Source organism: Lygodium microphyllum, chromosome 15 (assembly GCF_053477565.2).
Source record: "Lygodium microphyllum isolate KBCC chromosome 15, Lygodium_microphyllum_v1.1.10, whole genome shotgun sequence".
Taxonomy (NCBI): Eukaryota; Viridiplantae; Streptophyta; class Polypodiopsida; order Schizaeales; family Lygodiaceae; genus Lygodium; species Lygodium microphyllum.
The window spans coordinates 53,156,026-53,228,114 of record NC_141149.1 but is presented as its reverse complement, the minus strand read 5'-3'; the positions used below and the strand labels follow the sequence as shown (position 1 = coordinate 53,228,114).

Sequence of the window (72,089 nt, the reverse complement as noted above, 5' to 3'; positions counted from 1 at the left end):
CATTTAATATGCAGTTGTACACACTCATGTGGTGGTGAGTTTTTCTATTATCAATGAAGTATAATCTAGTTAATGCATTTTCAAAAAATGATTGAACCATCAATTTTATAAATCGAAATCTAGTGAAACTTCACCCACATGCCGAGCACCATAAAAACTCATGGATATTAAAAATTCGGCCCCATCAGAAGTCTCTGGGACACCTATCTAGAGACTCGCATCTGGGGCCCTGAATCCCATGAATCTAGGGATTTAGGGCCCCAAACGCGAACCTCTGGTCTCTGGGACACCTGTCAGGAGGCTCGCGTCTAGGGGATTCAGGGCCCCAGACGCGAGCCTCCTGACAAGTGTCCCAGAGACTTCTGATGAGGCCTTTTTTTTTTTTTTTGGTAGTTGATGTACCCTAGAGGAGTTCACAAGTAAAATTTCACGTCAATCGGATCATTAGTCATATTTTTTCAAAGCTTGGATACATTAATTCAGGTTTAAGGGTTTTTTGAAAGTTTTGCTATAAGTTTAAAGTTTCATCTCATTTTACACATTTCACTTTTGAGTTTTGGGTTTTCTCTCCTAAAAGACATTGCATGCACCAAGCAAGCGGCCCGGAGACATCCCCCTAGAAATCCTATGCAGAGGCCACCTCCCCCAGCTCCACCACCACCACGCCAACATCGCAAGCGTCGATGGAAGCCATGCACCGTGGCTCTTCGTGAGAGCCACCATTACCAAAAGACCACGCACCTCCTGATACCAAAGGCTCCATTCCAAAAGCTAATGCGTGAGATTATGGATGGCATACTCATTAAGAATAGCAGGAGGCACTTCCCAGATGGAAGATGCATGCAACAACCTAATCATTGGACTGCCCAAGCCCTCCTTGCACTACAAGAAGGTGTTGAAGCTTACATCATCAACTTGTTCAAAGACTCGGTCTATGCAACAATACGTGCAAGGAGAGTCACTGTCACTGATAGGGATTTGCAGATAGTGAGGTTCTTCCAGTGATGGAAGGATAGTCCTTGCGGAGATCAACAATGATAGGGGTGTACTACAAAAATTTATACGAAATGTAGCTTCCAAAGAGATTTTGTAAAACCCTGGTTGTAATGGATCCCATGTAAAATGTTATGAATATGAATATAAATTTTTTGGCGCTTCTTATTTTTGTTTATTCAATTGTTATTTGTTTTATTTATGTCTTTGAGTTATCATAACATGTGTTCGAACAAATACATGTTGCGCATGAACTCGATAAAGCACTACGTATTAAATTTAGGGTACGAATCGTATTGCATATAAATCTAATAAATAAACTTAATATTCAAGTAAAAAACAATAATAAACTATGCATATGACAAACTACATTGCACGCAAATCCATCGATTTTCATTACTTTAAGAGAAGATTACAAATTACATTACATTGGTGATGAGATATCATTTGGCACTAAGTATATCTACTCTCTCCTAGGCTTCTTTGAGCTAGACTCCCCATGGTCAGAACTATTCTTGATCATAGGCAACAACACATTTTTCCCTAGTAGTTCCTGCCTAATGACATTGGGGTTTTCAACACCAACAACCATACCACAAGCCACCATGGAAAAAAGTGGCCCAAACTTAGTACTAGAGAATAAGTAGAGGAGCTTCGAATGTCGAAGCAACACTACTTTCTCCAAGCTAGAGTTCGTTGGGATGGTCTTGAAGAGCCCAGCCTTAGTTAGTGTCCTCAACTTCAAGAAGTTCTCATGGAGAGCATGTCTTATGGAATACAAAAATGTCACTCACAAGCTGGCCGATATACTCCTTTAATGTTGAGTCTTGCATCCTTCCTTGGCTACCAGATCGGCCACCTTGTCTAGATGAAAATTCATCTATATAGACAATGTCCTACATCACACAAGTTCAATGTCAGACTCACTGTGTCAAACTCACTATGCATGGAGTCTGATAAATATATATACATCGGATTTGCATCAAAATTTACCAGTAGGGCCTCTAGAGGGCATCGGGAGTATACACATCAAATTTTACCAGGATTGGGCCCCCAGAGCTGCCTTGGCCCCCCAAAAGCAAGCCTTCAGCCAAGGCAGCTCTGCGGGCCTGATCTCAACAAAATTTGATGTGCATACTCCCGATGCCCTAGAGGCCTTACTGGTAAATTTTGATAACATTAATCTGATAACATTACCTTCTCTACATCATCTATATGTTGCTGTAATGGAGCATCCATGTCTACTCCTACAACTAGGCCACCCTCGTCTCTCTCTTGGGAAGGTACTACGTAGTTAGGTCGAGGTCCAAAAATGCTTTCTTGCAACTGCTCAAACTCCTCATTTGACATCTCATATTGTGGCACCACATTCTCAATCTGCTCTTGGATGCTCACAATGGTAGAGATGTCATCAACACTTGTGCCATCATATCGAGCCACCTCATCAAGATGTGATGGCGCATCTTGTATATAAAATCTATAAAATCATCAGGTGCATCATGCACCATGATACAATATAGCTCTTCTTCCCTTAGCTCTAAAATTTCTAGTACATCATACATAAGTAAATATTTCAACCCCTCGATAATGATAGCATGGAGAGAAGCGAGGGGTGGCTCATCGCTTGTCGGCATCTCAATAGGGCAAGGAGGTGGGTGCACAATGGCTAGGCTTTGTGCTACCTCTACTCTCAGATCGAGTGTGATCTCTTCAGGCTCACTCTCGAAATACTCTAGCTGTGACCGAGAGATTGTGTCGACATCTTCCTCACTGTCCTCTTGCACTTCAGTGCACAAAACATATATGGCAAATGCTTCATCGCGCTCAATAAAATCCATCGTGGCATGGTCTTAGGATGAGGTGGGCATTACTCTGACATGGAGATGTTGCCCCACATGCACGAGGGCTCGATTTATTACCTTTGCATGGCTTGATCCAGCATGTAAACTATATAGGAAATCTATGGGGACCCATCTAAGAGCAGAGTCCTGAATAGAGCAGATGAGAGGGTTTGCCGCATCACAAAACGATGCGAGTATACTAGAGCTAGGGCCTACGATGGAAAGCGAGCTCTCTAGACTCAAGGTCGTGCAAAACCTAGGGTATATCTGGTCTCCTATATGTGCATAGTGTGTGGAGCTAATCCATGCGGTAAAGGCGGGAGTGGTAGCCATGGCACACAAAGAGAGAAGGGAGGAGAGCACAAGTGTAGGGAAGTAGAGAATGAAAGTGAAAATGAGTTTGGAGTTATAGCTTTTATGTATCTAGGGTTTTAAATAAAGGTTCTTACTTAAGCCTAAAGTTTCAAATTAAAACTCTTACCTTAGTTTCTTTATTTCAATACTTTAAGGTAACCATTAAAATTACTCATACAGACAAATGCTTCATTCTACATTATTATATCCTCGAATATACTTGGATCGTTGAGTATATTCAAGTCCAACTACATAAAAATATAGAAAATTTTTAAGAAAAGAAATTTGAAAGACCTTCAAAATCCCTTGGATCCAATTTAATATTTAATTCTAAGAAATGAGTAGAAGAGATGAGCTACAATATATCATTATGCAAAGACAATATTGCATAGATTATAGAACTCCAACTTACAATTTAATTATGATTTTAACCAGCACGATTGACTAATTACAGTATGTATTATCGTACACTTGGATCATAGTAAACTGAGATCATCTAAATTGAAAGTACTTAGAAGTTTTTAAAAAAATTATATTCGTTCTTTATTTTTAAAAAATTACAAGGATTCCACTATCTCAAGGATATGTGGAGAAGCACATTGTTTACATGTCATGGATTGCTCACTACGAATCCTTACTTTTCTATTATCTAACTTGAAATAGAAGTTGCAGAGGGGCTCATTGGACATTAATTGGATTTCTTGTCTCAGAAAAGAAATGGGCCAATGGCTCTCTGCGCTAAACACAAAAGGATTACGACCATTCCACAAGATAACCACATCTATGAGAGTTGTATGTGTCTCATCTCGGGTACCTTAATCCAAGGTGATCCACTCCCCTCGCAAGAATCGCTATCTTCTATATCAAAAGAGAATGCACAGAGTTTGTCTAGTAATGAAATACCTGTAATAAAAACAAAAGTAATGGTAAGTAAATGCGAATAATACAACAATTCATCTAAGCAAGACCTATGTCAATTAAATTAAGGCATTCAATGTAGTAAAAAAGATTTACTTGAATGTGAGATCAGATTGGTTGACACGGCATTTAATCGTCTCATCAAAATGTATTCTTTTGACTTGCCAAGACTCACCCAATAGCTGACTCATCCATTCTTCGGATGGACACTTGCATTGATAAGTAATCTTTGTTTTCTTCAAAACATCACATGAACCAAACAAATGTGCAAACAATGAGAATGGAATAAACCAACTAAGATACACATCTTTGGAGCGTGTGGTGGGTTTCATAGCACTATTGATGTCAGATTTTATATTGGACTTACATGCTCTTGACAACTCCAAGCTACCAATCAACCATTCACCACTAGATAGTGGCGGCAATGGGACATATTGCAATCTCTGGCTTTCTACTGCATACAATGAATTATAAAAAAAGATATTTTGAGTTGCAAGTTGATTTGTAGAGTTATTATCATGGATCAATGAACCTGTGTCTTCATGCCAAACATGTATCTTGCCACTCAAACATTCCACATTTTGCCATTCATGCTTGCAAAGTTGATGGATATAGAGCTGTCAGTAAAACAAGATTGAATTAGAACACTAAAAAGATTTTTAAAAACAACTCTGATGCAAAAGAATAAACAATGATAAAATTTAAAAATTTACTATTTTTTTAATAATTTGCAATGTAGTTCTTGTCGTGTACAGATATTTGTTTGTGCGTATAAACATGTTGGATCAACACTTCTGTTAATGTACTTGTTCCATTGAATACTTTTCTGAACTCTAAAATTCTACCTTTCCAATGTTTGCTAGGGTTTGCAACATCCTTACGCGCTTGACCTTAAAACTCCCTCAAGTACTTGGGTGCATCAAAATCCAATCCAACTTATAGTACTTATCACAAATCCAATTACCGCCACTATCTTCCCTATTAAAGACCTCCACTGCAAGTATGTTACTTATGTTTTTACTCCGTGAAGACATCTATGATAACCAAATAGAAACCTATCAGCATGTGTATAATTTGCAAATATTCTCTCCAAGTGAAATAAAATTTAAATGGAGCAATTTAAAAAAAACATTGTACCTGCAATTCTTTTCATAAAGAAGCCCAGAGATGTTGAACAAGAAGTTGACTTATAACAAGACCATTGTTCCTTCACTGACAAATTCCTAGAGTATAGAAACAAAAGAAATATCAAGTCAAAGCATACATAGAACTTACATAGGCTTTGTCCAAATGAGTTGAAACTTAACCATGGAGCAATAGAAACAAGTTGCAATATGCTTGTGGCTCTCTTTGCAAAGAAGGCCAAAGATGTTGAAGAAGTTGAGTTTTTAAAAAATCATTGTTCTCCACCCTCAAAGACTTTAGCAGTAAAAAAATAAAGGAAAACTCAATATGCATATAGCTTGAATAGATTTTGTCCAAACGAGATAAAATTTAACCATGGAGCAACAAAAAAACAAGATAGCATACGTGTATCTTTGTTTACAAAGAAACCGTAAGATGTTGAAGAAGAAGTTGAGTGTTCAAAATATCATTGTTCTTGACTTTAAGAGACTCCTAGAGTACCAAAACAAAAGAAATTACATTTCAGAGAATGCACAACTTGCACGGGTTTTGTCCAAATGAGATAAAATTTTACCATAGAACATCCATGGAAGAGAACAATATACCTGTAAAGTTTTGTGAAAAAAATCTTAGGGCTTTGGTAGAACAAGCTCTGCTCTCATAAAACGTGTGAAACTCACTCTGTGTTTGTGTAGAGGAAATGAAATTTCACAGGGTTATAGATAGGGCAAGCAACAATGAGGCTGTAAGATTTCATCAAGAAAGAAGAAGCGAGGAAAGAGATATGATAAATTTGAGTTCCGCCTAAGAAAGAGGGGGAAAGTGAAAAGGGGAGAAATGAAAATTCAAATATTAAAAAAAATAAAAATTCGAGTCACAAACTTTCAGGAAGTGTCAGCATTATATTCCCCATATTTCCCTTATTTTATTGCTAAGGGAAGATTTGGGCCAAGATATGGCTAGAAGATTCATGTTACATGAACCTGGAATCCTAGCTCTCTCATTGGTTAGGCCTATATTTCTTTATTTTCTCCTTAAGGGGCAAAAAAGAGAGTCCATATTTCTCCTAATATTTTGGACTACTTTGTTTGCTAATTTGGGTACCCCACATTGAGCTAATAGCAATTGAGGATGATTGCTATCCCACCCCGGGGGTATGATAGCAGGAGGCATTTTCCACGATGGATTCCGTGATTTTATTTATTTTTCGGGGCTCATACACAAGGTGGATTCCTTGTGCAAGAAGCAGACGGGAACACCTATCCTTTTCGAGCGTTAGTTTAATTTAATGTGCATGTGGGTGATTCCATATCGGGTGATTTCGTAAAATACATATTAAATTAATGGACGTTTATGAATTTAGAGTGTGCATTCGAATTAAATTAAGGTTAGGACATAGTTCCAACCTATTTAATTATTTTGTAGCTGAATATTGCTAGGTATTCACTTTTGTTGGATTTTATTTAATTATTTTTTAACAATTGTGAATACTTCAGTTGATTTGTAGAGCAGGTGGCGATGGCATTGGGTAGCACCAAGCAATAGCGTGAATCCAAATGCCTAGAATAATTACTATTTTTGATGGGTGTGTGCCTTATCACTAAAGGCGTGGCGCCAATAATTATTTAAGTGTGCTTATTTATTAAAGTGCTTGACAAAACATTTATTATCTTGTATGCACATAGGCACTTGGTTAAATATTTCATTATTTGATATTTGTATTTGGACTTTTGGATGTCCAAACGCATTACTCTATATTTGGGCAAACACAAAAGCAAAAGCAAAAGCAAAAGCATGCTATTTGTAAAGTGGGCTATTTTTTAGCTTGGAGATAAATAAATCTATAAATACATGCATTGGAAGCGCTCACGTAAGGCATGGGGGGAGATTGCACCCAATTGGTCTTTTTGTCTCATGTCATGCAAATTCCCTTTTGCTTTTTACTTGCAATTATGAAGGTTTGTAGAGTTCTTTGTTCTTGGGAACTTTCCGGTATTTGCTACGCATGCATACAGCATCCGATCTGCGCACCACATCCCTACACGTGGAGTTCTTTCTCTTAGAGATTGAACAAAGGATAAGACACTCTTCTCTTTCATTTGATCTTAGAGGGGCAATAAAATCGTGTACTAGGTCAAAGACTGTTATGATTATTTCTTTCATTTTTCACATATGTTGAGTTGCATCTATTGCTTTGTTTAGTTCTTTATCTTTGGGTTGGATAGTGCATCACAATGCATCACTCTCTTGATGCATTTCCAAGTTTGAGGATCTACTATCACTCCATTATCCTTGTACCATTGTTTCGACCAAATCTTTGCATCACCCATGAGGTGAAATCATGCAAGTATGGATTGGTTGGCAAGAAGAGTGCATGTGGAAGAAAAATAGTTGTACATGGCCTCTATCCAACCTTGATCATCCCTCTCCATCTTAGATCCTCCTCCATTAGGGTAGCTACCTCTTCTTGAGAAGAAACTTATCTCTTAAACTTCTATCCAAAGCATAACAATTTAGGGAAAATTTTGTAGGAACACATAAGAAAAACTTCAATCAACCAAAGGAGTATTACTTTGGATTATTAGGAGATAACAAATACACATGTTGTAAGGAATGATACAATACATATTAATCCAAATCAATTGTATTTATGATAAGCTTCAATTATCAACAACACAAGATAAGAACCATGACCTTGATGTATTAATACAAATCTATCAATGTTATAATCATGTATCTCTTTGAATTGCATGAACAAAAAAAGTATCATGTAGCAATGTAAAATTAGACCATCAATAAAAGAAGGGTTTCCTTCATCCTTAGCCATTCTAATTCTCTTCACTTACTTCAAGTACTTTAAAATTGTAAAAATCATACATTATTCACCAAGCACAATAAAAATATTGAGTGCTTCCCAAGGCTAAATTCTAATTCATTTATGTTCAATTAGCCTTGTATGCTTGACTAGAAAAACACTTGATCTTATCTCAAGTGGGTCATGAGAACTCATTTTCCAACTTAGTTCTTTTACTCACCTTCCTTCACTAGAAGTGTGCCTTTTTCCTTGTTTTATCAAAAGCAATCTCTTCCTAGCTCTAATGAAGGACTCGTGATGGCCTCTATCCTCAAATCCTAAAACATTGGGAACGGTTTGCATTTGCTACAAGATCACGTGAATCACTAACTCAAGCTTACCATGTTGTTTATAACAAGTAGAATGTCCTCTCAAGATTTTCAATCATCCACTCCACTTAGTCTAAGTGATATTAATGTCCTTCTATTGATCTTAACTTCCTCTCCTTTAGTGACTTTATCCAAAAAATGTGTTTAACTCACTACCATGGGAGAAAAGACCAAGACCATCAACAATGCTATTAGTATTTTGGTGCTTTAATCTCTTGCTTTGATACGACATGTAAGGTATCTAGCCGATGTAAACATAGATCGATATCACAAAGGAAACATGATCATAACCTAAATTAATGTCATCACACTCATGTTGTACCCTTGAGGTCACATAGCACTCATCCTTAGAAACTAATCCCACACTTGGCTCATAAAGACTGTGAAGCAAGGGGGAAAAGGCTCAACCCTTTGTTGTAGCATAATCACACTCTATTTCCCAAAAATAGGATTAACTTGGGTTTTAAAGCCTATTGAACATTCTATGACTTTAATTGGAATAGCCACCTAACTATTTGAGTCCACCCATCAATAGGAAGGGGTTCTTTGGGACCTCCATCCACTCATTTTTCACCCACTCACCCAAAAGCTTTTGTTATCTTAGAATTGTATGCTACCATGTTGTTTTGATATGTACAAAGCATTGCACAATTTTTGTTGCATGATTTCTTTAAGCATGACACAATAATAAAAAATACACACATAATATTTTAATTAAAAAAAGAGACCTTGCATTAAGATAATTATCCTTAGAAGAATTCTAATTCCATATGGCCAAAATAAGCTATCTCTTTGACATGGGATCTAGCCTTGTAGTCCTCAATGGGTATGTCGTAAGGGATCTCACACCTCATCCTAAGAATTCAACAAGTTAAATGGATTTTTGATAACCCTCCCCAAACCTAGCACTCAACCCTTCTACCCCGTTTGAGAGCATAATACACTATAGTTAGGCTATAATGACCACCTATCTCATGGCCATCAATACTATGCAACTTTTAATCAACAAGGCTCACTCACAATGAGACCATGATCATCCCCAATGGCCCTCCTAATCCAAGACTAGAGAGACACCTTGATTACATCACAAACCAATCATTAATATTGTTCCTTCTTTGCTTTACCGACATAGCAAAGGAGTCAGTAGCAAGCAAGAACAAAACAATTTCCATCTCAAGTAAATGTGCTACCAAAGAGTTTAGTAATACACTTCTTGATCACATGAAGCTATGCTTTCAAAGGAATGATTATTTACTTTAAATCAATAACATCAATCACTCATCTTGAAGACCAAGTCAATTTCTTCTTATCATAGACTTCTTTTAACCACTTAACCTCTTTCTCACTCAAATTAATCTCTTGCCCACAGGATGTGCTTCCTTTAGCTTTGCATTTGGGGATTCCAAATCTATCTCCACCTTTGTAGACCTTTTTTAATTAAGAAGCAAGACAATCCCAGCTTAACTTTGCTAGGATTGAACCCTTCCTCATAGGTCTCTATTTTCTATCAAATGGCATGCATCAAAGTTGCCCTTGGGATGGCCAACCCACTTGGCAATGCTCAAGATTTCCTTCTAGTTTGCCATGACCATGTTGGTTATGTTTGATACTTTAATTTGCAACCTCAATTGACTTTAAAAGAGTTTGTTTTCCCAATCAAATTAGACAAACACACCTATGTAAAATGGTATGAGTTATGAAAGCTTTAGCTATCTCCATCCATGATTCTCCAATATGAATTTGTTATAATAGCCCAAAAGTCAAGTTTTTTGTCTTGTCTAGAAATTTTTCAACACCTAATCCCACACAAGACTTAGTTTCGATCAAGAAAAAACTTAGTCTAGCAAATTTTCCACTCCTAATCCCACACAAGACTTAGTTTCAACCAAGAGGAGATTTAAACAAGACATTCATGTAATAGTTTGTCATTAGGAGTATACAAAGAAGTCTTCATCTTTAACATGTTGCTTCTGTGAAGATGCCAATGGATGCATGCATTTGTAGATATTGTGGTTGCACCAAAAGGGAGTTAATGCACATAAAGTCTCATTAAAAGATTCAATGGCCACACATTTCCACTCTCTTTAGTTAGTGTGTGCGCTTCGCCCTCTCCCTCCTTTTGCAGTTCACTAATATCCCTTGATCATAATTATTTCCACCCTTTTGCTATTAAATCATATCGTGACCATTCATTGCTTCATTGAACTTTAATGTACCACAAACTTGTAGGTCAATGCCATTCATTCCGTTATTATGATTCTTCCTTATTACACCTTTAATAGCCTAAAAATATGTGTGTTTGGCTTAATGGAGCTCAAGAAGGAAGATCTATCAAGTAAAAGACATCGCAAGAGATACATTTTGAGAGGACAAATCACTTGAGACGAATAAGATCTAGCATTTTTCACTTTGATCAATGTCATAATACCTTAGCGATATTGTTAAGAACACTTCCATGAATGCAACCTGAAAATAAAAAATCAAAGTGAAAAAAGTTTTGTCGAGGAGATTGTTGTTCATGTCTTAGAAAAACAATTGATGCATCTATTCTATATATTATTTAGATGTTTGCTTTGGGGATCCTAAACCAACTAAAAGGCTCCTAAGCCTATGTGGCACAAGGAGAAAGAGTTTGGTATTCAAGAAACAAATAGAGTTTTTTCACGACGCGTGAGTGGAGGTTATATTTATGGTTTCTCTCTCTCTCTCTCTCTCTCTCTCTCTCTCTCTCTCTCTCTCTCTCTCTCTCTCTCTCTCTCTCTCTCTCTCTCTCTCTCTCTCTCTCTCTCTCTCTCTCTCTCTCTCTCTCTCTCTCTCTCTCTCTCTCTCTCTCTCTCTCTCTCTGTGACATATGCAATGATATGATATTTTCATGGTCAAACATGTGTAATGTGTATATACTCCAAATACATCCATAATATACACCATAAATTTCCTTTTTTATTGAGCATATGGGTTGAGATAATAATTTAATGGTTAAACATGTTCATGCAATATATAAATACTTTAAAACCACACACAAATGGACATAGACTATTAAAACAAATGAATAATACATGTACACATGTATGCATATAAATGCATACATGTTCATACACACAAAAACATATATAAGTGAGAGAAAAAATGGAGAGAGAAAGAGAGAGAAGAGAAGAGAGAATGGATATAAACTTATAAAATACAGATTTACAAACTTGCACATATGTAGATACATACATCCACACAAACATATACATGCACATATATATGCAATGCATACATATATATAGATGTATACACATGCATATGTATGAGGTGAAGAAAGATGAGAGATAGCAAGAAGAAAAATAAAGAAGAGAAAACGAGAGAGAGAGAGAGAGAGAGAGAGAAAGAGAGAACATTCAATAGACCACATAAATAGATACACATGTATTAAATACACAGATATATGCGTATACATATACACACGTGTATACACATATATAGGGGTGCATAGGCATACACACACAAAGCATAGGAAAAACAAAAAAGAGGTAAACTAAAAAAAATGCTTAATCTATAATCAATATGTATATGTATAGTAATACTTATATGATGTGTTTATACTTGATTATTATGTATAATTATAATTAATTCATTATTTAATTTATTTATAATAATATATATATATTATTATTAACATATATTTAATTAATACATATTATTATATTGGCATAATAATACATATGTAACTATTTAATATATAGAAGTAAATATATGATTATATTTAATATGTATAAAAATAATAATGATACATATGATATAATTGTATGTTAATTCACTCTTATATACATTAATTATACTTCTTAATACATTAACATAATTGATTATATATTAATTATAAAATTTACTATATTGATTAATTATTAATAAAAGATGTATAATGTACATGTATATAAAAATAAATAAATAGCTTAATGTATATATGTATTATGTATGATGTATACACATAAATATATAACTATAATCTATACTATTAATTAATATATTGTTATTTTAACAAATAATTATTATGTATAAGTATCCTTTACATATTATTTATATTAATGATAAGCATAATATATAAATTATAATTAATGATACTTTAATATAATTGATTAGATATTGATAATTAATTATTGATAAAAGATATATAATTATATTTTAATAAGTGTATTATACATATATAATTATGTATGTATGTTATTAATTATTGAGAGAGAGAGAGAGAGAGAGAGAGAGAGAGAGAGAGAGAGAGAGAGAGAGAGAGAGAGAGAGAGAGAGAGAGAGGAGGAGAGGAGAAGGAGGAGGAGGAGGAGAAGGATGCCAAGAGGCATATTCCACGGTGGATTTCGTAAGACCACAGTGGATTCCGTGAGTTTTTATTCCACGGTGGATTCCGTGAGGTTTTGTGGTGGATTCTGTAAAACTATATTTATTTGCCAGGGCTCGTACACCAGGTGGATTCCTTGTGCAAGAAGTTGACGAGGACACTTGTCCTTTTCGAGCGTCATGTTAATTTAATGTGCACGTGGGTGTCTCCACATCAGGTGATTCCACAAAATACATATTTAAATTAATGGACATTTATGAGTTTAGAGTGCACTCGTATTAAATTAAGGTTAGGACAGAGTTCCAACCTATTTATTTATTTTGTAGCTGAATATTATTAAGTATTCACTTTTGTCGGTTTAATTTTATTATTTGCTAACAATTGGTTCGACCATACAGGAAGGGGGCCTTGCCGATGATAAAACGTTTTATTGTCGACTGTTGGTTTGGTGGTGACAAAATCTCAGGCGGCGGTGGCATTGGGAAGCACTGGGCATTAGCATATATTCAAATTATCTAGAATGAATTATCATTTTTTATGGGCGCGTGTCTTATCATTAAAGGCATGGCACTAATATTTATTTAGGCGTGCTTGACAAATATTTATTATTTTGTATGTGCATGGGTGCACGGTTTAAATTTTTTATTATCGGACATTGTATTTGGGCACAACCTGACTCTTGAGCCGCCCAACTACTTTATTCTTTATTTGGACATGGTGCATAGATCGGATGTTGTATGTGTACGTAGTGAGTGCCGGAAGGTCCCAAAGAACAAAAGAACTCTACTTTTGCACAAAAAACAAGAGAGAAGGCTTGCACGACATGAAGCAAAAGACTAATTGGGTACAATCTCCCCCCATGCCTTATGTGAGCACTCCACAAAGCATGTATTTGATATATTATTCATCTCCAAGCTTAAAAAATAGCCCAATTTACAATTAGCACGCTTTAGCTTTTGTGTTTGCTTTTGTCCCACTAAAGAATTAAAGCAATTGGGCACCCAAAGAGTCGAGTTGTGTCCAAATACAATGTCCAATAACAAATATTTAAATTGTACACCCATGTGCATACAAAATAATAAATAAATTCTAGACACTTCAATAAGTAAGTACGCCAAAATAAATATTGGCGCCATGCCTAAGATACGCACCCATCAAAAATGATAATTTCTTCTAAATAACTTGAATACACATTATCGCCCAGTGCTTCCCAATGCCACCGTTGCCTGCTGTACACATCAACACCCATCATAAGGAAGGGGGGCAACATTATTTTGTTCTCTCTCTCTCTCCCCCCCCTCAAATATTACCCCCAACACCTTATAAAACCCCGAAACATTCCTTGGGAGTGCTGGAGCGATGCTTAGATTCGTTTCTCGATTGACCGATAAAACGTGCTTGGACAACCGATAGGCAGGCATGTTACACACTTAAGTATTTAGAGCAATTACCAATCCATCAAACTTTGGTAGAAAAATCCAAAGACACCTTTGAGCTAGCTCCTCACTAGTCTTTTGTATCCTAATGCCAACCATCATGCAGATTCTTGATTCGAGTGATGAATTCTTCAATTTTCTATCCTTCAACAAACTTCTCTATTGCTAGTTGATTTTCCAAGTTCTAAATCCTTATTTGATTTCACATTTTGTACTGACCCCTCAATACATTCCAAGTCTCTAATGCCTTGATTGTATACTAAATCAAGGTCAAAACACTCTTAGAACAACCTATAACTAAAGCACACAATGCATTTGTGTTCCTTCATTTCCAAGCTTGTAGAATATCTGCATTTGGAAGAATCATAATACTCAAATTTTATGGGTCGGGGGTGGGTTGTGGTTCTATGTCAATCCCTAGTACATCAAGGATAGTTGCGATTTTAAACTTTTACAAAGTGTAGTTTGTACCATTGAGCTTGCCTTCACTGAAGGTTGGTGGATGAATCATGAGTGTTTGAATGGCTGGTGTACAACAGTAGCACAACCTAATACGCCACCATCGCTACTTTATATAGCAAGTAATATTTCTTCTCTTCATTATTGGAGCCCTTGCCTCTTGTATACTCTTCACTCCTCAAAGCCCCCTGGGCTCTAATACCATGTAGAATTTACATGGCATAGCGGATAGAATTTGAGCAAGGAGTAGAGAACACACATAAAAAATGAGAAGAATAGAGATTGATTTAATTTCAAACAAACTCATATAAAGATGGCTCTGTCCACCTGTGTGTTTCCATTGTGAAGCTTAAATGGCAATCGAGAAAAATGATAGGCAAATAGCTTAGGGTAGTTGGAAGAACTCGGACTGGATGAAAGATGGCTTTAGAGGGGTTTTCCTTTTATAGCCCAAGAGAAGGTAGTCTATTTGGCATGTCCAATCATATTATGAACCTTTTCTAGTCGGTCAAGGAATATTTCCTTTACCAAATCGGGCTGGGAGTTCTACCCTTGAACCCCCGTCAGGGGGGCCATTGGTCCCCCATGAGACCTCCCAGTGCTAGAGGATGCGCTCATTCTAAATTTGACAATTAAACATGAGCTTTTGGAACCCGTATCCTCCTCTACTAACCCATTAAAGATGGATAGGGGAAAGCCTAAAGCTGGCAAATCCAACATTCCTGCATGGATCACAATAGGTTACACCATAATAATAAACGGATTAGTTTAACAACATTAGATCTCATACTGATCTCTTAGTGGGAATCCTAGAATATATATCACATATACTTGCATCTAAATCTTGAAATACTAATTTTAGTAATTACATTCACTAAATAAGTGTGATATATAAACAGTATCCAGCATGACCATATCATGACCTTAAAACTCTCACCTCTCTACCTCCAATGGCACAGACATATAAGAGAGCCACAAGCTGAAGCATAAAGGACTCCTTTCATAGCATTTGCTTCCACGTCATCTTTTGGGCTATTGGCTTTGCTAAGCTTAAGGTAAGGAGGTAAGGATAACCCAAAAGGCTTAACTTCAGCCATGTTAGATTTGTCTAGTACTTTTTCAATGTACTTTTCTTGAGATAAAAACAACAATTTCTGCATTCTATCTCTACAAATTCTCATGCCCAAAATATGCTCTGCATTCCCCAAATCTTTCATGGAGAAGGTTGATTTTGATTGATTTTTGAGAGCATCGAAGCTAGTTTTCCTTTTCCCAGCTAGCAACATATCCACATACAAAACAAGTATGATAGGGCTGCCATCTATATCCTTTTTCATGTACAAGCAATGATCTGCATGGCTCCGTGTAGACTCGTGAGATAGCATAAAAGTGTCAAACTTTTTGTACCATTGCCGTGGTGCTTGCTTCAGCCCATACAGGCTGCGTTTTAGCTTACACACCAAGTGCTCTTTTCCAGGAACTACAAATCCCTCGAGTTGTTTCATGTAGATTTCCTCATCAATGTCACCATGCAAGAAAGCTGTTTTTACATCCATTTGATATAGCTCTAAATCTAAAATAGCAGTGAGAGCAAAAAGCACACGTAGAGTGGTCATATTCACAACAAGAGAAAAGACCTCTTGGAAGTCAATGCCTTCCTTTTGTGCATACCCTTTAGCAACCAACCTTGCTTTGTACTTGGGTTTCCCATCAACTGTCTTTCCTTTGTACACCCATTTATTTGGAAGTGGCTTCCTTCCCTTTGGAAGAGACACAAGATCCCAAGTATCATTTGCATATAGAGTTTAATCTCTTCCTGCACAACCTTAGCTCTACCATGGAGTGTGTAGTGGTAAGGAAAAGTAACATCCATGTGTGAACACAATCAGCCAGATACATGGCATTGACTGACTCTGCCTCAATATGGGAGTTCCATTATGGAAATCCATCCCCCAATGCATGCAGGGTACTATCTTCAGGGAGACAAACCACCATGATATCACATGCTGTGTTTGTGGTTTCTTCATCAACCGCCACCATCTTGTGTTGGTTGATCTCCTCCAATGCCTCTACCAATCAAGAGAATGCCTCACTTGGCTGATCATTTTGCAATGCACTTTCTATCTCAAATGGATCTCACAGAGCAGTACACCACTCCACCTTCACCATCATAATGGCATGGGAGACAATGACTTGCAAGAGGTCTTCCATGGGGCTTTTAGTGTGGACCTCTGCACATTGACTCCTCGATTAGTAACATATTCTTCTCACTAAATGTTATAATAGTTAATATTCTTGATACATGTTTGTTTATCTCTGTGTGTGGTTGGCACATCTTGTACCATTATAGCTTCATGGGAGAAGATGTCTTGCAAGGGGGCTTCCACATAACTTTCAGTATGGCCCTCTGCTGCACGATGAATTCACAAATAGCAACATATTCTTTCTTTAAAATGTTATTGTAGATAGTGTTCTTGAGGCATGTTAGTTCACTAGTGTCTGTGGGGTGGCTAGCACATCCTCCAGAATTATAGGTGGATAATCAAAAATTGTATCCCCCTCTACAAAAATACAAAACATTCTTATTGACATTGTATTGTGGAAAAAAAAAACCATGAGTCACTCTTGTTTACCGGTAGCTACCACGTCTCCTCACACTACTAGTTTGTGTTCTTACATTCTTTCCTTCCCTACACAAGGCCACACATCACTATTAACATCATATAATGATAGAATTTTTTAATGCTCTAACATCATCCAATCACAGCATGTATGGAATTCACGAGCATCGTTTCTTTACCTCTCTACATACGAGTCACATCCGATGTGACATCAAATCCAAGACGCTCAATTCTTTCACCGTCTGTGCATGGTAAAAAATATTCTTGTTATTACTTTAGTGATGAACAAGAATTACGTTCCTCCACATCATGAGTTTTTTGCAAAAGCAAGTTTACCATCTTGGTGCTCTATAATATGTTTGTCAATTTGATGTGATGGCTCACTACTTCTCATTGTTGTCATGCATCTCTTTGTAGCAGTGTGTAAGGTAACTGAGAGCTGAAAAGATGAGTGGGTTGCCTCTTACCCACCCAGCCTCCAATCCTCACTAAGAGAGCTAAAGAAGGGCACCACCTAGCTAAAGGGAGGATGGGCTAGGACATCCCTTTCCTAAGTGAATGGAAAGAACCAAAACACAACTTCACAAGAGAGAATTTGTAGCCCATCTTAATGGAAATAAAGATGATGGAAGGTTAAAAGAGGTGATGGCTCCTAATTTCTCCCATGAACATATATATATTGTGAGCAAATAAGGATTCCCCATCAATAGAGTATATGGCAAGTCTTACTTAATAAGTTTAAGTATGAATGTAGAGGGAGAAATAGAAGAGAGTACATATGATCTGGACACCATATGATCTAGACGTCATATTAGAATATGAGAAAGATGGAGAGAGATGAGAAGAGAGGAAAACAAGAGTAGAAGAGGTAGAGGAAGCTTGCCATTATGTATTCATGGAATATTATATATATAAAAAAGAGACTCACTCATAGCTTACCTCAAAGAGATGGACTAGTATGAGGGTGTTGCATAATGTGCTTTAGTGGCCCCCCTTTGGGCTTGGTGATCTAGAGTGCTCTCATATACTTGTGATTTTATCTTTCTTTACATATCCATGGACACCTTATATAGCCTCCATGAGAGATTAGATTAAGCTAATCTTCTTGATTAACATAATCCTAGATTATGTATGGCATCTTTGATAATATGGAGAATAGTGGATGGGACAAGTCCCCACCTTAGTCATCATGCAAGAAGGCAAGGGTGGTGGTAGAAAAGCTAGAGAAAGGGAGCTAGATTACAAGAGGTGGATGCCCAAAGCACATTATTATAATATATTTACAAAAAAGATAAAATGGGAAGTTGATGTGATAAGGGTGAAAGAGAAGAAAATTTCATGCAGTCAATAATCTGCGCCTTCGTAAGTTCAAATCGGTGAAAAATCTGAAAAAAAATTCTTCTGCAACTTTATAAACCAGGTAAAAACTAGTCGGGCAGCGATGGAATTTTCTTGAATTTTGATTTTTCCTAGGATGTATTAAAACTATTAAAAAATACTTCCAAAAGCTGCTTTAACTTTAATTCATTATATACATAAGTATGTGACAGAGGAGGAAATCTATGCTTGTAAGCTTTTGTGTAAGATCCAAATGACACCATGATATAGACATTGACTTGTGTACAAGGGTGAGGTGTCCTCTAATGATGGTGATAGATCCCAAATCTTGGTGATGTAGGTGGAACCTAAGTGTAGTTGGAGGCTAGTCCTTTGAAAAAATCTATGCACTCACTCAACCCCTAGGTGTAATCCATTTCCATCTTTACTAAGATAACCCATCCCTTTTACCCTTTACATTGACATCCCTCCTAAAAACTTGGTTTCCCACTTGCTAGAGTTATCATAACCGAGAAGCAATGTAGCATACTAGTGCTTAAAGAGTAAACCCAAAGTAATAAGATATAGGGTTTAAGCTATGGATAAGGCTCTTGATAGGGGTTTTGGATAAATTTTGTGGTAGAAATTCAAATTGTAAAAAACCCGGATCATTAACCCTCCCCTTAGGCTAGAGGCATTTATGTCTCTAGCTTGCTAATGATGGTCCAATAGAGCAAAGAGGACTGCACCCCCTCATTGGTGGCTCTTGTTGAATGATTGCTCTAAAGTGTCACTAATTCTTTGAAAATAAGGCTTGAGTCACCATCCATTTACCCTTGTCTTGTGAACCCTCCCATCCATGTCACCTAGCTTATAGCTGCCATTTGGATATCTCCTTATGACCATTAATGGCCCTTCCCACTTGAACACAAGTTTAGTATCCTTTCTGTTATCAAAGCAATTATCATAGTAGTGTAGCACAAGTGATCCTTCCCTTATGTGCTTGCTAGCCAGCTTCTTATTAAATGTCTTCCTCCTCTCTTCAGCCCGCATGGAATAGTGTTGGACTGTTGCTTCTCTGTCTAACTCTAGCCTCTCTAGATCCAAGATCCTTTCCTCTAACTTCTTATCTTGATTCTTCTATCGACTGGGTACTAAAACACGTAGGTTGGCCGGTTCTACCTCTATAGGAAGCAAAGCCTCTTGGTCATAAACGAGGTGAAATTAAGTATATCCAAGTGAGGTTCTGAATGAAGTCATGTAGGCCCAAAGAGCTGCACTCAACTTTTTATCCCTGTGCTTGGGATGCATGTGTACTTTCTTGGTAATTATCTTACAAATCAGCCCATTCACCTTTTCAACCAAACCATTACACTGTGGGTAGTAGGGAGTAGAATGCCTACGCTTGATTTTTAGCCTTTCCATTAGCTCCCCCACTAGATTAGCCCTAAAACCAAGACCCCGATCAGAGATAATTTCTAAAGGTATGCCAAACCTGCAACAAATGTTTTCAAACACAAATTTTTCCACTTTTTGGGCTGTGATCCTACTAGTTGTTGAAGCCTAAGCCCACCTCGTCATGTAGTCCTCCATGCCCATTATGATGTATTCCTTGCCAGATTGAGTTCGTAGGAGTGGCCCTATTGCATCAATCCCCCATTTCTCAAATGGGCCATATGTAGTTATGGGATTTTTTTCCTCATGCACTAGCTTCCTTGGTCTGGCCTTTTGGTAGGCATCACAAGTGAGGCACCAATGTTGCACATCTCGATGCAAACTACGCAACACAAAACCGGCTTGGAGAATCTTTTTGCTACAAAATGTCCGCCACAAACACCCTCATGAAATCTCTTAATCATATCCATAATCTCCTTTGCTCTTGGCACCCTTCTAAGTACTTCATTCTTTCCTTTGCAATACAACATATCATTTATCAAGCGGTATTTAGTGGCCTTAGTAGCTAACCACCTTTTCTCACTCTTATGCATATGTGTAGGTGCCTCACCATGCTTAAGAAAATAAAGCATACCTTGTAGTTGAAACTTACCCTAAAACAAGGGGAGCTTTACTGCAATGATGCCCACCATTACCTCTTTCAAATTTTTAGCTGTGCTGCTAAAGCATTTGCGTTGCCATTTGTGTACCTTGGCACAAAATAGATTTGGGCTTTCTGTAGCTTCCTCATGAGAGTTTTAGCTTCTCTCATTTTCACGACTAAGTTATCATTTTTACAAGCCCTGATTCCTTTCATTTGCTTAACAATTAGCATAGAATGCCCAAAAACATTAAGTCGAGTGACACCATGTGAGAGACACCACCTCAAATCTAAAAGCAAGGCTTGATATTCTACCTCATTGTTAGAATGGACATCCTCCAAGCTGATACCTTCTCCATAAATTTTGTCACCTTCAGGACTGAACACCTCTATTCCTGCTGCCGCTCTGTCTTTAATATGCTTGTAGGCCCCATCAAAGTAGAGGGTATGGGCATTCTCCACTCGTGGCAAGTCCTCAAAAGGAGGGGTCTCCTCTTTTACCTTTCCCTTCTCTTTTTTCTTCTTTTGATGGCATCTATGGGTCAACAAATCAGCTAGTCCAGGCCAAAGTAGAGTCCTCCACCTTTGAAGGTGTAGTCAAACTCTTCGAGTTGTATCACCCACTTAGCGATTCTGGCTGAAACATCCTTGTGTTGTAAGGCATAGGGAAAAATGCTCTTCTATCGTGATCACTGTGAACGGCCTAGAGAGAAGATAAGGACGAAACTTTCTTACAGCAAACATTAGAGACCAAACCATCACCTCCACCATCTTGTACCCTCATTCTGATGCTCTCATCAGGCTAGTTTTAACATCCTTTTGTATTAGTGCTGCCCCTAGAGCACCTTCCCCAAAACTCGGGTTGACAAAAAACTCTTGATCCCAGCAAGGCTATAAAATTATGGGAAGGGTGCTGAGAGTTTTCTTCACCTCGTGAAAGCACCTTTCGCTTTCGTCACTCCACAAGAGCTCCTCATAGTGGGTCAACTGTTGTAGTGGAAACACTAATTGGGAGAGGAGATGAATGAACTGCCCCATATATCGCACCTTCTGAATGAAAGAGGTTAGTTTTTTCACAAAAGATGTTGACGGCACCGCCAATAGGGCCTTAATTTTGTTCGGATCCACTTTAATGCCCCTCTCACTTATGACATGCCCTAACAAAGTTGCACTGCTTTTGCCAATACGAAACTTCTCATGGTTTAGCTACCCTCCCATTTGTGCGAGGCAGTTGAAACCTTCATCCACCTTTCCTAGATGTAGAGCCTTAGAACTATAAATACAAAAATCATCAATAAAGACTCTAATGGACTTACCAAAATATGGCTGGAAGACATAATTCATGAATCGCTAGAAGATAGCTGGGGCATTTGTTAATTCAAATGGCATTACTTTGTAAGCAAAACACCCACAAGGCGTGATGAAGGTCGTCTTTTGTTGATCCTCCTCAGCTATTCGAATCTCGAAATAACTTGAATACCCATCACAAACAGTGTATCTCTCATGCTCGGCCACTCGTTGAGTATTTCATCCTGAAAGGGAAAAGGAAAGTGATCTCTCTTTGTTGTAGCATTTAACGGCTTGTAGTCCACACAAAACTACCATTTTCTGTTCTTCTTGGTGGGTGTCACCACTACAGGTGAAACCCACTCTAAGTCCACTACTAGATAAATGAAGCCTACCTTCAAAAGTCATTGCACCTCAGTGTGAGTAGAGCATTTTGTTGAACTAACCCAACCGTCGTAACCACTGCACCACTAGCCTTGCTCCATCTTTTAGATTAATGTGATGTTGTACTGCCGTCACACATATGATGTGTTCATAATCAAAAATAAAAATTGCAGAGTGTTTTATCACCACTTCCATGTAGGTTTTCTTCTCCTCAGCTGATAGATCCTTAGCCAATATTTTTTCTAACCCCTCCTTCTCGACCTTTGGAAGCTGCTGTGGAATTTCACTACTAGAAGGTCCTTTCAATGTAATCCCTATCACTTCTAGAGAGCTTTCTTTCTTCTCATTAGAAGACTCGCCCGCAGTCGTAAATGTCCAATCCTCACTAAAACTCCATTCATCAGCGGTGGTCTCTAATGCAATATCCTCTTGTCGGCCCTCCTTTATGTTGTAGATAGTGCTTTTTTATTTTGTGTGCAGCCCCTTCTGTAGCCTTAGCTCTAAAGCCCCTGTCTCCCAATCTTGTCTAGCTTTCATTCCCATTATCCATGGTCACCCAAGAATGAGTGGATAGCCATCCTCCTTCACTGGCATCACATGCATGTCAAGCTCCAATTGCACTCCACACACCTTTACCTTGACTTTCTTTATAACTCCCAAACAATTTACTACTACATTGTTAGCCATTTTGGCCCCAAATTCAATAGTTTCACTTATCTCTAATCCTTAACGATGCATCAAATTTTCTATCATGACACAAATTTCTGCACCTCCATCCACATATGTCTTTGATACTCTCTACCCATTGATTTCGGCTTCCACTAGATGCACAATATCTTTCATCTTTCTAGCCTTGATTACATTCATGTGTCTATTCTTCATGGATCTAATGCTTACCATATTTGACCATTGTTGCCGCATTGTTGGAGATAGATGCAGTAATTGTAGCCATGAAATTTTTTGCCCTTGATCCCTCACATCAACAAGAAAATCATAAGCTCTAGTACCCTTACCTAGGGAAAAATCATCTAGCTCAATGCATCAGCGTGAGCGAGCCCTCCTCTTTTTACTGACGCATGTCTTTGAAGCCTTAAAAGACTGCCTCTTCTTCCATATTTTCAACCTCTGGTGGTGTAGGCTCCATCCTCTCAATTCTACAGGCTTTCTTCATTGGAATTGCTTCAACCTCTGCTCTTTGGCCTTCCCTTTGATATCACTCTCATCCAAACTGATCATCTTGATATCATGATTCTCTGGCGGCTAAATAGACAAGGGCGGCACCTCTGCAAGTGATCGAGGATGCTGAAGAAATTGAACCAGTGGTGGGGGCCCTAAATTCGGTGGAACAAGCCTCTCCCTAGGTGATGTCACTTGTTGTCCCCTCCTTAGTTGGAATCCATTTCCTAGCAGATGCCTGGGATGAGGAAAAAAGTACATACAATGGCCAATCTTTCCACAATTATAGCGAACATACTCTCTTTCTTGTCTCCTTGGGCCCTGATTGCCTTTATTTGCGAGGGAAGAGGACTGTACTCCTTGCACTAAATTAAACGAAAGGCTTTCAAGTTGATTAGTAATGCGTTGTAGGAGCTCTTGCCGTGGAAATTTTGGTTCAGGTGGGACCTCTGCTATTTCTCTAGGCCTTAGCATGGTTGGTAAAACCTGCATGGGCTCAACTCTCCCCTTCAACTGGGCTTGATACTTCAATTTTCTATCTTTCTCCCTAGTATAAGTGACTGATTCTTCATAGGATGTGGGAAACTTACATTTGACCTTCTCCCTTAGTAGAAAGTAGAGTCTGGCCAGAAAACAATCTTTCTTAAGGCAATCATGTACTCTCTCTCCCTCGGCTAAGGAGACTGTCCATTTATCCCACAATTTTATAAACATGACTTCATATACTTGGTACTCCCCTAGTAAGGTTTTCGCAAAGATCTAGGAGTTGTCTCTAAAGATCTTTAGGAGGCTCAGTATCTTGGTACTCGTACAAGAATGCGGTCTTGAGATCTTTCCAATTACCCCTTGTAGCTCCGGGAGAGCTTGACATTACACTCCAGCATCACCCTTTAGAACTAAAGAGAAGGCCCATAATTTGATTGCTTCATCATCCCGATCTGTGACTAGGAAGGCCATTTCTAAGTCATCTATAAAGTCTACAGCTTTCTCCCCTTTGTGCCCAAAAAATCTTGAAAAAACCATGATAGGAAGATGTTAATCTAGCTTAATACAAAACAAAGATGAACACGTCTAAGCCCAAGTCATATCTTATTAAGGGTAGAATAAATGAATTCACAGATGCATTAATCTCAACAAGACAACAAGGGCCCAATAATTTCCTTATGATATGTTGGAACCTGAGCTTCGTGCTAGCTATTATGTGCACGGTTTGCCTAGCAAAAGGACAGATAGGTCCGTACAAAACCCTATGGTTCATGGGATGCACTTAGAGTAGAATGAATATGTGCACATTAAAGGAGATATTAAAATCCAAAATAGGGAATATTATGGGTTCAGGGGACAACAAGATCTCTCTCAACCTCTCAACTCCAAAATTTTAACAGCATTAAATGTTGAATTGGCCATCAAAGAATCAAAATTGTATGTAATAAATGCATAGTCCTTCACAAAGTTGGTTGTAGCATCACCATTGGCTAATGTTTCTTGGATAGCCAAAATAGAGTCATTTTCTTTTGCCAACCACTTTCTGCATTCATCAATATAATGATCTGCCTTTTTGCAATAATGACATTTTTACTTTTTCTTGGATTTTTTTGTGTCTTGGAAGCTGGGTAGTCTTATTTGATGGCTATCCACATTAGCCTTTTGCTAATTTTTCACATTCTGCTTGACTTTCCCCTTGCCTTTGTATTTTGAGAGCATGGCTACATCACCTGAACCCAATGCAACATCCTTTCGAGTTTGTTCCTATTGTAGTAAGAGGCTTTCCAACTCCACAAATATAAGCAGTTGCTACCCCCCAGAAGACAACATCAACGAGATGTGGAATCTAAGATATGACTTAAGAAGTGAGTTCGATGTGATATTTATCATTTTTGCATCCTAACTAACCTCATCAACATTAAGCAGTTGCTCATGCAAATCATGTATGTGTGTGAGGTGATCTATCATACTGTCACCCTCATCCATGTTTACATTAGCCAATGCTCTGCGTAGATAAGATTTTCTAGCTTCATTACATGTTGTAAAGATACATTCTAGTACATCCCAAGTTGCTTTTGAGGTCTTAACAAGACCGAATATGCAGAATAATAGTTAATTTTACTAACAAAGCAATCAAAGATAGTACCTGTGTATCTGTCAAGTCTCGCCTCCACATATCCTTTGTAGGAGGGGGAGGGTGTGTAGTAGCACCAGCACCAGTAGCTTGTCCTCTAGCATTCCGCTAAGGTGTTTGAGGTGCAAGACATCTTGGTCACTATAGATCACTAGTGATATAGTACCACAAATCCTTCACCACAAGAAAATTACGCACCATAAAACTCCATGAATGGTAGTTGTTGCCATTAAGCTTGTCCTCTTGAGTGAGAACACCAAGGATGTTGCTCTGGTCATTATGCCCCTGACATGCCATGCTGCCAATGATGCACACAAAACAACAGTCAAATACTTCACGTTTAAGTATAGAATGTACTCTGCTAAGTACCAAAACTCTACACATGGCATTAAAATGCAAGTACCAAGCTGTTACAATTCTTGATAAATGTGTACAAGGTTGCATTGACCGGCACTCAGCCTGCAATTTACACCGATACATTATTGTATTGCAATTTCCTCAAAATGTGTGCTAAAAAAAGACAATTTACAGCAATGTAATGTTGAATCTTTCCAAATGTCACAGAATTCCCAAAAATTCATTGCCAAATCTAATTAATGGAGCAAGATATTGTTGTTGTAACAACTGTTGTCAGCCTTGGAATGCTTGTTAGGCAAAAGCCCCAAATTTCTTCCAAAATATTTAAGAAATTGAATATGTTTATACCTCAATGCATGTTGGAGTCTCTAGACCAAAAAGCCCCAAATTTATTGTAAAAATTTGGAAGAAATTGTGCAATGTCAGCATTCCTCACATTCCTGGTGTCAATTCACGTGTAGGATGTCGATTCGGTCAAAAGCCCCCCACATGTCAAGGGCCTCAAGATGTGTGCACAAAGTTCGAGACCTTTAGACAATCGAGGGAGTTGCTCGGAGAGCTGACGTGGCAAGTCGGACTTAGTGGCGAGCAACTAGGTGGTGGTGCAAGCGGCTGGAGCTTGGCGTAGGAGGCAGAACAAGCGGGCCGGCAGCGTAGGTGGTGCTGCAAACGGGCAGTATAGGCGGCAAAGGAGGTGCCGAAGACTATAGATGCCACAGAGCAAGAGGCGCAAGAGGCGTTAGAGGTGGCGAAGTCAGCAGATTAGGCGGCCGACAAAGGAGGGAGGAGGTGTAGTTACAAGCTCAAAGAGCAGTGTTGCTACAAGCAACAACAGCGACCTTGGTGGCAGTGCCTATAGAGTGGCGGGGAAGGACAGACATAGGCAGCGCTTTTAGTGGCCTAGGCAGGGCTGCGGGTGGTGTTGGGCAGCAGCAGCATTGCTGGTGGAGGAGCCTCAAGGTGTCACTCTACAGGATGGTGCAGAAGGTGGTGGAGGCAATGGTAGCAGTAGAAACTCAAATGAGCTACATTGCTCACAGCTCCTCTTCCTCACATGAACAGATGCTGGTGGTAGTAGGGCCTTGGCCGTGGCGGCACTAGCTGGCGGTGGCTGAACAGAACCCGCATGCTAAAGCTGCTCTAATACCAAATGTGAGAAATTGCACCAGCTATGGAGGAGAGAGAAATGAGAGATTGACTGAGCTGAAGCAAGAGTAGAGTGTACTTGTTGAACTGAAAGAGGGTGTGAAAGTACAGCTCCAATTTAGGTCATAGGTTGACCTGACCAGTCTTACACCAACTAACTAGAGTTAGGTCTATTTACTCTAGAGCCTAGTGTCACTACGATAAGTTTCTAAGACACTAGGTATACACACCCTACATTGACACTTATTATAATAGAAAACAAGATTATTCTGTTCATCAACTAATCTGGATGCAGGGTGTTGTTTTGAAGATGGTTCAAAAAGCGGATTCAAAGGTGCCAAAATCTCTCAGACTGCACTGATTTGGAATGGAAACTGAGCAGCTACAAAGCAAGTTCCATTTGATAGAGAAACAATTTTAGTTGCTTCAAGGTGTACTTGCAAAGAGGACAAAAGGCTTACAGAATTTCTGTTAGGCACCCACTTAAATTTTGGGGTTCAGGGGATAATTCTCAAAAGCTGGATATGAATTTTCTTCAGAAAAACTAAATGCAGTTGGGATAAGCTCTGCCCTTATGATTCTTTGTGTGTGCTCTTTGGAAGCACAAGTGTGTGAAGTGTAGAAGTGAACTTTCAATGGGATCAAAATGTTCTCATAGAGGGTTCTTCAGAGAAAGTTACCTGCTAATAACAAAATTGGAAAATTCTGTAGTATCTCACCATACTGTGTCTTTGTAGAAAAAGAGTGAAAAAGTGTTCATCTCTCTCGGTGTGCTGAGGTTAGAAGAAATTTTTATGTTCACTGCAAGGTTTTATTGCTCGCTAATATGTAAACAGCCTCTTCTTAGAGAGAGGAGATATGAATAAGGCATCTTGGAAGTCATGGTTAGTGATAAGAGGTGTTTGTGGTGAAAAGTCTTTGGCTTATTAGAAACAAGAGTACATGGTGGGCCTTGGTAAAGCTAGTATTGAAGGTGCTTATGGGAGGCGTCTGAGTGAAGTCCAGAGGTAAGAAAATAAGAGTACATGGTGGGTCCATATTTGGATAGAAGAAAGATGGGCAGCTATAGAGGGCTGCTTTGCATGTTTTGATTGGGATTCCTAGGGACTTGGAAGTCAACATTTGTAGCATTCTCTTTTGGAAGTTGTACATGTTTATGTTGCTGATAGAACAATCACCATTGTGTTCACATTAAATATAATAAAATTGGCATTCTCAGTTAATGTACCAATATATTCCTTTGTGACTTTTAACCCAACATAAGTGGCATTTTCCATTCACTCTAAAGCATCAAGAACTATGTCATACCGGTTGGAGTTGACATAGTTGGAATTGAGGCAATAAATGGTGCTGCCAATATTTACACAGTAAGAAAGCTCCCCTCCTAGAGCGTCTCAGCTATCTTCATTCCATCTTCCTCAAATCCAATTGTTACCATTAATGAGATTTTAACAGTCTTCCAAATTTTGCTTCAAATTTACAGGATGCTAATATCTTAAGAGGTGTTGAAGCAATGCCCATAAAGAATACCCATATTAAAGGATTTGGGGCCCACATCCTTATGTCTGATCTCCAAACCAACACAGTTGCACATGTCTACAAGCATCACCGCACTTCCCAGTCTAAATGACAGAACAAGTCATCTTTCCTAAACACTAGAGGTATGCATGTCCAAGGGGCAGGTTGGTTGAAGCAACAGAAGCAGCCTGGATAAAATTGTATTTAGTAACATAAAATTCTGTACAATCAGATTCCTCAAAAGAATGGTAGAGCTCACTCTTTCCACCATATTAATATACAGCTGAAGTTAGGCCTTGCTCAAGAAAACTGTGCCATGCCATAGTAGGCTGGCCCCAAGTCAGTCAGTCTGTACTTTAGAGAACAGTCCTAGGTTAGCTTCTTCAATGCCTTACCGATCTCTTCTGGGCTATACAAATGTTCCGTACAAACAATCCGAGGACTTTCTGAAGGTACTACATCTTCCATCTGGTAGCTCCCACTACTTCGAAGGAGCTCCAGGGATCCACTCTTCACGCTTCCTTTCAAGATCACAGTCCTTTGAGCTCCGGAAAGCAAGTCTTCATAGTCTGTATCCCCAGTTTCTCCGACAAAAACTGTCATGTTTGCAACATCAACCCCCCAACGTGCAGACAAATACCTGCAAAGATGGCGCCAGTACAACATGTCTATAAAAATACAAATAAATGATGCATCTGAATATGTAAAACTGAGCAGTCTTGCTGTGAGAGGTTTTTTGGCGTTGAAAATACCTCAAAAGAAAATCAGTGATGTTACCTGAGAGCTTGAGCTCGAGAAGCCAATAGAGGAATAACAAGGAGCTTAGATGAATTTTGACAATATACAAAATGGCATCTCAGTCCTTGCATCCTGAATCGCTGGAGAAACTCATCCACCTTCAAACACTGATAACCAAAAGATGTTAGAACTAAAAACATTTTATGGAATCTGAATTGTTTATCAGCTGCTATTTTGGTAAAGGCAGCAGCCAACCAAACATCTACTTACTGTATTTGCATCTTTCACTTTGAATTCCAGAAAACGCTTGTTATGAGTCTGCTCATCTTCACCAAGAGATCCAGTGTGTTTTTGGAGCCACCGTGCCATTGTCCTCCTTACACCTTCTGTGTCCCAGCGGTAGGATATATGACTTTCATAATCGATGTCTGGACACAATTGCACATCACCTGACTTACCTCCACCTTCTGTACTGGATACACCTGGATAGAATATTTCACTCCCACTGCTACAAATGAAGGCATCAAACTCATGTGCATGAATTCCACCAGAGTCCAATATTGAAAGTAACTCCTGAAGCCTCAGTGCTGTAGATAACATGAAGCCTAATGGAGCCATGAATGCAGAGCGCATGGCTTCCAATATACTTTTCATAACTGGAGCAAATCCATGTACATGGCCTTCTGTGGTATTATAACAATCAACAGCAATCACAATCAGACGTTTCCTCTTCCTCAAACCAGGAGTTCGGAGTGAATTGCTGTTCTGGTAAATTTTGTGCAAGGTTCCTATTTTATTGGACTCCACAGAATCTGCCTGTTGCTTCTCTTGTGCCCCATTGCCCTCACCAATGCGAAGGTCTTCATCAATTTCAATGGAATCATCAAGAGAACCCCTGAAGGATATTTTAAGGTTGCCACTATCTCGTAATGAGTCTTCATAAGAATCTGAGTCAGCATCCGATACATCATCATTCTGCCATTTTGGATGCCGTGTCCTACACAAAGCAATCCTTGACAAATAAGTCTTGCAGTGTTCAGGCCATGAAAATTGGTGGATATTTCTTAAACCATTGCGTCGGCATTCTGTCCAGAGTTGTTTATCAGCCACAAGCCTGAGCAAGGCATTTGCAATAGCATTTTGATCATGTGGATCTACCAAGGCTCCATTGTTAAGGACCTGCATTATCCACATCAGACAAAACTATCATGCACATATGACAGTAAAAACGGTGTAATTTCTATCTTCCCCTGACTGAAACAAACCTAGAGAAGAACACTCTGAAACAAGACGACCTTAGTCACACAGCATGATGGCATGAACTAGATAGTATGACATTTTCACATTGCATATCCAGCACTATCCATCTTTTACGAATACCTTGTAGATGTCCACAGGCCCACCATTCTTAGTTGCAACCATAGGTAAGCCATTTGCCGCTGCCTGTACCACAAGACTAAGTCACTCATAACACATTAAAAAAGAAGTCCCACTAGTTCAAATTTAAATTGTAGTACCTCAATCAAGGTTAGACCAAAAGGTTCCACCAAAGCCGGGTTAACAAATACGCCCTGGAAATGCAGAACAAGGGACTTTCAGTTTTGAGCTAAGAATTCAGAATTTAGCTTGCTATAACATATGGTAAAGATAAATGCAATAACTGGCCTTGTTTGGATGGCCCAGATGAAGCAAGCTCTGTTGCAGCTACCTTCATGGCTTACAAATGCATTCTAAAATTTAACCATATGTGCTTCATGGTGTCTGTGAACATTGATGCATTTATATGTAGACGGGGTGTATTCTCCTGTTTTCTGGAAGGCTTAAAGAATGGAAATATGAGCAGAACCTTTGTTTTTGCTGCCAGTCGATAAATATCAGCAACTTCTGATTGCCTGTGATGCTTTGGGTATGCAACTTGGCCATAAAGATCATATTTGTCAATTAACTTCAAGATTGTGGTCAAGACAACTGCATTAGGGCCAGGCATTTCATCTATGTCGTCTCGATTGCCCATTATCAAAGTCTGCAAGTCAAGATAGACACTTTTTCATTTACAGAACAATTGAAAATTTTGGCACACATAAAGGCAACTGATGCCATGAATCTTCATAAACTGCATAAAAACTGTAACTTCTGTTATATACCAGATTTGCTAATTCACGAAGAGGTCGACACTCCCCAAAAGCTTTAACTAATGTTGTGATGTTCTTTTTCGGATCTGGACGAGCCAATGCAAGAATCATGGGCTTCCTTGGGTTGGAGAAGAATCGCATTACCTGAAAAGCATAAACTCAAAAGAAGACAGAAGGTTAGTGAATTCAGGACCCAAGTAGAATGTCCACTTGGAAAAGACTTGATAGAAAAAAATCAGAAATCTCCACCTCATGTTCACAGTACCTCATTCCAAATTGGAGGATCCTCTTGTTTTGCATCTCCAACTGCATCTATGTCAGTCTCTGTAATGTCTCCTGATTCGGGGTCAGTGTGCTGACTAAATTCCATTCCTGGGGGAATGACCTGTGAATATAGCATGTTATTTCAGACAAACTCCAGTAAACAAGCTTAGTCTAGGCTTTCTTAATCATGACAAAAATGTGCTTTCACTTGTGTGGGCATGCATAAAACCATGCAAGCATACATGCACACTTCTCTTTGTAAAAGTGAAATCACTGTTCTCATATTACATTGATGTGCGAGGAGGACGGTTCTCATGAAGAGGATTAAGCAAAGGGAAAACACATCCAGGTACTATCTATCCAGAGTTTTTAATCCAAAAAATGAATAATTTAAGATTGTCCAGACATCCCAAAATCTAATGCAAGTGAAGGACTACCTATAATCAGTTCACAAAATCGTCCAAAAAGCCACAACGTTTTTCCTCTTTTCAGGGAATCCAGCCTTAAATAACAAGGACAATCTATCTGGGAAAACACAGGTGGAATTGCAATACAAAGAAGATAAGGTTTAGCCTGTCGCAGATGTGAACATTTAAAGGATCGCTGATCTGCAACCAATCTACAAGACCCTTCCTAATGTTAACCAATCTTGGGTTTGATAAGATCTCCTCAGCCTTGGGCTCGACCCTTGGCTTCGATTCACTTTTAACTTCTAGAATTTCATAAATGGATCAGAGAGACTGCTCCCCCACCCCTCTTTTTTGTGTGAAGTGAAGATTCATGGCATGAATTGCATGCATGCAAAATTAGAAACACAAAGCGAGAAGAGGCATACCACCATGCGAGGAAAGTAGTGCCCACGGCAATTACCACCACGCTTGACAAATGACCTCAGACGCCGCTCCAGATCCACATCAAACCCATCATAAAGTCCCCATTGTTCTTCAATTTCTTGCCTAGTACTAGTTATCACAAGCTCCGAAGAGTCAAGGGACAGTTCCTCAGCCTCAATGCGACGCATTATCTTGTATGCAGAATTAATGTCCTCTTTTGATTGGCGCCCTTGTTTAAGCAGCTGTTCCAGCTTATTCCTTCCCAAAGAGTGTCCAGTTAAAACCATGGGAACATTTAAGGCACCAGAAAGAAGAGATGCAGCAAATCCAGCATCAGCATAATGTCCGTGGATTACATGAGGCCAGACAAGGTCACCACCACCAACTTGTTCGCCTAGAACTTTTGCCATGTTCAGGATATGAGAGAGTGCACCATCGACAAACTCTTGAATATGTGGCCAAAGAAGTTCTTTGCGAAGATAGCGATCCCTTGGCCCAAATGGAATCCTGACAATGTATGCCCCACTGCTCTCTCCAAGATCTTGATGGTCGTTGTCTTGCTTTCTGTAGGTCAGCATCTCTGTAGGTTCCCCATATGTCCAATCAACCTCTTGTGAACATATCTGCCTAGTCAAAAGATCCACTCTATACACTTGGGGCATCTGTGCTAAAGCCCTGGCTAGCTCCACCACATATTTTACCTGTTTGTCTCGAAATAAGCATGGATTTTAGCATAACTTATTGACAATCAATCAGTCTTTAGAGCCCCATTTTCAGGGCACTTTGTAGAATGCACACCTGACCACCAGTATCTGAGTCACGACCCAGCTCCATGTTGTCTCCACGTACAAGCCCATGTAAGCTGCAAATAGAAGGGATGTTTATAAAAATGTGAGCAACCAGGAAATTCCCTCCAGCCTCAATGACCAGAGAAACTACCAAAACTGGCAGAAGCCACAAATTACGATTACCTTATCAATACCAAATACAATCGCTTTTCCCTATGCTGCTCCACCCAAGCTGCTACAGAGTCTATGGAACTCACTCTAGGCATTCTGTGGCCAGAAATCTGTGCATCCTGTTTGTCCCCCTCAAAATCTGACATAACTTCAGCTGCAGCTTTCTGACCTTGTTCACGTTCAATTCGCCGCTTTGCAAGTTGTTTTGCATGTTCCCACTCAAACTGTCAATAGGAAAGAGGATCATACACCAGTCCAGAAAATTTTCTTGGCATACAGGCAGCAACCTAGCATGCTTTACTTCTGAGCTATCCCCAATGTAACATATTGCTATTGTTGTAAATATGCAGTGATCCCATCTTCCAAATACAAGATGAGAATAGTTCTTAATTGAATTCAGCAGCACTGCTTTAAAAAACAAGATTTTGAGAGATTATGCAACCGATAGTTAGGGAGTTACTGCATGAGGCAAAACATTATTGCAACTTGCTCTTACGTGTTTTTTCTTCCTTGCAAGCTGCCATATCCTCCAGCACATATTCTCCATCCGGATGTTCCGTTCGTGAACATTCTTTGTTGCAGTTGCCTGCACTGAGTGTGAAGTAATTCAGATATACATGCCCGGGAGCAACATCAAAATAAGAAAATGGATTAGCTCAGATTCTTGCAGATAAGACCTAGTGATGCACAACCATAAAAGCTCCTTCTAGGCACATAACATTTGCAGCAAGTTCAGACCATCAAGAAAACCTCTTTGAGATTGTGTCATGAATTGTAGAGAAATAGTAAACAGCTCATATCAGGAATACAACATAACAGCCAAGATTGAGCAGCAAGCCCCGAATTCCTCTTAAATTTGTGTCGTGGATTGTAGAGAAATGGTAATCAGACAAAACTACTAATGCAAAATTATAACAGCACAGAATATAACAGCCACGATTGAGCAGCAAGTCCAGAATTCCTCTTGAAGTTGTGAAATGTAGAGACAATTGATAATCAGATCAAAAGAAATTCCTTTACTCTCGAAGTTGCGTCGTGAATGAAGAGAAGTATCAATCGATCAGCCAGACACACAGAAAGAACACACACACCAAAACAAGAAGAACAAAAGAACTCACCTTCAACCAGGTACGATGGATGTCACTCTCATCAAAGCTGCCAACAACTTCCTCTACGAAGTACCTGGTAGGGTTAAAAATCCCACTCTCTGCGATCGGGGCCGGGATGGGGGAGCGAATGTGAGGCTCCGACGCGGATCTGGCATCGAGGATGGCCTCAAGGTAGCTGTTGATCCATTCGTTTCCTGCCATAGCTATGGCTGGCAATGCAAGAGGAGCAACCTGCTGCCTATAAAATGTTATTTAATCCCTGGTTTAATGATTTTGCAGAATGCGATTGGATGTGCGCCGATCCTGCAGGTGCCTCACGCTTCAAGATAAGTGCTATGAATGCGAGAGAGAGAGAGAGAGAGAGAGAGAGAGAGAGAGAGTATTTAGCAGAAGATGGAAGGAAGGGGAAGATGGAGAGGAAAGATGGAGAGAAAAGACAGAAATCAAGGATTGCAGGAGAAACAGTGCATCGCCATCATCATCATCATCATCACCACCCATCCACAAGAAGTTGAAGCGCTAGAATTGAACCATTTTTAGCCCATAAAAGGCGAACGCTTTAACTAAAATTGCGATCTTTTGAAACACCAACGACATGTTCTTTCTCAAACACACATGTTCCTCCACTTTCCAAAATTTATAAGAAAACCCATCCTTAATCTATTAGAGGTCCCTAATCATGGAAAAATCATCTATTTTTAATTGACCTTAATTATTAAAAAATCATATTCTCCAAAGATGCATTATTAATTTTCATTAATTAGAAGCAAAACCATCCTTAATCGTTTCTTATTAGAGATCCTTAATCATGAAAAAAAAAACATCTTAATCATTTCTCATTAGATTAGCAATCAAGGACAAAAGAGCTTCATGAGCTAACTTTTAAATGTCAATCAACTCATAATAAATCCATGAGTAGCATCATGTAGGCCGATTGGTAACACAAAGGTTTTGAGTTTCATGAGGTCTTGAGTTCAAGCCCTAATGGCATCTCAAAGGGCAGCATACCATACATGTATTGGGTGTTGTATGGTACGTTATTCAAGTGAGAACGTATTTAAAAAATGATACTAACCTAAGGCCTACAATATGGACTTGTCATCTAATACAATACCCTTGATAAAAAGATTTAAGTTGCTCACTACACATCCAACTTGCTACTACTAGAGGAAGTTTTGACACATCCATTTCCAAGGAATTCATACCACTTCCCGAGAGAATAGTACCCATGACCTTTCATTCTCCTTATTGCTTTAACTAGCAGGTCTTAACAAGCTAATGTCTATCTTGTTAGTACCTACAAATCAATTGAATATACTTATCAATCTACACATAAACATTTTTTGGGGGGGCTCACACCATTAGCTTCGAAAGGGTCATGTTCATACATCAAATCTTAGATGCATCTTAGGCAAGAGGATGGGAATCACAAGTGATGAATGACTACCTCGATTCACCACTTTTCTGACCTTAAATATAGTTTCATGCCACTAGAAATCAAATCGGGTGATGTCACACATACTCTAATCAACTCCTTAACATTACTAGAATTAAGATACAAGCCTTAGAAGTCAAGTTAAGTTGAAGGTATACCTTGCAAGTGGCAATCATTTTCATGTGATAAGTTGTATCGAGTGCTATGTGAATAACTCGCCAAACTAGCAAAGAAACAAAATCAAAAGTTTGTGAAGATGTTTGCATGATCTAGAGTAAACATGTACTTTCTAGTGGTGACACGTGATTTTAGGCCCCACTAGAATGATCTTACTATAACATTTATCACAATTATATGTAAATTTTTGCACTAGAATAGTCGAAACTAATAAAGGTAATGCTTTCAAAACCATTTAATATAAGATTGCTTTTATGTGTCCCTAAGATTTGGAGCACTTCCCAATCTTGAAGACCCTTTTCCATCTAGTCTCAAAGTGATACATTTATTAGTTTCCATACAATTTGATGGAAATTCCCTTATTTGTCCTAAAAATTAAAGCAACTTTCAATTTTGTCTCTTTCAACAACCTTTTTTTTTTTTTGGCTAGCTTCCAAGCTAAATGATTAGGAACCAAGGAAGCAAATTTCCAATGTAGATAACTAAAGACTGATTTTATATAGTACTAGACACTATGCACCTAGATTTTCTTAGGCTTCACGCTAGTGTTCTCCACTAGGGTTTAAAAGCACACTTCATGTGGCAAGAGGGTTTGTGGGAGGTTGATACAAGAAACATAATCTAAACTTTGAAAGTTTTGGCAACTTAGACTAATATAATGTTCAATGCATGAAAAATGCAATATATGGGGATGTGGCACTCACTGATATGTATAGAGTGAAAGACCAACATTAACAAGATCAAGCCTAAACTATATCTCCAAAGAAGCCTTATGACCATTTCTCAAAGTTTGTCTCAAAGACAAACACACTTAATAGTGATTTCTATTCACATTGAGCCTACAACATCACATAAATTTGACAACCCATAAACTATATTGAGAATTACTCCTCCTCCTCTGGTGCGCAAATTGGATACTGGATGCGTACGTAGCGAGTATTGGAAGGTCCCCAAGAACAAAGAACTCTACTTTAAGCTCAAAAAAACAAGAGGGTAGACTTGCACGACATGAGGCAAAAAGACCAATTGGGTACAATCTCCCCCCATGCCTTGTATGAGTGCTTCACAAGGTATGTATTTATAAATTTATTCATCTCAAAGCTAAAAAATAGCCCAATTTTACAATAAGCATGCTTTAGCTTTTGTGTTTGCTTTTGTCCAAATAAAGAATAAAGCGGTTGGGCGCCCCAAGAGTCGGGCTATACCCAAATACAATGTCCAATAATAAAATATTTAAAACGTGCGTCCATGCGCATACAAAATAATAAATATTTGTCAAGCGCTTCAATAAATAAGCGCGCCTAAATAAATATTAGCGCCACGCCTTTAATGATAAGATGGCAAGCCCATCAAAAATGATAATTCCTTCTAGATAATTTAAAAAATTGTAGCATGCATATTGGCAATATCATCAACAGCTTTAACTTTGTCTAACAATGATGTAACAGGTGTAGGCAATCTATGTCCATAAATGATTTCAAAAGGTGGTTTTTGTGTAGCTATATGTGGTGTATTATTGTATGCAAATTGAAGTAAATGCAAGTGTGTATCCCATGTTTGTGGTTTTGAAATTGTGTATGCATGTAAAAGATCTAAAATTGTACTATTAGTAGCTTATGTTTGCCCATTTGTTTCAAGATGAAATGCAAATGAAAAATCAATCTTTGTACCTAAATTAGTAAACAAAGTAGTCCAAAAATTATTGCAAAATTTAGAATCATGGTCAGAAATAATAACTTTGGCAAACCATGGTTGGTGAAAACAGTTTTCAAAAGCAATTGAACAGCTTAAGATGCAATTAATATTTTATTGCATGGAATGAAATATGCTTGTTTGCTAAATCGATCTACAATAGTCCAAATCATATCATGATTAGCTTGGGTGTTAGGCAAACCAGTAATAAAATCCATTGAAATATATTCACATGGTCATTCAGGAATTAGTAAAGACATTAATAAACCATATTGCTTACCATGGTGTTGCTTAACTCTCTGGCAAATTAAATACTCAGATACAAAGTTAGAAACATCATTTTCCATCTGTGGTCTTCAACCAATGTACGTAAAGTAGAAATAATACATCTATGGCCTTGATATGGAAGACAATGAATTTTGTGCATCACAAATGATCTAAATGAAATAGTTACACACAACCTTTTCTCATAAAACATAAATCCATCATTATAAGACAATGAATCTATTGGAATCTAGCTATCTGCAACTAATTTATTCCAATCAGCGTGAAAACTGAGGTCTTGGTCGTAGGTATCTTTCATAGGGATAAGGGAATCAAAAGATATAACGGAGATGTTATGGATACTTGGTCTTCTACTTAAGGCATCGGCAACAACATTCTCTTTTCCAAGTTGATATTGGATAAGTGGATGAAAACTTTGAATAAAAGCAGCCTATTTAATATGATGGTTAGATATTTGTGGGTTGACTAAGGAGACGTTTGATACTTTGTTGGTCAGTTTTGATCATGAATTCAGATCCCATTAAATAGTATTTCCATTGATGTAAAGCTTATACTACAACTAGCAATTCCTTATCATAGGTAGAGTACTTGAGTTTAGATGATTTAAGTTTGCAGCTAGAGTAGGCTATGGGATGTGAATCTTGCATAAGGATAGCTCCTATTCCAGTTCCACTAGCATTAGTTACTACTAGAAAGAATGGTCTATTAAAGTCAGGTAGTTGCAATGCGGGGTCATGTGTTAAGGCATGTTTCAATAAATCAAAAGACTTTTGCTTATTATTAAACCAACAAGACACAATACCTTTCTTTAATAATTTTGTCAAAGGCAATGCAAGCAATGAAAATTTTCTCACAAATTTTCTGTAAAAGCTAGCAAGACCTAAGAAAGAACATAGTTCATGCACATTTTTAGGTATCGGCCAATTCAAAATTGCTTCTATCTTTTTAGGATCAACTTTAATACTGTTAAATGAAATGATATGTCCTAAGTAATTAATGTGGATTTAGAAAATTTCACTCTTTTCAAGATTAGCATATAATTGATTTTCTTTCAATAATTTGAAAACCAGATATAAATGTTCATAATGCTCGTTCTCATTCTTAATAAAAACCAATATGTCATCAAAGAAAACAATTACACAATTCTGATGCTTCAAAAATATGTCATTCATCATATGACTGAATGTGGCTGGTGCATTAGTTAAATCAAAAGGCATAACAAGGAATTCATAATGTCCAAATTGAGTCCTAACTACAGTTTTAAAAATATCAGATGTATCCAATTGTACTTGATGGTATCTAGATTTAAGATCTATCTTGCTAAATATTGTGGCCCCTTGTAGTTTATCCATGAGGTCGTCTACCCTAGGAATCATATATCTATTCTTGACAGCGATCTTGTTTAGGGCATGATAATCAATGCACATCATATAGGTGTTATTTTTCTTTTTAACTAATAGCACAGGTGCACCAAAAGAAGAACTGCTGGGCCTAATGAGTCCTTGGGTTAACAATCCTTCAACTTGGGTTTGAATTTCTTTCTATTCAATTTGATTATGTCAATAAGGTGCTTTACATGGTGGTTGAGAACCTAAAATTAAGTCTATTTTATGATCTTCAGGACGTGTAGGTGGTAAGCCATGTGGTAAGTCAGCAGCAAACAATCTTTAAATTGTGAAAGAAATTGTGCATGTCTAGGATGCATCTGATTTTCCTTAGCTTCAATTTCATTCACCCATATTAAATAGGATTCGCTACCTTTTCTTAATACACGTTTAGCTTGTATGTGACTAAGCAATGGAAATTTATCTAAAGTGTGCGTACCATGTAATGTGATTTGTTTTCCATTAGCATAAATTTTCATTGAATGCGTGGAATAATCTATATTGAGATTATATTTATGATGTCAAGGCATTTCTAAAATAATGTCACTAAATTACAAAAGAACAACTAAGAAATTTCTACACTTAACATAATCGCCAATTTTAATTTCTAAGTCATGAACTTTTTGTATACCATTGTATCTAGTACCTAAGAATGCAGCCTTGATGCAATAATGAGTTGGAATAATATGTAAATTCAATTCGTTGACCAATTTTGTAGAAATAAAATCGTGTGTGCTCCCATCATCATGTAAAATAATATTTTTTTTTACCATGCACAAGACATTTCATCATTAATAAAGAATGAGGATTTGGCATACCTGGTAAAGTATTTGAAGTAGTACCGATATCATCATCGTCTTCCGTGAAATCTGACATTTCTTCATGGTCTTCATCTTCAGTCTCTCCCAAGTAGTTGATGTGAACAGTTGGCTTTTTAGATTGACAATTCACTGTTAGATGTCCAAGTTGGTGGCACTTGTTGCAGACTATGGGTTTGGCTTTGGAAACATTATTGGTAATAGCTGGGAGTTTAGGTATGTTGGGATTTGGTTGGAAAGATGGCTTAGGATTTGAATTTGTGTTTGATGGTAAATCAGGGGATCGTGTCCAAGATTTATGAAGAGAAGATGGAACAAAGTGATTTTGATTGAATCTTCAAAAGTTAGAATTGAATTGCTTTGTACCGAAGTTACTGTTAGTTGGGAATTGTTGTGGTCACTTCTCTCGTCTTCAGATTTTATCTTCACCATCATGGGCCAAAGAAATTGCATCCTCGAGAACACAATATTAGTGAGTTTGCGAATCTCCCAATTCTCATTTTTTAAATATTAAAAAGGTGGCACCCAGATAACATGCCTATAAGTTTCTCAAAACCGTATAATGTGACCTATCATTGGAAAGCACTTGAAAAATGGAATCTACTGAGCTATAGAGTCTTTGATTTGGAGTTATAGTGTTCAAGTTTTGACAAATCCAAAGATTTGACTATGTTTCCCAAACTTATGAGAAATTCCCATATTCCCCAATATGGTGTTTGAGAGTCGTTGGCTTGAACATGTTCATCTCCGCATAAAAGTAACCAAGCACACCAGACATAAACTTGCACTTGTGGATCACCTCAAGTACATCTTCGAGCATTCGAAGTTGCAGTAAGGCATTCTAGAAACGCTCAGTATATTGTGAAATAGGCTCATGATCTCTTTGTTGTAGAAGATACCACAGCTTGATTGCTTTTTCATGGAATTGAGGTGGAAGAAAATTTTGCAAAAATTTCTTTTGAAAAGCCTCCTAAGTAGTAGGACAATCAATACTTTTGTGGACAACAGTCCATCATAGTAATGCTCTGTCCACTAAATGGTTAGTGACATACTTGAGTTTGTCTTTTTCGGCATACTGTTCTTCATGAAAATAATCATCAAGCTGACTGATAAAAGTGAGAATAGTCTTTCCGTCATGTAGCCCATTAAAAGTATGAAATTTGAAATTTCTTTTGCTTGGCTTATTTCCTGATAGATTATGCTTCGAGTGTTGCATCGTAGGTCGTATAACATCTTTGGGTTGCGGTCCATCTTGTTCGACAGTAGATCATTGAAGAGTGGCCAGTTGAGTTGGCAAAGTTTGACGTGCTCTTTGTTCATCTTGAAGCTGCATCATAATTAGGTCTAATGTTTCCTCCACCGTTGGTTCTAATAAATCACATTCGGCTATAAAATCTTCCATATTTTGATCGGTCATCCTGCATAATTTCAAATAACCTCACACACTTGAAATCTTGTTAGCGGGATGAGCGTAGCTCAAAGTTGGGTTTACAAGGCTTGCTTCTTTTTTTTTTTTTGAATGGCTTTTTGCGATCTTTCTTCTTTTGGCGAGTATGAAAATTGATGAGATCTTTCTTCCAACGAATAATTCATCTGTGTAGACTTCGTATAGCTATCTGTTTGCTGAAAATTGGCTCTATTAGAGTGCAGGTACGAATACAGGCTTGTAGGGAGGTTGAAAATGAGTTTGGGATTGATTTGGAGAAGATCTCAGTGTGAACTTCCTCTATGCAGGATATTTAAAGAGTAAGGCCTTTAAACTTTAATAAAGCTAAACCTTAACCTTAACCTTTTTAATAAAAAGCTTTGACCCAACGAATTGGCTGCGATAGGACATCAGGAGCTTTTTGACATTAATGTTGGCCTACAATACGTCCTCATGACACAGTCAATAAGAATTGAAGAGCCTAAGCAAAGCTTAAGCTTTTATAAAGCTCTTAAGCTATTGTTAATGAAATTTTTACTTTCTGTTATCTCTTAGAAGAAAAATGACTTTCAAAGAAACTTCTCGATATAGAGAGTGGTCCTTTGCGATCCAACATCACAGCAGGGGGTTCTTCATCGCCAGGAACACACTGGTATTGATGGTTTGTCGCGAGAATAACTGTAGAGCCCATTCATTCCAGGAGCTTTGCCTTTGCGTGAGATGGTAAGCGATTGGAAGCCCTTGATCTCAGCTTCGCTTCGATACTACTGCTGCACAAATCGGATGCTGGATGCATACGTAGCGAGCATCGGAAGGTCCCCAAGAATAAAGAACTCTACTTTAAGCTTAAAAAAACAAGAGGATAGGCTTGCACGACATGAGGCAAAAAGACAAATTGGGTATAATCTCCCCCCATGCCTTGTGTGAGTGCTTCACAAGACATGTATTTATAAATGTATTCATCTCAAAGCAAAAAAAAAACCTAATTTTACAATAAGCATGCTTTAGCTTTTATGTTTGCTTTTGTCTTGGTGCATAGATCAAATGTTGTATGCGTATGTAGTGAGCACTGGAAGATCCCCAAGAACAAAAGAACTCTACTTTTGCACAAAAAACAAGAGAGAAGACTTGCACGACATGAAGCAAAAGACTAATTGGGTACAATCTCCCCCCATGCCTTATGTGAGTGCTCCACAAAGTATGTATTTGATATATTATTCATCTCCAAGCTCAAAAAAATAGCCCAATTTACAATTAGTGTGCTTTAGCTTTTGTGTTTGCTTTTGTCACACTAAAGAATTAAAGCAATTGGGCGCCCAAAGAGTCGGGCTGTGCCCAAACACAATGTCCAATAACAAATATTTAAATTGTACCCCCATGCGCATACAAAATAATAAATAAATGTCAGGTGCTTCAATAAGTAAGCGCATCAAAATAAATATTGGTGCCATGCCTAAGATGCGGGCTCATCAAAAATGATAATTTCTTCTAAATAACTTGAATACACGCTATTGCCCAGTGCTTTCCAACGCCACCGCTGCCTGCTTTACACATCAACTGAAGCATTCACAATTGTTAGAAAATAATAAAATTAAACCAACAAAAATGAATACTTAGCAGTTTTCAGCTATAAAATAAATAAATTGGTTAGAACTCAATCCTAACCTTAATTTATTATAAGTGCGCACTCTAAACTCATAAACGTCCATTAATTTGAATATGTATTTTACGAAAACACCCGCTATGGAATCACCCACTTGCACATTAAATTAACAAGATGCTCGAAAAGGACAGGCATCCCCATTGACTTTTCGCACAAGTAATCCACCTTGTGTATGAGCCCCGGCAACAAATATAATGCCAAGAGGCATATTCCATGGTGGATTTTGTGAGGTTTTGCGGTGGATTCTGTAAAATTATGTTTGTTGCCATGGCTCATACAGATGCCAAGAGGCATATTTCACGGTGGATTTCGTAATGTTTTGCGGTGGATTCCGTAAAATTATATTTGTTGCCGGGGCTCATACACAAGGTGGATTCCTTATGCGAAAAGTCGATGGGGACGCCTGTCCTTTTTGGGTGTCTTGTTAATTTAATGTGCAAGTGGGTGATTCCATAGCGGGTGATTCTGCAAAATACATATTTAAATTAATGGACGTTTATGAGTTTAAAGTGCGCACTCATAATAAATTAAGGTTAGGATTGAGTTCTAACCAATTTATTTATTTTGTAGCTGAAGACTACTAGGTATTCACTTTTGTCGGTTTAATTTTATTGTTTTCTAATAATTGTGAATGTAGTGGTGGTATCCCCCCCCCCACCCACCCACCACTTGTTTTGCATGGCCGGGGGGCTCCTTAGCCCTCCAGGTGGCTACGGTGTTGATACTCCCAACGGGGGGAATGGTACGACCGTGGCCTCCTCCCCCTTGTCATCATCAACTTCTCCATCTGATTGACATCTCCCTTCCACCCGCCATGTCGTCCTCCTCTCTCATGATCTTTGTTGTTAGCGCCATCCCTTCCCTTTCCTCTCTTCTCGCCACTTGTCAGTGATGATATGTGGTTTTTTTTTTCGATTGATTATTAAGGCCCATTTCTGGGTTGCAAAATATTACAAAGTGAGACCCCAAGCTTTGACATTTGAGGAAATTTGTACACTACTAATGAAGAAGGAGTTATGGCTTAAAGCCTAAGAAGGTAGCAGTAGTGGAGATGTGGCATTCTCTACCAATGCGAAAGGCAAAGGTGGTTCCTCTACCAACGATGACAAAAAGAAAAATGGTGGCAAGAAAAAGTTTCAAGGAGAGTGCTTCTACTGCAAGAAGAAAGGACATACGATTATAGGTTGTCGTGTCAAGAAGGTAGATGAAAAGAATGGCACCGTGAAGACTAAAGGGAAGGAGATAACCAATATGGTTGAAGCAGAGTTGGAGTTATTCATGGTGACCATGGAGAAAGTGTGTTCCCTGGTGCAAGAAATATCTAACATTGACTCATGGGTATTGGATAGTGGCATCTCCCATTAACAAGAAAGGTTTATATAGTTCTATGAAGCTTTTGCAAGAATCCATCATTGTGACAGTTGGAAATTATGCAAAATGCCTTCTTGAGGGCACAGGTACTATTGTCTTTGTTATTGCAAGTGGTGAACTCAAGAATCTTTCAAATGTGTTGTATGTTGTAGAGATTAAGAGAGATTTACTGCCAATTGCTTTTATAATTGATATTGTCCATGAAGTGAGGTTCACTAAGACATGTGCAAAAATTATTGATTGTGCTGGCAAAGTTGTTAGCAAAGCAGAAAGGAGGAACAACCTATATGAGCTAAGTGCTTTTACAACCACCATTGGTGTGGGCATAAGTAAACTTTGCCATGAAAGGTTTGGTCACATTGGTTTTGTAGTGTTGAAGGAGATGCATAAGCAGGGTATGGTTGTTCACCTACTTGCAGTACTGAAATGAAGGAAGCATGTGAAGCTTGTATGATGGGCAAGTAAGAGAGAAATGTATTTTCAAAAGAAAGAAAGAATAGAGTGAAGGCTCCTCTAAAGTTGGTGCATGTTGATTTGTCTAGTAAAATGCCTACTAAAGCCTTGGGAGGATCTTCTTAGTTTATGTTGATCTCGCCAATGACTATAGTAGGAAGATGTGGGTGTACTTTCCTTCGTGATAAGGTTCAAGATTTTGGTAAGTTTAAAGAATTAATAAAAGTTATTGAGAATGAAATGTGGCAAAGTGAAGAAGATTAGAATAGATGGTGGTAATGAGTTTAACTCAAAGGAGTTTGAAGACTTTTACAAGAGCAAATAAATTGAGCATCAATTGATGACGCCTCATAAACCTCAGCAGAATAATGTTGTTGAATGCCAAAATCATACCATTATGGAAATGGCAAGGTGCATGCTTAAGGGGAAGGGATTGCCCAACCAGTTGGCAGAAGCTGTGAATACTGCAATCTATATTCTCAATTAGAGTTAGACAAACACTCCAGAAAATCCAAGTCCCTTGAGCCAAAAGGTGTTCCTATAAAGACTCCCCACATTCTTGAAGATGTGCATGGGTCTAGAAGGTGTTCACTAAGAGATATTCATGTGGTGTGACATAGGATGTTCCCATGTGAACTTCATTATTAGTTGAGGGGTGCATATTCCATGGCACATTATTAGTTGAGGGATAGAAAAATAGAAATAATAGTAAGTTGCAGTGGGGTTATGACGACTCCAAGCTATTCAAAATATTTGAGTCATCACAATCCCATGACAATTTATTATAATCATCTATTTTTCTATCCCCCCTCAACTAGTAATATGCTAATTTTCTAGCCCTCAATCAATAATGTGCCAAGAAAAGGTACATTGAGATGGATGAAGTATGTTCCAGCTACAATCAAGTATGACAAGTGTTGGTGCTTTCCAACATGTGTAGAGGGAGAGCATGGACACATTCTTCTACCCATGCTCGTTCATGGTGGGTGGTGTCAAGAGGAGCTAGATGCCAAGCATCAGCACTTTGTATTATGTAGAGATGTGTCTTCTACCCAAATTGGTGGTGGTGGGTGGCATCTAAGGAGCTAGGAGGAGCTGGATCGATTGCACATGCGATCGAGCTAAGAGGAGTTGGATTGGCTGACTGGATTCTAAGAATTTGTGCTTTTCATTGTAGCCCCTTGTTTTCCACATAGTGCTATCCCCTACCTTTGGTGCTCCTAGAGCAGTCCACAAACAGGCTTGTTAGACATGCAAGAGAAGGAAGCAGCCACCAAGTTTGTCAATGAGCTTTGCCTCCCCTAATGGCATTGGGACAACCATACCACCCGCACTTAATTGGAGCTATTGGTGGGCATCTTCACATGTCCATAGACATCTCAAAGGCCTACTCTTAGGAAGTCCTTTTAGAGAGGTAGCATCACCAACGTCCTGAGATCATTTGTGGTGGTAGAGGATGTGGCTTCAATAAGACTTGGCAACTTATCAGGCTGCTAAACACTTCCTAGTAGCCGCCAAAGCCCAGCGCATTAGCTCTGCAGTGCCTTGTTACAACCAGACATTCTCTATCATGAGTACTACTACTACCAAGTACCACACATGCAGTGCATAACTGCTTATACTTCTCTCAAGGGTCAAAGAGACACCTCTCTCTCTCTCTCTCTCTCTCTCTCTCTCTCTCTCTCTCTCTCTCTCTCTCTCTCTCTCTCTCTCTCTCTCTCTCTCTCTCTCTCTCTCTCTCTCTCTCTCTCTCTCTCTCTCTCTCTCTCTCTCTCTCTGTCTTTGTCTCAAATTTATAGATTACGTACATACGAAAATGCTTGTGAGCTTTATGTGCCTACATATATACATATGCCCACTCTCACAATCTCTAGCTGTACTTGAACTGAAACATACAATATCATCCTCTTGGCCCCCCAATCAGTGCTTATAGAAAACCGTCCTTTAGTGTATTTTTTCCATGCAAGATTCTCAAAAAAACGGTTGGAATTGAAGCTTGTCTTGATGAAAACCCGCAAATTTTTTAGCATTTTAGTAAAACCGTCTATTTCCCTCTCAAAACTGCAAGTTGTGCTCCTTTTTTCCATTGGATGGGAAAAAAGTTTTTCATGAGCATTGCCCCCAATCACCCCATCTTGATAGTCAAATGTGGTTGATGCTTTGGCATTTACTCAAAATGCCCTTGCAATATCCATCTATCATACAACTCAAATATGCTGATTGCTGGTGCTTCCTATATATAGATAAGGGCATGGAATTTGCAAAGCCACAATTGCAACTCTGCTCAAGTATGCCAAGTGCTGCGCTTCCTATAGATAAAGGCATGGATCCTACAAAATTGCAATTGTAGTTCTATCGAAACATCACAAAAATGTGTTGGCTTATGTTTCATAGTAATTCTTTTAAATGAAATGCTATGAATTAATTTCTAAAAACTCTTTTAGAGTATGTGCCATTGATTGCCAACAATTGTTGGTACATTGAAGTTTGGAGTACCCACCAATCTACCAAGGGCCAGCACATCATGCATGCAAATAGTAGAAAAATATCAAAATGCTAGAAATTCCTCACAATTTTGAACCTTTTGCAACATCTAATTTTAATAACTTCCTAGATTTTACCACAAGAAGCTAGTAGTTTTGCATCTATCCAAATATGCCAAGCGCTAGTGCACCATCATGAAGTATATGCTAGTAGTGTGTATATTAGGAGTTTTGCATTTATGCAAAGATGCCAAGCACTAGCACACCATCATACTATTGCTTATGCCTATTGGTTATGCACCAATACATTGAATATGCTTGATATTTTCAATTTCCATTGGTATGTCTTTTAAATGATAGTTGATGAGTACGACATGAAACTTTTATTAATCAGATTGTGACACCTATCCACCATGAGAACTCTATTATGTACATCTTGATCCATTTTAGCTTTGAAGGGATAAGCCTCAAGAAGCTAGCCATGTAATGGATAATTCTTAGGACATTACAGCCTTTGACACAGTGTTGACACTTTATAAACTCCAAGCATGGACATGTTAAGTGTTGGAGCTTCATGTTTGCCTCCCCAACTTGAACATGCTAAACATTGGTGCTTCTATGGAAAAATTATGTGTAGAAGAGCAAGATTCATACTAGTCATGTCCCAACTCTAGTTGTCCCTACCATGTCTAACACTATTAGCAAAATGAGATTAAGAAAGAGAAATCAAGTAATCAATATTTATAAAAGTAAAAACTTAACATATACCTAATATTTGTTGCAACCAAGTTTTTAAGGACTAATTAAAGGGTAATGCATAAAGTCTTGTCCTCTTGGTTGGACTAAAAACATTACTTTCATCTTGAGAGGGAGAGCCAATGTCAAGAATGGAGCAAAGATATGATGGTCATGTTTTTGTGTATAAAACTTACACCAAACCTAACTTTGAAGGTGTGGTTGCTATAGCTCTTATGCAAGGCATTTGAGATGTTTTAATTTGGAATGCTCCTATTATGGACCAATCAAGTAATACAAATACATATAATGAAAGGAAGTTACAATAGTTCCTTCTCTAAGGATTCTAGGGTGGGAAAATGAGACTTTGGTGTGTTCATCATTGTTTCACTATGCTTGAGTGTTAGTTGTTTGTGAGCGTTGCATATCCATTCCTATCTTGCAAATAGAACCAATACCACCAAGTGTGCAATACACCAAGGGTATCACAACCATGTTGTCTCTAATGGAAACTCAAGGAAATACATGTGACGATTATAGACATCTTTTGAAGGAGAACATTGTTCTACCTTAATGCAAAGTGTAAAAAGATGGAGACAAGTGTTGCAAGGGACTTGGCCTTGGAAATAATTGGGGGGGATTGTTAATCCACTTGTTGGGGAGTGTTGGAGGGGAAAGCAAAGCAATGGGAGGCCTTTGTTTAGAATGGCAAAGGTGGGAGGGTTAAGGGTGTGCCTATACCATGCATCAAGGGCCAAAGATATAATGATAAGGAGAGTTGGCAAGGATAGTCATCCATGGCGAGTCCACATTTTTTGGGTTGCATAATGGAAGAAGACATGTATTTCCTTTGCTTTGAACTTATGTGAGGGGAAGTTTTCAAGGTGCTCTTGATTGGATTCTTCTCTAAGGAAATCAAAGAAGGAGACCTACATACCTTCTATGCATCTATATTTTGTATTCATTATGTTGAATCTTGCATTGGAGCCCTCAATATATAAATTTGTAAACTAAAAAGCTATGATAAAATTGGAGGTTATCCAAACCGTATCGGGGCATCATAGTTTATCATGTATGAATAGTGTTGAAGTGATGGTTTGTATCCAAAATTGATTTTTCTGTTCAATTGCTATAATGATATATTTCACATTTTGGTCTTATTGGGGCTCACTAATAACTGACTTTGAAGGGAAAGCCTACACTATACTATTTTGCATTTCCTTTATGCACTATTGCTAGATAGTTATTTGATATGCTTGGGTTGATTATAGTTCTCAAACACTAGATTTTTTTGCATGGTTGAATCAATAAAATTATCAAGTAAAGATGCTAAAGTTTATGCCATTGTACGCAAGTCTCCTTGAATAATAACTTCATTAAAATAGAGCTCTTAAAATTCCTATAATTTTTTTTTGCATCACACAATATCCTAGTGTTAGGTTCACGTAAGAACAAGAGCTTATTAATATAGTAGGTATCTATAAGGAGTAAGCTTGAAGCCATTCCAAGGACCTATTATGCACTTAGTGTTAATATGTGGAAAGTTGATGGGTCGTGAGTTTTGGCTTGGTAGGCCAGGATAGTATATTTCTAACTTTGGAAAGAATGGAGTCCTCTAGATTGTGGCCCAAATATTTGTTACTTAATGTAGGCTAAGTGCGTTTGATTTTGGCAACTAAATGTGCTCTTCTTGATAAAAGTATAGTATGAGAATATTACATATTACATATTACATTAAATCTCATTTGTACATAGTGTTTGTATGTGAATTCTGGCTTGGTAGGCCAAGATAGTCTCTTCATAATTTTTGGCCATGATAGTGACCTCCTAATTGTGGCTTCATCTTTTGTTAGTTATTTTAGGCCGATGTGTTTGGTTTTGGTAGGTATAAAAGAGTGAATGCACTACTTTTAGTAAAATTCTAGTATGAAAATAGTCTATTTTACATCAATTCATGTACATGGTTAGTCCTTGATTTTTTGCATTGCTTGCTCCATGTTTGCTTGGTTTATAGTAATCCTCAATCTCAAGAATCTAACCCTTTGTAACTAGATTCTAGTTGTGGGCCACAAAAGGCCAATCAGATGCACAATTGACTGAAAGGCCTTGACAAGAGACCTATGAGCACCACTATTCTTGCTCCCTAAATCATTCGACGTAGGCTAGCCGAAGGCCAATTAGGCTTATGAAGGGACAAATAGCCAAATAAGGTCGATTGACCATTCCTGACACGGCCTTTAGATGGCCATATAGGCAACTAAGGCCATCATAAGGTCATGTTGACCATTATTTGGACATTGTCCTGACATTGCGTGTCCACCACTGTGAACCTGAGAGCGGAGTTTTTTGCCAAGAATTCGAACACATTAGTTTGCTCTACTAGTGGATCAAGTTAGTTACCACATCAAGAGTTAAAGATTGAAGTAGGAAGTTGATGCAACAACATGGCTAATGCTACATTAGAAATTATTTGAGGTTACAAAGAAAACGTCGATGTTATTACTATTTTTCAAGGACTTGATTTAATTGAAAGAGATCAAAACATTACGGCATATATCACTACAAGATATAGGCCTTATACCGATGTTAAAAGCGACGAATATGTAAATAACAAAATTTACCCCCGTCGTCGCAAAAAGTGTCGTTATTGGCGACACCATAGAACAGTCGGTATCAGTGTTGGTATCAGCATCGTTATTGGTATCGGTATCATCGTCGCATTTGCGACACTGATATCGACGCTTTGTGATGCTAATAACAACACCAATAACGACGCGAGTAATAAATTTGCGACGCTAATAGCGACTGTAACAGGGGGGAAAAATTTTGTGGCATGGCAGCTTGCACTGTGTGCTTTATTTAGGCCATACAAAATAGTTTTTGCACTGTGTGCAATGCTCGTGTAAACAAAAACAAAGTATACTGAAATCATAACACTGATACATGAAATGAATACATGATCACATAATGAAAGCGACTGGTACAATCATGACAAGATATCACTACTACATAGAAAATATCTACACAGATCAGGCGACCAAAAAAGAAAGGCGTGTGAGCTCAAGGGATCTAAGGGCGAGCTACATATCCTCACCATCTAAAAGCTTGTCCCATCGCAAAAGAGCATCGAATGGACTTTGCAAAAAAACAAACAACAACACATGAGTCCACCATACAATAATGCATTCTAATTAAACATGGTAACTACGGACAAGAAAGATGAGTGACTTACAGGGCCGCCGTGTCTATACAATCGGTCGATCAATGCAGTGAGACCGTGTCTCTCTGCATATCGAGTCTCAAGGCCGGTCGAATCGCGATTTGTAATGGAGTGCTGCAAAGAAAACAAAATACTAACTGTTAGAAACATGATTGACAGTACAAAGGATATTGCAAAAAAATAAACAAGCAAAACAAAAGAAAAAATTACAAAGTCCTCCAAATATGTCATGTGGCCGCCACTCCCAAGATGATGGACCACTCCTGCCTCTAGTCGTGCCCTCGCCGCCTCGCGCTACTGACTCCAACAATAGGTATAGCATACCACCATCGAGGTTGTCGGGGGTTTGGATAGAAGATTACATGTTCACAAACACGTACAAGAGAGTTTAAACTATTGTGACATGTACCATGTCGTAATACAATTAACAAACAAATGATTTCATACACATGTTCACAATGGGCCGGGAACACAAAGGTGTCGCTCAAATCCGTTCATTTTTTTTTGGAATCTATTTCGAGAAATCCAGATGGACCTCGTCAAACTGTTGCTCCAGCTCCTTCAAGTACCACTTTGAACCACTGCACATCGAATAGTATCATGAAGAAGCTACGATAATCCACCGTAACAATACTTTGCAAGTTTCCAAAATACTCCATCTCATCTATAACCGTGTTTGGATCCGTTGCTCGTCGCCGGATCTCCTGCTTGAACCTTGCCATGATATCACAGTCCATTGTGGAGCGCATTTTGTCAATACATTCCACACGAAAATGCCGTCCACGTGACCACACTGCACTATATATTTTGTACTATACATTGAAACACTCAAATTAGATGCCGTATATAAAATATAGATACAACAAATCCTAAACACCTCATCACCTTTGGACTACATCCCCTCGAGAATTCCCACTCCTCCATTGAGACTCTGCCCCTTCGTGAGACGCTGCGGTCAAAGGTCCATGTAACCATCGCATTGACATGAATCGTGGCATCTCCTCCATGCCCTCGGGATATCGAATCAGTCGATGACGCATACTACATCAAAATTCAAATCACGCTTCCTCTCGATTTTGCCTACCGATCTGGTACTTGGCGAGCCACGTCTCCATAGAGGCATGATGCAACATACAAAATCGATTCACCTTCTCCTCCATTGTAGCATCCATTTTTTTTCCTACCCCATTTCCAACCACCACATCTCTCGTCAGTCTATCATTGTTCTTCAGCGGACCATAGCATTTTGTTGTTTGGATCCATCGTTGGTAGCCATTGTGAAATATGTACTAGCGCTTCAGACACCAACCAACCTTCAGCCATACTACCTTCTAGCCGAGCTCGTTGTCGCACAAAGCCTTTCAGGGTTTTCATGAAGCACTCTAAGAAGAACATCCATCACGTATGGACAGGTCTAGCAATCTCCACTTCATCTACAAGATGCATAAGAAGGTGGATTTGTATCGTGAGCATGCTAGTAGGCAGGTATTTCTCAAAGAGACAGACCGTCTCCACTGCTCCCCGCTTCGCGGATTCAATAGAGGACATCTTAATCTCCTTCTGTGAGATCCATTGCACCAAAGTCGGCAACCTGTAAATGGCCCCACATATTTTTGGAGTAAGGCATCCTGCGATCATGATCGGTAGTACAAACTGCGACAAATGAGAAAGCATTATGAACAATGGCTACACTCCAAATAGCAAAATGTGCACGCCAATTATAATCCATTCATAGTACAAACCTGACATATCTTATGCTAGTCATGGGATTTTAGCCATGATAATTGGTCATCTTTAGAAAATGCAGACCTGAGAGAATGCATCATACCCGTCGGAGTGCAGATAGACTTGACTACTTGCTTCACAATGCGCTCTTCTTTAGTGGACAAAACCCAAGGAGCGCGAGGTAGCTGCACGCGACCATCAGCACTCGACTGCAGCCAAAGCGCTAGCATCTTGCCTACCTCCTTCAAATCCATTCATGCCCCTATAGTGTCTCTCTTTCCTGTGATGTGGTCCCATAGCAAGCTACCCACATTCTTGAAAATATGCATGGGATCCAACAAGTGGTTGACCTATAAGTGGGTCCAATATGGCAACTCATAGAACACTTAGAACCGCCGCATTCCATTTGGATGTGACTCCGCATGGACCATTTTCAGCTTGTACAAGCTTACGGCATTCATACGTGTTGGAGGTCGTCCAAGAAAACCTTCCCTGAGTTCATAACCCTCTAGCAAGAAAGCGGTTTGTCCTTGATATACCATCTTCTTCATGGTTCGTGACCTTCGAGAGTCTAATTGTGGCCCGCACAATGGACATGCATGATAACCTGAGGTAACCAGACCTGTTACAACACCATGACCTAGTGAATACAAGCTTGAACGAGATAAAATATAGATATTACCAACGAGAACGAAAGCTTATTTACCTGAGCACTCTCCGAATCCCGGAAAGTCATGCATCGTCCACATGAGAATGGCTCGAATATTGGCGGACCGTCAACCATCGCGCTTGCTCATATCTTGCACGGTGACCCTCTCCTCCCACGAAATCTTAAGCTCATCGACTAATGGACAAAGATACACGTCCATATTTTTGACTTTGTATCGGCCAAGGATGAGTAAGCTAACGATGAGATGTCCTTTCTTCATAAAAAGCCATGGAGGGATATTGTAGTTGACAAGGACTATAGGCCACACACTGTAAGAAGTGGAGCACAGACCGAAAGGGTTCACGCCATCCATTGCTTGCAAGACCGAGCCGAAGATTCCTTGGCTCTCGGGCAAAGCCTAGGAAGGTAGAGTCAATGTGGCTCCATGTGCGTGAATCCGCTGATATTCGTTGAACTCCATCCGTGGACCTATTCTACGCATGCCACGTTGTCAAGCTTGCCATGCTGGACGTATGAAACATGTGATTTATACAGGGGATAAGCAAAAAGTGTCTGAGAACTTTTTGAGGGATGGTTTGCCCTTGCAAGTCCTGTCGATACCTATGAGCACCACACTTTGGACATGTCTCCATAGTCTCATATTCTCCTCCAAACAATATGCAATCGTTGACACATGTATGGATGTTGTTGTAGTCCATGCCAAGCTTTCATAAAACATGTCGTGCATCATCACGAGACTCAGGTATGGTATTTGCAGGTGGTAATATATTATATTTCAAAAACCTGAAAAAAAATCATAAAACACCTTGAAAAAGCACAAATATTTTTAATAATAGTGCCGAAAGGAAATCAACGAAGCATATGTACAAGGTACATGAACAACTCGATCACACTCGCATCGCTCCACCCGTATTTTGCTTGCACACTTAAGAGTGCAAGCAGTGTCTTCAGGCGAGATACTCGGCACCCATCATATAATGGTATGGATGCTTCCTCTCTAAGCGGATCAGAAGTCTCGACATCCATGGGAATCAATGCATCGATCATTGCCTCCATCTCAGGCTCCAAGATTGTAGGTAGGTCTGGAAGGCTACCTGTCTCCTCTGGCATTGATGGTATAGATTGGCCTTGCAAGTGGTGGATTGGCTCATGCACTCCATCCATTGCACACCCACAAACTCTTCTAATTGGCCGCAAAGGGTGCACTCCTCCTTGGGATGAGACGTCACCTCCCTGGATAGAAAATTTTCCAGCCAGACCCAATCTTATTGTATATGGTATTCAATTAGCTTGCGAGTACAATGCATGATTGATATTAACTTTTCTTACCGTTTGCTGAAAATCTGCAATCACCTGATCAATGATCTCATATTGAAACTCACCAAATCGTTGTATGTGTTCTATAGACAATCGACATTTTCATCTAATTGCCAGCTTGCATTGAGAGCAAGGACATGGGACACGCTGATTAAGATATGCTTTGCAAACTTGAACAATAGGACCTTTATCGTTTTCCATTTTGTCTACGTTACGATAAACAATTTGTTTTTGTTATCATTCTTTTTTTCTTTCTTAAATTGTTCTCCTCTCCTTCCATCTCTCTCTTTTCTTTTCTTTCTTAAATTGTTATCCTCTCCTTCCATCTCTCTCTCTTTTTCTATGTTACGACTACGACCACGACCACGACCAAGTCATCTAGAAAGACAAGTAAGACAAGCTCCACAAAGACAGAAATGCCAATACTTTCTCATCCATCTTCTCATCTACCCCCTCAAGAGAAGAGGGCCCTTGTCCAAGTTAAATTCTTCAACCAACAAAAAAAAAAAACTACTGTAACTGCAAGATTTATCTTTTCAAAAAGTGGCAAAGAAGTTACAATTATGAAAGAAGACAAATAGATACAAATGGCAAGATCTTTATATATCTACACTTCAATTTTGTAACTCTTCATTCAATGAAAAGCTTTTTGTCCAATGTAATGTTTTCAATTTTATGGCTCGAAGCTTACAATTGAAGGAGACAAGCAACTCATACAAGAGAAAAAGCATTCAACTCTTTTCCCTACTATACCATTTACTTTGAACTTATATTCTAGGGATGTACAGTCTAGCATCTCCAAGGTATCCCTTACATCTTTAAGATTCCAATTGGAAGTGATATTTATTTCCTTTTCTATAACTTTCACCTTAAGATTGAAGGGCATGCAATCTATATCTGAATCCAAGGGAATCCACATGCCTAGTTTAAGTTTGTATCTCCTGTAATCAAAACCCAAAGCAAGAGTTTGTCGTGCTATATTATAACACAGAGACAAGGATTAGGGGCATACAATACACCTCATGGTGTCGCCCTTATGGTCAACATCTCTAGATTTCCAAAGCTTCCCTATAATGTTATCTAGTTCTGCGCTTGCAAAATTTCTACTGAGCCAAGATACTTTTGTTCTCTGTAAGTTTGCTATTTTGAAGCAACCCACAAAGATATGTAAGGGGATAAACCACGATATGCGTATTCTTCTTGAGATCCTTCTAGTTGTCATGGACTTTTGAATATCTTGACATATTTTGAATTTAAAACTATGCATGGTTACCTTATCAGGAACCTCCCAAATAAGAGAGGAGAGACTTGGCAATGGCAAATCCTCGATATGTCCATATGTATCCTCTTTAGATGGAACCACATATTGTGCATAATATATAAAAATTCTTCTCTCACTGAAAGAACCCACGGTCTCATTAGCATATATAATGTCTGCAAATGCCTTATGAATCACATTCAAAGTTCCACTCAAACTCTCCATAGGTTGCCATTCAATATTTGTTGATGGAAATATATCTACAACGAAGAATTCAATATTAATACTTACTTAATTTTTTTTTAAAATCAAATATGTTATCAACTTAAGACTTACAATGTGTTTGCTGGCAAACACGTTCATTAGAAGATAAGTGCATATCCCTGGCCATGTAAACATGTTGCACTTTAATTAATCACCCTTCATGCATAATTTTAAAATCAATGATACGCCCTTTCCAGTGATTTTTTATATCCTCTCTTTTTCTTCTTTTGACCTTGTGAGAGCCTTTGCAAGAGGGCAACATGGTCACCCAATCGCTTATGCAAAAGGTTTTGGGCTCCCATTTTCCGTCTACTCCTTGGCCATAGATAGTGCAAGAGTTTACTAAATGAGACATCGCAGAGAAAAGCACTCACTGAGAGAGGCAAATGAGCAAAGAAAGAAGCTCACCGAGAAAGACGAATGAACAAAGAAGAAATAGTGAAAAGACTAATGAAAATATAGTCGGGACGCCAAAAGCTCCCGACTTTCAAAAAAGTTAGTATTAACTTCACAACATCATTATCATAACCGATTTTGTCAGATTTTATAATTAAATAAGGACTTCGGGACCATCAAGACATGTCAGAGTTTGGAGATTTTGGCTAAAAGAGTGAAGAGAACCACGGAGTCGACTCTACTATCTCCAAAAAGGAGGAGACAAGAATACCATATCCTTGCACATGTGGCAATCTCTCTTTGGCCAACCCTTTCCTTAATCCCATGATTAACAAAAGTGCATTTTTTGAAGAGTTTTTGGCCCTAATGTCCTTGATAAGTTATGCATGGGCATCCAAGGATGTCCAAGAAATAGATTGTAGTCCACCACCTACATTATGACAAAGTTAACCAAAATTTTTACCTAGATGATTTTGACTGGTCAATTTTTTGGCACACAGTATGGGAAAATTTTAGATCCATTAGTGACATTCAAATTAAAATGGATGTTTCAATTGGTGGGGTTTCCCTAGCATAGAGCACATTTTTGTTAACTATGCTAACTTTAAATCCCATATCAATGATTCCTCATGTGATAGAGTCCTCAAGGGTTTCCATTAGGAGGATAGCATGATATTATGCTATTTTTAAAAAGGTGTTGACCCCCAAGTCTCTTAGAATAGGCATAGCTGAGAGACTGGGTTGCAAATTATGTACTAATAGTGTAGGATCTACTCTGAGTCATCCAACTCCTAAATGCATGCCATACGGTGGGGCTTATTTTCATCAAAGTTCCAAGTAGACTCGAGACATTGGTGGATGGAAGATTGAGATAACACTAGGTTCTATCTCCTAATATTGAAATTTGTGTTGTGTTGTATCGTCTAGAGTGGTAATCTCTCCATTATGTGTATGTCGTCCAAGGTAGAATGATTCAATCGAAAAGTTGCTAAGGTTTGGGAATTGGGTAGGTAGAGGCACAAGCAAAGCATTAGAGAGGCTAGGAAGATTGATGGTCTCCAAGTTCTATCTCAACTAGTAATTTATTCTATGCTACTTCCACCTATTCCATGATGTTATCTATTGTGGCTAATTATTGCTTTAGGATCAAGATTTTCTCCTACCTTTACTGTAGTAGCCTTCTCTATTTGGGGCATTGTTGTTGCTCTTTGAGTACTTCAGATAGGAGTTGTATCCTATTGAGTAGTTATGCCTTCACTTTTCAATTTAAGGTAAGTGTGCTTTCGTCTTACCTACCATTGACCCACTCACTATGGTTAGTCGCTCAATGTTGACTAAACATTTCTTTCTCTATGTGTTATTGTGATGGCATTGACCAAAATAGGGATGACATCTTCATCCTTGATCATTTTAGCAGCAAAGCAAGGGTACTAAGGGTACGATTGCTTTGCTACTACTAGCTTTTTGTCTCAGGAAATCTTGATACATGTGGGTGATTCCACATTCAAGGCACCATTGGCCTACTTTGTTTTCCTTTGGATGTTCTTGTCTTTGTGGACAATGCAAAGATAGGCGTCCTAGGCTTTCAGAGTTCTAGGCGTGACTGAATCATTTCTCACCCTCTTCCTTGTTATTTTTGAGAATAGCAAATGATACATGCCCATAAGTGGCTTTGTATGAGAGATATGACAAAGATGTATGCTCTAGAAGCTCTAGGAAAAGATGTCGAAAATCTCATAAGCACAGAGAAGAAAAGAGGTACTATCCATAAAGCTATATAAGCATGTACTTGACGCTCATGGTTGCACATCTAAAGAAGCCTGCATGTGTAGTGGGAGAGCGCATAATTATTGCGGCAAAGCAATCATCTGCTGCTAACAGCAATAGTATTAGCAGTGGCAGTTGTAAAGGGGCTATAACCACAACCAACCACTATAGTTTGCAGCAGGAAAACTTTGCTAGTAGGGCACCACAGCTACTAGTGATTTCTCGTACTAGCACAGTGAGGCAGGGCCATACCTTCACCTCCAGACCTAGTAGGTTTAGTAAGACATGTGTGGTTGTTCATTCATCATTGGAGGATAATGTTTCACCTTCCTTCAGTGTGGCCAATGATCAACTAGTGTCCTCCATAGAGGAATAATTTTGGTAGTGGACTCTAAACTCCTTGGAGTGGATAGACATATTTGCCTAATGTACCTCATCCCTCCTATGGTTTCACAGCTCCTCCAAACCTGAGGAAAAGAAAATGAGTGCAGGAATCCTGAGGTTTCGAACAAAAAGTCTTTGAGAGCGAGCAGCCTAAGACTTACATCACGAATTTCAAAGTTATCCATCTGCTACTCCTGTTCAGCCTTCACGACCTCCTGCGAGACAGGAAAAATAGTGAAAAAAAAATCATATATCCCAAACTTCAATGTATGAGAGTTTGTCAAACCAAGCCCATGTACCCATCAGTGTGTTCATTTGTAAAAGACCAAAGAAAAAAGAGAATTACCATGCATCAACAAAAGGGATAAAGAACACAACAAAGGAAAAGAGCATGAAGACAAAAACAACCAAGAAGACCCAGAAAATCAAGAAAAGAAAAGAATGTCAAAGAAGCAGCAAGAAGATAAAGAACTTTTCGCTACTGACAATAAAGAAATTCCCATAGTGGATCGTGTATCTCATAGTGAATGTAAAAACCCTACCAAGATGTAAAGTTTCAAGCCTTAACTTGACTAGGCTACTAAAGAGCTAGTCTCCTAGTCCATGTTCACATGCAGGGGGGCAAAAGCCAGCAAGGGTAGAGACTCATCATTTGAGGAGGGGTGTTGAGAATAGCAAATGATGGTTAACATGAATGCCCATAGAGGCTGGATGTGTGCCCAAAAGAGGATTGCTCATAAGTGGCTTTGTATGAGAGAGAGACAATGATGTATGCTCTAGGAAGAGATGTCTAAAATCCCATAAGCATAGAGAGGAAAAGTGGTACTATCCAAAAATCTATAAAGGCATGTACTTGACACTCATGTCAATGTAATGGCACTATCAATCTGATTTACTCAAGATTGTGTTTATGAGTCCAAGCTAATCTATCTTGGAACCTAATTCACTTGAGTTACAATTTTGCATTCTAACAATGTATCGTGTGTTTGACTTGCATCCACCATAGCTGATCTAGTTCTAGGTTCGTGTTTATCAACATCGGGGGGGACAGCTTACAACAAGATTCACCATCTACATTAGCCTCCCATTAGCTTCATTATGATCCTTACGATCTCTTACTATAGTGAGAGCTACCATTGCTGAGTCACGCTGCATCCATGCACTATTTCGATCTCCAAAAGAAACATCTCTTTAAAAAGTAGAAGAGCAGCATCTCACTCTGCATATACAGTCTTTTTCTCAGCTATTAACACACGCTCATAGTAATCAGAATTCACCTCCATACATTGCGTCTACAGACGATGCTATTCTATCTTCTTGCCTGATTGTACTCTGTCCTCTACTCCTTTGGTTGGAGTCCTGGGTTCAGACCTATTGCTTGATTTTACTTGAGTTTGTTGGATTGTGCAACTTTGCTCATTTGACAAGCTACCTTCAATGGCATTGGGGTTTGACTTTTTGATGATGTTGTTGCTTGCGCTACCTGCAATTCCATTCTCCCAAACCATAGCCATAGCCAATTTGATGAGAAACTGGCCCACTGGCCCTGAGGATTTTTTCAGTGTAGTAGAACACACTTTCAGATTAGAAATTAGATCTTTCAGGTCTTCCTTGACCATCTGCAAATCACCATTGGGATTTTTGCAGGTTTCATAACTTTCGGGATGATGACATTCCCCATTATGACCTACGCAAGAGGATAAAAATATTAAAGTGATCCATAGCCCCATTTCAATGGGGTTCAACCCTACACAAGTCGAATAGGTGATGTTGATCTTGGTTGCATACGTGCACACCAGCTCCAAAAATTTAGCTTGTGAATGCTCACTAGCGTATGAGATCTTGGATATCCCTTTCTTCGGAAGCCCAACTAGCAATCCAAGGGGGGCAAAAAGCCAGCAAGGGTAGAGACTCATCATTTGAGGGGGGGTGTTGAGAATAGCAAATGATGCTTGCCCATAAGTGGCTTTGTATGAGATTTATGACAAATATGTATGCTCTAGAAGCTCTAGGAAGAGATGTCCAAAATCCCATAAGCACAGAGAAGAAAAGAGGTACTATCCATAAAGCTATATAAGCATGTACTTGACACTCATTTCAATGTAATGGAACAATCAGTTTGAGTCACTCAAGATTGTGTTTATGAGTCCAAGCTGATCTATCTTGGAACCTAATTCACTTGAGTTACAATTTCTCATTCTAATCATGTATAGTGTGTTCGATTTTCTTCCACCATAGCTCATCTAGTTCTAGATCCATGTTTTACAACAATTATGACATCATGATATGTATAGTCCTATCATCCATCAAGGTAGGTGACCCTCTTTATCCTAGCAAATAAAGGGGTTAGTATACTCCTCATCTTTTGTTGGTTCTTTAATGTAGTGGACGAGAGCATCATTAGAAGGGTGAGTAACAATTAGGCTAGGTTGTTTGGGATTACCTGAGGGATAGATTTTGTTCTTGTTACTACTTGTCATCATTCCTAAGGAGTTGATATGCTAAGGATGATGCTAACTCCAAACTAGAAAGGATAGTTGAGGCCTTGATTGTATTGTCGATAGTAAGAATTAGGGATAGGACCCATAAGTCTTCATGGAGCTCTACAACTAGTGCCATCATGCCCAAAGCATCCGAGTTTGTGCAAGTGGATACTAGTCTCAAGCACCTTGAAGAGAGATGAGCTTTGTCAATCCACTCACTGCATTGTGTACTTTGACAATATAGTTAGAATGGCTTAAGATTTTCTACCCTCTTCAAGAGCTCTTCCTTCTCTTCTTGATATCATCCATAAAGTTGCAGGTGTCACTTGTTTCGTCCTTACCATGGCATAGTTGAGGGTGTGATGTGGTAACTACAACAGATTTGACTTGGTTTCTTTCTCAACAAAGGTCATCAATGAAAATTACTTCTTCAAGCACATAATTGATGTTGGAGTAGATAATACCCAAGTTGCCTGCTATAGTTTTATATTTCTTTTCATCTTGCATAGCCTTCATGAAATCTTTGGTTACAACCTTGGCAATGAGTCTCTGGATGACTTGTATATACTTAAAGAGGCTATTGAGTTTTGAGACATAGTCCTGCATGCTCTCTCCCTCTTATTACTCAATTTTCATCAACTAAATGATGATATTATCATCATACTTGGCCTCCATAAAGAGTTTAATGAAAAGATCCATGAGAAATATGAATGTGTCTTTCTTGGTGGCATCAAGCTTGGTGAATCAAGTTTGCCCCCTTACTTCGAGGTGCAATCTGAACACTTGTGCTTGCTTAGAATCACCCATAAGATTGTCACATTGCAAACTTGTTCAAACTATTCCATGAAGCTGTAAGGGCTATTTCTAGTATGATATTTGTCTAATTGCTTGGCAATTAATGGGATTTTTACCTAATCTTTCTTCCCTAGTGTGTTTCCCATTCAAGTTAAGAGGGAGCAATGTTTGTGCCTACTTGTAGCATAGCTATATGGTTGAATAGTCCTTGTTGCATCTATCCCATAATGATGAAAGGTGAGAAGGATTGAAGCTTGCACTCGAGAGCTATGGCGGGAGAGCAAGAGCAAGAAAGAGAGAGGCAAGAAATGGGAACTCCAATAGTCACAATGTGTGACCGGGCCTTCCTTTATTCAAATTGTCACTAAAAGAATAAAGAATAAAGTGACGGTGACGAGCGCTCACCACCTGCAATGTGCAGTGGTGGTGACTGTCAGTGTAGTAATACACGGGCGGCTAGGCAGAGGCGCCTTTACCCCCAACAACCTCCCACTTAAAGGTAAATCTGCCCCAGTGAGGAGTGAAAAGAAAAAGAAAAAAGACAATACAACATGTACGCATGTACAACAGGATGAGGAAAGACGTCGTCTCATCCCACGCCCATCAACCTCCTGAGGAAGGCAAAGCACTCTATAAAGAGGCTTTTCGTGAGCAGATCTGCAGGATTCTGGTCAGTCGAGATCTTGACAAGATCAACAGACTTGTCCTCAACGACCCCACGTATGAAGTGATACCTCACCTCAATGTGTTTCGTCTTCGCATGGAAGACCGGATTCTTGGCTAACTGAATAGCACTCATAGAATCCGAATGCAGTGTAGGGATAGCATCAATACCAAGGTCAGCAACCAAACGACCCAACCAAATGGTCTCCTTCCAAGCCTCAGTGGCTGCAACATACTCGGCCTCTGTAGTAGAAAGGGCCGTGCATTTCTGCACCCTAGACATCCAAGAAACAGCACTCCAGCATATGTGAATACACAGCCAGAAGTGAACTTCCTACTATCCGCATGTCCTGCATAATCAGAGTTAGTGTACCCCATGACTCCTGTATCCTGGCTGCCATAGCATATGCACATATGTGCAGTGCCCTTCAGGTATCTCATGATACCCTTCACGGCATCCCAATGCTTCTTGCCAGGTGTAGCCATATAGCTTGCCACAACACCAACTGCAAAGGCAATATTTGGATGAGTGGCTATCATGGCATACATAAAACTGCCCATGGCGGATGCATAGGGAATCTTGGCCATCTCGGCCCTTTGCTCATCTGTCTCTGCGGACAATCAGCTTGTGATACCTTCACATAAGAAGGCAATGGACAGCCAATAGGCTTTACGTCTTGCATGTGGAAGCGCTCAAGAACTTTATGAATGTACTCCCTCTGTGACAAGTAGAGGAGCCCCTGATCTGTATCGCGTCTAATGCGCATACCAAGTATATGAGCGGCTTTCTTTGTGTAAAGACATGGATCCATAGCACTCCTACTATAGCCCTGTGACTGCATAAAGGCATCAAACTTATGATACCACTCCCTAGGTGCATGTTTCAAGCCATAAAGACTTTTCTTCAATTTGCACACTAGGTGCTCCCTGCCAGTTCTGCAAAGCCCTTAGGCTGCTCCATATAAATCTCATCATGGAAGTCCCCATGTAAGAAAGCCGTCTTGACATCCATCCCAAGTCCAACTGAGCAACCAAAGCCAAGACTAAGCGCAGGGTGGTCACCTTAACCACAGAAGAAAAGACCTCATCAAAGTCCACACCATGCTCCTGCTTAAAACCCTTTGCTACTAATCTAGCCTTGTATGCCGGCTTGGGGTGTCCAAGGGTACTTTTCAGCTTGTACACCTACTTGCATGGCAAAGCCTTCTTGCCCTTAGGCAAGGAAACCAAATCCCAAGTCTCATTCTTATGCAAGGAGTCTATCTCAGACTGCATAGCCCTCTCCCAAGAGTGACTGTCACTCCTGCATATAGCCTCATCATAAGTGAAAGGCTCTCCTACATCTATAACCAAGACATAATGCATCGAGGGCTGAAATCTATCAGGTGGACATCTGTCTCTAGTAGACCGTCTCACGGCAGGCTCTGCTACCTGCCCAACTTCCTATTCAACACCCTGACCATGAGCATCTGCTGCAGTTGTAGGCTGTCCAACTGGCTGTGCAGGAGCTCTCAGCTCCTCCTGAAATATGACCCTGCAGATCTCAACAACTCTCTCAGGTTGCCTATGCATCTTGTCTTCATGGAAGACTACATCATGAGACTGCGGATGACTTTCCGGCCTGCGGATCCCAGAGATGGTAACCCATCTCGCCTGCATCCCCATAACCAAGGAAAATGCATTTGACACTCTTAGGATCTAGCTTACTTCTCTTATCCCTAGGCACATGGCAAAATGCCTCACATCCAAAGACATGAAGATGTGCATAAGAGCGAGGTTTTCCAATCCATACCTCCTCAGCAACCTGGATATCCAAACCACTAGAAAGTGATATGTCTATGATATGTACAGCTATACTAACTGCCTCATCCCAACAGCTCTGTGGTAGGCTTGTGTGGCTAAGCATACTATGTACACGCTCCTCGATGGTTCTATTCATCCGCTCAGCCAAACCATTCTGGGGGGGATGTAGGGGGCGGTCAACTGACACTTAATACCCCTCTCATCACATAACTGCTCAAAAGCACGTGAGACATACTCACCCCCATTATCTGTCCTTAGGCATTTTAGCCTATACCCAAACTGGTTCTCAACCAATGCAAGCCATCTCTGAAACACAGCCAAGACATCAGATTTCAGCTTAATGGGATAAGTCCAAACTTTCCATGAAAAAGCATTTATGAAAGTAACAAAATACTTGGCACCTTCCATAGACTGACAAGGCATGGGCCCATAGACATCCGAATGTACCAATGCCAAGGGCTCACTCATGCGTAGCCTACCAAACTTTTTATGCGTAGACCTAGTCTGCCTGCCATAAAGACAATGCTCACATGAATCAAAACATGCATAATCAAGGGGCGGTAAATACTGCAAACCAGAAAGTATTTTCATTCCCTTCAAAGACATATGGCCCAAACGGGCATGCCAAAGAGATACATGTGGGATAGAACCCACAAACAAAACATGATCAAGAAAAGAAGCTGATACAGTCAAGGGATAGAGGCTGCCAGCCTTGGCACCTCTCGCAATCACAAGTCTGTCACGAGTGATCTTCCATGCAGAGACTCTAAAACATACATGATCAAGAAAAGAAGCTGATACAATCAAGGGATAGAGGCTGCCAGCCTTGGCACCTCTCACAATCACAAGTCTGTCATGAGTGATCTTCCATGCAGAGTCTCCAAAACATACATGATATCATGCATCATCAAGCTATCCAACTGACATGAGGCTGCATGTCAAAGAAGGTACATGGCGTACATGCTGCATAACAAAACTGCTGCCGGAAGGAAACTGCAGCCTAACATCACCAATGGCCACAATATCAAGAGAGCTGTCATCACTCAAGTGCACAAAACTTGAAACAGTATGGTATGAATGAAACCACTCTTGGCAAGGTGTCACATGAAAGGACGCACCTAAGTCCAAGAGCCAACACTATGCATACATAGAGTGTATCGTTGTCATCTGCGAAGCACTAGAAGAAGCTGCAAGGATATGATCATCATCAACATCCTCAGGTTGCATAACATTGATCTCTTCAATTTTAGCATTGGACTTTGCAGGCACTATGCTGCAATCAGAAGAATTATCCTACACTTTGTCTTTCCCCTTATCTTTGCACCTTTCATTGCGCAGTTCATGGCATTGTGGCCTAATATGGCCCTTTTTCCCACGATGGTGACAAGTAACATTTGCATTCTTGCCATGGGATTTGCTACGTGACTTCCCACGAGACTTGGACCGAGATTTCTGAGAATCCCGTCCACGGCCACTGCCGGGCTTTCCATATCCATCATTCATGCCTCTAACTGTCATAGCATCGACACACGAGAGGCATCCAAATTCTTACGGTTAACCTCTTCCTGCAGAAGAGTACTCTCAACATCAAATAATTTCAAGGTAGCAGTAGTAGAGGCACATAATGCAGTGTAAAATACATCCCATGACTCATTAAGAGTACCAAGCAAGAAAAAAGGAGTGACATCCTCTGCAAAAGTGATGTCCTGCGAAGTCAAGTTCTTGAGTATTGCATGGAACTGGCTCAAGTGAGCAGACATGGTCACATTGAAATGCCTTCAATTTTAGCTAACAGTCTCAATGCTTTCAGTTCCTTAGTAGCCCGTTCATCAAGTACATCCCAAGATACCACTCTGGCAAGCCAATAAATAGCTCAAGTAAGCTCCGGGAATCCAATGTCAATCCAAGACCAAGCTCCAATAGCAATAGGCTCCAAACAATGTAACTAGCATGTAATAATGGCCTAGGCTAAGCATGTCAAGACCAGTCAGACATAAGCAACATATATGCCATAAGTACATCCAAGAGGGAGCATCCAAATGCTTGCAAAGCGGACTCAAGCTCAACCAACGATCCCGAATCAAAACCAAGCTCTATGTCGAGCCCCAAGTGTCAATACATCACCATATATGCCCGAAACATTTCAACACTAAAATTAGCTCCAAATGTTTGCCAAACAATAGGCATACATTCCCCTAACATCCGGGCATCAAACGGGACCAATTGGGCATCAAATGACAATGCCAAACAAGCTATAGCATCAAATGTCAGTGTAACACTATCATAAACTACCTGTGGACTGTTATGACAGTCCCAAAATAGTGGTAAATCAGTCCATATGCTATGCCAACACTTCAACCATCAAAACCATGCATCAAAGCATGTTCATATGCCCGAAATGGTGCCTTTCCAAGTGCCAATGGAGGGGGAGAGTTGCTGTTGTGGCTGTCAATGCTGAAGACACATATGGGAGGGCTGCATGATTGTGCCAACTGTTAATGCTAGTTCTAGGGCTGCAAAAAATAGTGGCCAAGATTCAGAGGGGTCTGGTTAAACCCAAGGAAGGCCTCAAACAAGCTCCAGCAAGGGGAGAGCATCCCACATATGAAATGAGAGCTGGGAGTGTAATGGTTGCCCTGTTTCAAGAGGGCTGAAAACTGAGGTAAACCCTGTAAAGAGTGAAGCAATACCTCTGTGTGAATGCCTTGAGGGTTCCCAAAGGGGTCGGGAAGGTGATCGGGAAGCCGGGGAGTGACGGGAGCTCGAAGGAGTCGGATATGGCTGCTGGGAAGGAGACCCAATGTGAGTGGGGAGTCGATGGGAAGCTGAGAATGCCACGAACCAAGCTCGAAGGAGTCGGATATGGCTGCTGGGAAGGAGACCCAATGCGAGTGGGGAGTCGATGGGAAGCTGAGAATGCCACGAACCAAGCTCAAGAGTCGGGAAGCCGAGCTCTGATACTAGTTGAAAGGTGAGAAGGATCGAAGCTTACACTCGAGAGCTACGGCGCGAGAGCAAGAGCAAGAAAGAGAGAGGCAAGAAATGGGAACTCCAACAGTCACAATGTGTGACCGGGCCTTCCTTTATTCAAACTGTCACTAAAAGAATAAAGAATAAAGTGACGGTTACGGGCGCCCACCACTTGTAGTGTGCAGTGGCGGTGACTGTCAGTGTAGTAATATACGGGCAGCTAGGCGGAGGCGCCTTTACCCCCAACAAATGAACCCCATGAGGATTCTATGGCTTTGACATTTAATAGCATCCTTTAGATGCTATCCTTCACTGCTTGCATGATTGCAAGCTGTTATTTTGTGTCATTGTTAATATCCAATAATTAGTTAAAAAATTTTATTCATTACCCTTACAACTCTAAAAGCTTTTGTCCCATAGCTTTGAGGGTCATTGTTGACACATCAAAGTCAGCAGCCTACTGGAAGCTCTCAATAGTGGCTTGCACACCTGGGGCTCCACTTGAAGTCTCAACTCTTTCCATTATACTTGGTATGGTCCCCATGGTCTCTTAATTAAGGAATTTGAATGACTTGTTTTATCAGGTCATCATGGATAGGGGCGTTCTCTATACCGTGGGATCAACTAGGACAAGAGTCTCGGCTAGTGGTGGGAGTCAAAATATCATGTCCACTATGTAAGTGCACCTACATCATGGGTTCAGCATTCTCTACATCATGGGATCAACCAGGACAAGAGTCTGGGCTAGTGGCGGGAGTCAGAAGATCATGTCCACTACATAAGTGCTCAACATTCTCTATATCGTGGGATCAACTAGGACAAGAGTTTGGGCTAGTGGTGAGAGTCAGAAGATCATGTCCACTACATAAGTGCACCTACATCATGGGTTCAATTCCTAGGTCTTCTACTCTTGGATCAAAACTTTGTGAATATGTTGTTTTTGTTGATTTTGGTCTTGATACCTTGTCCTATTTTTGGAAAGTTCATATTTGTGATGTCCCAAATATCGCGAAAAGGAAGGTTCCTTGATTGAGAATCTACTTTGTGTTCTAACATATTCTGCACATAGTGCAAAAACAAGATTTCCTTTCTCAATCAATTTGTGTGTGACACTCAGCACTTTAATTTGCAATCCTTATGGTGTTTTATTCGACAATTGAGGCATTTGTAGGTTCAAGTCTTAATGGTTTGAAGGGGTTACTAGTTGAGTTTTCTTGTTTTTATTTTGGCTCTTTTAATTGCTTAGTTTCATATAATTTTCCTTTCTATTCTTGTGCATGTCCTTCCTCTTTTCATTCTTAATTGTGGCTTGTTTGATTTTCTTGGTTGAGTGAGGTTGTATACAAGCACATGGTGTGATGATGTGTTGCTTTTTGGGGATGGTGCGCCTATCATGTGGATGAGAAAACATGTGGGCACAAGTGCATGCATGGATGGGTCTACATCCATTAGTCTAAATGCAATATATGTGCACAAAAGCTATCGTATGGTGTGGGAACGTGCTCTAAGCCAAGTGCATGGGTGTGTCCATGCATTGGGGTAGTGCACTTGGTTCATGCATTAGTGTCCTAATGGTCTAGTGTACATGCAATAAGATATGACATTTTGTTAGCTAGGTATACCTATCATGATAGGTATGCACAAGAATCATGTGATGGAGGGTGTGTAGTGGATGGCATACATGTGCACATGTGCACATGTGTACCTGGTGCATGTATATTGTGCATGTGTGTATTGTGCACTACAATGAATTAGGGTGAATTTGTGATGAACTACTTGCGAATATGTACCAATGAATGTGCTAATATAGTCTAAGATGGAGTGCACTTGAGAGCATGTGAGTGGGTGGAGTGGATTGTGTATGTGCATTGTGCATTGTGCACTATGTAATATGTGCCAATATATGTGAAGTGTGCACCTACATTGTGCACTATGTTCAATCATAAGTGTAAATGTTTAGGCCTCATTTTATTTAACCAATGGATGGTCAAGACCATTTGTCTTCTCTATTTGGCATGATTCTAATTATGAAATTTATGTGGATTTCTATTTGCACTCCCGATTCCATATGAAGTGGTCATTCATGTGTAATGCAAAATTATGGCATCCACAAAGTTACGACTATCACCAAAAATATATCATATAGTATTAGGTACATATGAACCTCAGAAAAGAAGTATGATGAAGATTGCATGTGGCAAGTATTTAATAAAATAAATTTAATGACATGGTCTTTATGATTGACCTTTTTAGGCATCATGGTGTCATATGGACTATCATCCACTGCATACAAATTGTGAATGCCAGATTCTCTGGGAGAACTCTAAGATGTAGAGGGTAAAATCTTGAATGATAGTAAAGGGTGTTTGGCCTACTTTCACATTTCGAAGATTAATGGGTATGTGGATATGCCTAATTGATAAGTTTAAAGGGAAAGATAGATATATATGTTCTTTGTGTCTCATTGCAATTACAAAGAGTTGAAATGAGTAGGGCATGTAAATAATAGCTTAGCTTTTCAAAGCTAAGGCTAATGTTAGCATTAGAAGGCTAATTTTTAGGATGAGGCCATTTTGGTATATGCTTTTGGATAGAAAAGGGGGGATCTATGTGCATGGGGGAAAAAAGGCATGCTTCTTGGAAGGAGAGAGGAAAAAAGGGGAAGATATGCTGGAAAAAGAAAAAAAAGCATATACAGAAGTTAATTACTTGGACATGAATTGGCACTGTTTTCATGACAATAAACTAAATGTGACTGATTGCTTGTAGATAGGAGAATTTATGTTGATAGAGTAGTGTGATGATGCCGATATTTTGGAACCTCCTCATCAAGTTCAAAAAATTATTGATGCCATAGATTGATGCTATGAGCACTACTCTATTATTATATCAGAGGAGCCTCAACATTTGATTTGCCGAATTTTTGGGTAGCATCTTCCAAATTCAACTGACCAAGCAAAGTGCTATGGTTTTAAATGAGAATGGAATTGATGTGAAGTTGACAAGCAAGTGAATTTGATAGCTACAATTACTTTCCATGATGATGATAGATCTGTAGGAGAAAGGTAATAACATGAAATCGGCTTCATCATAAGTACACGTTGCACTTAAGTGATGTTAGATCTGAAGACAATCATACTTTGTGTTGTAGTGAAGGATTTTAGAGGATGAAGAAGTCCATTATCAATTTGGAAAGAAGACAATAATTAGGGAAGCAAGTCTATATAGATAGTATTATTTTAGGAGTATAAAAGGGGGCCTTAGTGCCAGTGTAAACATCTTTGGTTCATTATTCAAGAATTCAACAAAAATTTTTTAATTAGCATTAGTTGTTATATCTCTATACTTTTGGCTCCAAACACCTCAAATGGCTATAGCATGTGATTCTATGGATCAAAAGCAAGACATAGAATACCTATAAGCTATGCTTTGGCTTTATTTTAATCACACGGTATAAGAGGATGCTATTGTGTTGTTTGTGCTAGCAGCATACTCCTACATCTCATGCTGGCCATTGGGATATATTATAGAGCTTATACAAGTTTCATCCTACAATAGCTTCGTTACTCTTCAATCTTGGATAAGATCTTTTCTTCTTTTGAGTTTCCATATGGAATTTTAAAACCCTAGATATGAAGATGCAGGAGAGTAAGTTCTTTGGCTAGATCTTTATCATTTGAAGGGCCTTTTCACTCTCTTCTATTGGGAATCCTCTTGAAGCTTCACATTCATCATTGGACAAGGGTTGAAGCATTGACTTCAACTATTTGAAGTTTCTCATCAAGCCTTACTATGAAAAAATAGGGTAGCAAAATTT

General features: G+C 39.2%; 1 protein-coding gene across 1 annotated transcript; it reads right to left on the bottom strand.

Annotated features, from left to right (window-relative positions):
• Nucleotides 1–28,764: 28,764 nt before the first annotated feature.
• Nucleotides 28,765–35,214, bottom strand: LOC148024526 (putative sucrose-phosphate synthase 1). The gene is made up of 13 exons (XM_087694179.1): nt 34,644–35,214; nt 34,022–34,111; nt 33,538–33,749; nt 33,365–33,428; nt 32,569–33,267; nt 31,735–31,854; nt 31,482–31,613; nt 31,184–31,360; nt 30,855–30,908; nt 30,718–30,780; nt 29,608–30,516; nt 29,377–29,504; nt 28,765–29,239 (listed from the first exon to the last, which is right to left on the bottom strand). The coding sequence occupies exons 1-13, from the start codon at nt 34,833–34,835 to the stop codon at nt 28,969–28,971; spliced, it is 3,111 nt and encodes a 1,036-aa protein (XP_087550305.1). The 5' UTR covers nt 34,836–35,214; the 3' UTR covers nt 28,765–28,968.
• Nucleotides 35,215–72,089: the final 36,875 nt, after the last annotated feature.

Coding starts and splice junctions, on each gene's coding strand:
- LOC148024526 (XM_087694179.1), bottom strand. CDS start 34,835: ATGGCAGGAAACGAATGGATCAACAGCTACCTTGAGGCCATCCTCGAT. Junction 33,429..33,537: donor TTGTATTTGGTATTGATAAG/GTAATCGTAATT, acceptor TTCTATTTGCAG/CTTACATGGGCTTGTACGTG. Junction 29,240..29,376: donor TCTCGAGCTCAAGCTCTCAG/GTAACATCACTG, acceptor CCATCTTTGCAG/GTATTTGTCTGCACGTTGGG.